General features: G+C 37.5%; 1 protein-coding gene and 1 long non-coding RNA gene across 4 annotated transcripts; both read left to right on the top strand.

Annotated features, from left to right (window-relative positions):
• Nucleotides 1-11,715: 11,715 nt before the first annotated feature.
• On the top strand, nucleotides 11,716-62,706 carry LOC100242787 (uncharacterized). Of its 3 annotated transcripts, none has more exons than XR_009465703.1 (14): nucleotides 11,716-12,088; nucleotides 12,626-12,775; nucleotides 13,076-13,246; nucleotides 16,710-16,853; nucleotides 29,081-29,186; nucleotides 29,373-29,521; nucleotides 29,660-29,785; nucleotides 32,837-32,980; nucleotides 33,965-34,052; nucleotides 45,586-45,959; nucleotides 53,553-53,876; nucleotides 54,754-54,984; nucleotides 55,545-55,788; nucleotides 56,006-62,706. XR_009465703.1 is itself a non-coding variant. In XM_010651955.3 (13 exons), exons 1-13 carry the CDS (start codon nucleotides 11,834-11,836, stop codon nucleotides 55,677-55,679), a joined length of 2,397 nt encoding a protein of 798 aa, XP_010650257.1. In that variant the 5' UTR covers nucleotides 11,716-11,833; the 3' UTR covers nucleotides 55,680-55,856. The 3 variants fall into 3 exon arrangements, 1 of the variants encoding a protein (XP_010650257.1); XR_009465702.1 differs by lacking the exon at nucleotides 56,006-62,706 and adding an exon at nucleotides 55,889-55,955; XM_010651955.3 differs by lacking the exon at nucleotides 56,006-62,706 and having other exon boundaries at nucleotides 55,545-55,856.
• Nucleotides 16,861-24,319, top strand: LOC132253813 (uncharacterized). The gene is made up of 2 exons (XR_009465704.1): nucleotides 16,861-24,041; nucleotides 24,152-24,319. It is a non-coding gene; the product is annotated as an uncharacterized LOC132253813 (long non-coding RNA).
• Nucleotides 62,707-72,089: the final 9,383 nt, after the last annotated feature.

Below are 72,089 nucleotides of genomic sequence, written 5' to 3'. Positions count from 1 at the left end.
GACAATATGTGGGTGCAGTTCTAGTCTCAATCAACAATGGACGAACTATCACATTAGTTGGAATGTCAACTATAAAAGCTAAGGTAGCTAAGGCATCAGCAAATTGATTATGTGCTCTAAGGAGATGAATGTATTTCAACTCTTCAAATTTCTCAATCAATAACTCCAAGTAGGCATGGTATGGCTTCAACTTTGCGTCTCTTGTCTTCCAGTCACCCAAAACTTGTCTGAGTACTAAATTGGAATCACCAAGTACGTCCATCTGTGTGATGCCAAGCTCTAATGTGGTCTCTAAACTGAGACATGCTTCATACTCAACAATATTATTTATGGTGGGGTGGTAATCAGGAAATGTTAAACGAACAAACCACAGGATGTGATCACCCTAGGGAGATACCAACAAAACACCTATCCCATAGCCCGAATGATTAGTTGTTCTATCGAAGTACATTCGCCATCCTAATAACCTAGTCATAGCGACAAACTCCTCATCTGGAAAATCATCATCAACTGGCCTACTCTCGATTGTTGGTAAGGACGCTAAATGATCTGCAACAACACTCCTCTCAATGCATTTCTGAGAGACATACTGAATATCAAATTTTGTAAGAAGCACTAGCCATCTCATCAATCTACTAGCCAAAGCAAGTCTATCAAACAAGTACCTCAACGGATCTAGACGGGAAATCAAGTGCACTGAATACTCTATCATGTAATGCCTCAACCTCTAGGTAACCTAAACTAGTGCTAAGCAAAGGTGCTCAATCATATCATATCTCATTTCATATTCTAGCATCCTCTTACTTAGATAGTAAATAGCTCGCTCTTTCCCTAAGTCATCAAGCTAAGCTAGCATACATCCCAAGGTCATGTCTAAAACTGACAGATATAAAACAAGTGGACGTCCTGGCATGGGAGGCACTAAAATAGGAGGAGAAAGAAAATACTCCTTAATCCTATCAAACGCAAGCTATCAATCATCATTTCAAACTATAGGCTGGTTCTTTCTCAATAGACGAAAAATGGGCTCACATATGTCAGTCAATCTGGCTATGAATCGACTGATGTACTGTAACCTGCCCAGAAAACCCTTGATCTCTTTCTCAGTCCTTGGCACAGGCATGTTAAGGATGGCTTTGATCTTATTTAGGTTAACCTCTATGCCTCGCTCACTGACCATATGACCCAACAATTTCCCAAAAGTCACTCCAAAAGTGCACTTCTTGGGATTCAACCTCAATCTGAATTTTTGAATCCTCTCAAAGAATCTCTCTAAAGCCGCTAGGTGATCTGCTCCTTGGGATTTCACAATCATATCATCCACATAAACTTCAACATCCCTATGCATCATGTCATGAAATAAAATAGTAACAGCCCTCTAATAAGCGACTCTTATGTTCTTCAGCCCAAATGGCATAACCCTGTAATAGTAGGTACCCCATTTAGTAATAAAGGTTGTCTACTCCATATCCTCTAGAGCCATCAAAATCTTATTATACCTTGAAAATCCATACATGAAAGACAACATCGAATGGCTTGCGGTGCTATCGACCAACAGATCATTGTGTGAGAGAGAAAAGTCATCCTTAGGGTTGGCTTTATTAAGGTCTCCAAAGTCAACACAAACTCTAACTTTACCATCCTATTTGGGAACAGGGACGACGTTAGCCAACCACTCTAGATACTCAACCATTGATATAAATCCCACACTGAGTTGTTTCTGAATCTCCTCTTTCACCTGCCAATTCTAACGTGGGTGTAATCACCTCAATTTCTGCTTAACTGGTCTGGCATGTGGCAAGATAGGTAAATGGTGTTGGACTATAGAGGGATCAAGGCTAGGCATGTCCTCATATGACCATGCAAAGACATCCAAGTATGACTTGAGTAAATGAATAAGTCTATCCTTCTCATCTATGGATAAGGGTAAACCAATCTTCAACTTTCTAGGTTGATCATCTGTGCCAAAATCAACAGTCTCAATATCCCCTGTAGCAGGTGAAACCCTCTCATCTATGGGATCAGAGTCGTGATCAAAAGAGTCTCTATCTAAATCGAGTTGTGCAATTTCATCATTTATATCAAATATCTGTGAAATAGATGAATAAGGTGAAAGTAACAAAACATCATCACAAGAGACAGATAAATACTCGTAAATGCTCAAATCCATAATTGAATCATTAGAAACATAGTCAAAATGGGTGACAAATCCTAATAGAATGTCAAATGAAAGAGGTGGGTCCATAGAGTTGCACGCTCCCTCAATTGGGCCAACATTGCCCTCATACATATCAATAGTAGGAACAACAAAAGCAGGAAGCTCATGAGCAAGAATAGTCGGATCCTCCTCAGTAATCTCAATGACAGATACTCTAAAAAGCTCCAATGGAGAGACAGGCTTGCGCTGAACTGCGTCAAGGAACTAAATGATACCCAACAAGTCCATTTCATCATGATACTCATCATGAGGAACTACTCCATCAATCATATCTGCAGGCTCAATGACTACCCCGTAATCAGTAGTCTCATCTGGGAAACACAAGGAGAATAAGTTGGCTCGATCTGGAGATGGTGGAGTGATCATCATAGAAGCCGACACGTCAAGGGTCTCATCACCCATCTACATCTGATGAAGCATACGTTGAAGCTCATCCACTGTACTATCCTCAACCCCCATCTCCTCAACATGAGGCTGAACCTCTGATCCCCTAACAAAGTAATCAGCCAAGCTAAAACTGTAAGGGCGAACAGAATAATGAAATGGGATGCCAAGAAATCAAGCCCTCACCTTGTCTCTACGTAGTCGTGCCATATAACGAACATCATCCTCTGAAGAGATGAATCCAAGTCCAAAAGGAGTATCATGATCAATAGTAGTCACAAACTCACTAAATCCATGTTGGCATCGTCCTAACCCAAAACCAGATAGAAAGGACATGTCTCTCATCATATCAAGAACAAGGGTACTACTATGTTGGTCAAACGACATGGCCACGAAATCTCTGCAAAAATCCTGAATCTCAAGGGTTTGTACCTCATCAAATATGAATCCTTACAAAAAAAAAAATCATCATCACTGTGACTGATCTGCAATACTAGCTCAAATGATGAAATCATGTCTCTAGTAGATTGTACTGTAATAATCTACCCATCATGGATAAACTTCACCTTTTGATGAAGGGAAGATGAAATAGCTCCAGCCTGGTGAATCTAAGGTCGGCCTAAAAGCAGGTTAAAGGATGCAAGAATCCTCAAAACTTGGAATAGTATAGAGAATGTGGTTGAGCCGATCAGCACATCTATAGTCAAGGTGCCCATGACCTCCCTCTGAGTGCTATCATAAGCTCTCACTATCTATGTGGAAGGACCAAAATCTAAGGGTGCAAAGCCAAGGGCTATAGCGGTGGCTAATGGGCAAACATTCAGGGCAGAGCCATTGTCCAATAAGATAGATGGGACTCTGTGGCCTGAACAAACAACTATAATATAGAGAGGACGAGTATGGTCAGAACCCTTTAATGGTAGATCATTAGCAGAGAACACAATGCAAGTGGCCCTATCGGTTGTCATCATATGAATCAATCCCTCTGGAGTAGTAGATGTCTCAACACGTATGTGACTTAAAGCTCGAATAAGTGCATCTCTATGGGTACTAGAAGTGGCCAACAAACTCCAAATGGATATCCGAGGCTAGGTGCTCTACAATTGTCTCAAGATCTCATCATCCTCCCTCTTGACCTCCTCACAAGAGTTCATACCACCAAATGGTCTAGTAACCGGAGGTGCAGCCTAAGTTATCCTCCCACTACGAGTCATAACCTGTATATCAACATCCTCAAGCCATAGAATAAACGGAGCAAACGTGCCCCCGTGCCTAACATCTGATGGTGTAGAAGGAATCAACTGTAATGGCGCTCTATCTGGGATCAAACTAAATGGTGTAGTGATTGAAAATTTTGATATAACTCCTACAATCTCATAGCCATTGTTTAGAATAATCATCTCAGACAATCCATCATCCCAATTCAACATGTGTATGACATCATCTTGAACAAAATCCATGTGATGAATACCACTAGTAGGCGGAGACATTGAATGTGTAGTGTGAGCAAGTAAAGGGTTCATGGTCACACATGGTTGCCCTAAGTTAACCAAGCCCTGAATAGCATGTCTCAGAGCAGAGCAGTGGCTAGTGTCATGTCCTGGACCCTGATGGTAAGCACAATGAAGGTCCAACCTGAAATGAGGTGGCATAGGCTGAGGTGGTGGTCTCGATGCCAATGCAGTCAACAATCCTCCCTCTACAAGCTTCTGGAAAGCTCTACTCAAAGGCATCCTCAACTGGGAAAACTGTCGCATCTGTCTCTGTGCAGGTGGAGCCCTAGGTTGGGGACAATGAGCGGGTGGCCTCTGTGTGGCCCGAGTAGTATAAACTGGCTATAGAGTTGGGTGTAGATATGTGGGAGACATGGATCTAAAAGGAATAGGTGGCCTGTAATGCACATGAGGTGATGGCGGGTAATAAACTTCGGAAGTCTGCCCAACTCTCTGATAATATCTAGGGGGACTCGGTCTGGCGGCATTGATGGCATTGACGTCCCCTGATCTCTATCCAATGGCTGGTTTCTTTCCCTTCGAGTCTGAAGGGGAAGAATTAGGCCACAATCCTCTAGCAATACCCTCCTCAATACCATATAATGCCTGCACCAAAGATCCAAAGTCCACGTGTGGGAATCCTATCAAATGTCTAGCAAATCGAGGTTGCAAGCTCCTCATAATCATACTGATCTTATCCCTTTAAGATGGCCTATCAATGATTTAGGCAATCTTCTCCCTCCAACAGGAGATGAATGATGTGATTGTCTCATCGGGCCTTTGCCTCAAGGCCTCCAACTCCCTCTGTGAGACATCTATAACAGTGTTAAATGCAAACTGTCGCAAAAACTCCTAGGCTAAATCATCCCATGTACGACGGTGTGACACATCCAAAGAAGCAAACCAACGTTGAGCCACCTCACTCAAGGACATGGGGAATAGCATAATCATCTAAGTCTTATCCAAACCATGGGCCCTCATCATAGTACTATATAGTCTCAAATGAATGAGGGGGCATCTAATCCTAGTGTATCGCTCGATCTCTAGCATCTTGAATTTGGTTGGCAAACTAGCCACTAGTAGTCCATGAAAATCATCCCATACCATCCCTCTATCTAATACTCTCATTTGTCTCATCTTTGCTCAAGCATGTCCATGTGTGTATGGGCATCCTCTGAGGTCGGAACAACCACCATGGCAGGCGGTGGGGCAACCTCACTCTAACTTTGTAAAGTAAATGGTGTAGGTTGTGGAACTGTCCAACCAAGTAGGGGAGGTGGTGGCATTTGAGTGTCCTGTGGAGCTATCTGATTAGGTGGGTTAGGTGGCAGAATAGTGGGATCATGTTGCACACTCTCCTAAATCGGAACCTGTTGGGCCTGCTGCCCATCCGTCTTCTAACCAAGACTAGTTATGGCCTCCTGGATCGAAGCCATAGCAGCAACAAACTGATCAACTGTAACCACCTGCGAATCCATATATGTCTGATCTGACTGGTCTGACACTTTAATCAATATACCTCTAACTCTGATCCAAAAAGTTGAACCCAGATTGAACATATTAATACTCCTACAATAGTGGAAATACTGGGTAAGATACGATGTAAGGGAAACTCTACAAGGAATGTCTATCAACTATGCAGGAATGTAACCTGGAAGTACTCAGACTGATATCCAATTCTAAGTAAATATAGAAGAGACTACTATGAAGGTAATTAAACCTCTTACTACTAACTCGACTTTGAAGGCCCATAGATGCACCCACATGTAGAAAAGGAATCCTAGTAGGGCCTAAGCTTAGCTTATAAGGATAAGGTGGCTCTAACAATAACAAGATGGGTTAAAGGATCCCTAGTAGAAGCGATCATACCCTCCAATGGTACGCAACCCTCAGCACGCCTCTGAAGAGACGGGGCGCTTCAATGCAAGGTGATCATCATTTCCACACATGCACTACCTCGACATCCCAAGGGATTTCTTATGGTGAAAGCTCTTGCAACTCTCAGCACTCAATAGTCAACTAAAGTGCACAATGAGTGGTGTGGGTACATCCGAAAATCCTATGAAGCTAAAGCAGAAAAGGAAACACACTGGTCACATAAATATCTATGAAACCTAGCTCTAGGCTATACAAGTCTTCAAAGATTGGACTCCAACTAGCATCAATATGTCCACCTCCTTCAGAATGCTCCCAAACATCGATATAACCCGTCATTAGACCCTACTCCTAACCACTAGCTCGGTCGAAGAAACAAGCACACACAAGGCCTCACACGTGCAAATGTAAGAACTGAAAAGAAGGGAATGACCGAAACTAAATGGTTGGAGGTAAGGGGATAGATGTGCGACCCACACAAACAAGCAACATGCAAACACACAGGAGAAGAGCAGTCATGCAACAAGCAATCAAGTAGAGCGCAGGTATATCATCCATGTCCACACACAAGCCAAATGATAACATGACAATCAAGATGAATGCAACAAGGATAGCATGCTCAAAGATGATCAAGATAATATACAAGCAAAATAGTCAACACTAAGACAACAAGATATACAACAATATGAACATACATGTCAAAGTGAACAGGATAATCATGGCAAGAATAAAATCAATAGGCTAAGACAATGAAGAGAATCAATCAATATCATCAGCATGTCGGAGTCCTAAATGGATATAACAATCAATCAAAGGAAATCATCACATCAAACTCTCAATGTGCTACAATCGCACAATCATAGAAAAACACAAAGAGAAGGTATTCATCAATCGACTAATCAAACGCCACATTTGTCTCAACTTAAGTTCAAGCTTGACCCTCTAAACATCCCCAACGAAGTCACCATTTTGTGGACCTGCGTTTTTCACGTGTGTTCTCACTTGATAGTGAGACTCGCTTTTTATTTGGTGAAATTTTTATTTTTTTGAAAAATACTTGGAGTCACCACTTATTTTTGTTTTATTTTTAAAGGGAAAACAAAATAAGAAAGAAAACCCTAAGTGCGACTCCTTATTTGGAAAAGACGGTTTATGAAAAACCAAACCTGGGTTTGGGGGTCAGGTTACTTATTGGGAAGGTACAATAAAGACCATAGCACCCCTCTAAGCCCCTAAAAATGGGTCTATACTAAATAAGGTGAAGTAAACATGACAATTAATTAGGAGATCAATGAATACCACAATGATCATAGATCAAAAGCAAGTCATAATAACGAATAAATAAACAAACTGAGAGTGAGAGTGTACCTTAACAGTAGGTAATAAAGCGCTATCATGAAACAGAGTTAGTGTACAATAATAAATACAAAATATATCACATGTATATCAAAGAGCAAGACAAAGATCAAGCAATATTCATTAAGTATAGCAATTGACAATCAGAAGAGAAAACTCATATGTAAGGCCCCCACCAAAGCCTAATTGATTTTGCATGAATTAATCCCACAAATTTCATTATTTAGGAATTATGAAAATCATATTTATACTTATTTAAAATCAAGAGAAATAAAATATTATTTGAAAACCTAAGAAAATTTGTGAAAGTGCTTACCTGAAGGGAAATGTAGCAAATTTATTAAAAATGAGATTTTTTTTTTACCTAAAACCCTAATAAATGATGAAAAGTTGTAGAATTAAAAATATTTGAAAACTGGAGTGAAATGAAAATTATTTGAAAAAAAACTAGAGTTTTGAAAATTAGTTGAAAATTGAAATCTTAAAAATTAAATTTTTAAAAAAAATAAAAATTGGAGTTTTGAAAATTAAATTTGAAAATTGGAATTTTGGAAAAGTATTTGAAAATGGAAGTTTTGAGAACTGAGTTTGAAAATGTGAATTTTGGAAAATTATTTGAAAATGAAAATTTTGAAAATTGGAATCTTGGAGAATTATTTGAGAATGAGATTTCTTAAGAATTAAATTTGAAAATTGGAATTCTGGAAAATTATTTGAAAATTGAAGTTTTGAAAATTAAATTTAAAAATTAGAATTTTGAAGAATTATTTGAAAATGGAAGTTTTAAAAATTAAATTTGAGAGTTGGAATTTTGAAAAATTATTTGAAAATGGAAGTTTTGAAAGTTAAATTTGAGAATTGGAATTTTGAAAAATTATTTGAAAATTGAAGTTTTAAAAATTAAATTTGGAAATTGGAATTTTGAAGAATTATTTGAAAATGGAAGTTTGAAAAATTAAATTTAGAAATTGGAATTTTGGAAAATTATTTGAAGATTAAAGTTTTGAAAACTAAATTTGAAAATTGGAATTTTGAAAAAATTATTTGAGAATGTAATTTTTTTTTAAATAAAATTTGAAAAATGGAATTTTGGAAAATAATTTGAAAATGGAAGTTTTGAAAATTAAATTTAAAAATGAGAATTTTGGAAAATTATTTGAGAATAGAATTTTTATAAATATGAAATTTTTAACATTAAAAGATGAAGAATTAAGAGGACCAAACACTTGGCCCTTTGGGATAATACACTGGGGGTGGCCATGCATGGCCATGCGAAAGTGGGGACTGGGAGGATTCTGTGCTTATGTACATTGCCCAATATATCTTATGGGTATTTCAATGAGTGGAAAGACATTGCCATGCTTCCAACAATACCCCTTCAAAAAAACTAATAAAACCAAAGAGAAAAAAATATTTGCGAAGCCCCTCTAAAGTTGATCACAATCCACCCAACAAACCTAAACCTCAACTTCTCAGGTATATTAGGAATAAAAAAAAAAACCCAGAATCATGTAGCCAATTCAACAAACTCCATAGATGTCAACACACTAAGAAGCCAATCCTAACCCTTTCCAGTATTTTCATTCTTACCAAAAAAAGGGAGCCAAATCCCCACTTCCCATTCGGAAAGCCAAGCAAACCCACTTCAATAATTACGCATCAATGACCAAAACCAAGCTTAGATGCCTCAACCAACCAAAACGAAAACCCTCAATTGCCAAAATTCTAAGCGTTGCTTCACTTTTCACCAAAATCCAAGTGAAAAGATTCAAACTTTTGACGTAAATAAAAAAACCTAGATGTGTAAAGCCACTCAAAACAATGAATCAACAACAATTTTCTAGATTAAACTAAGAAAATCCCCTTTTACAGTTCTTTAACATAAAAAAGGGGGAAAAACATAAAGAGTTTCGATAAAGAGAAAAAGGAAAACCCAAATGAGATATAAGAAACATAGAGAGCTGTTAATAGTACTTATAGAAAAATTAATAATAATAACAATTGAAGAATGCTATGTTTTTTTTTTTTTTTTAACCTTTTTCTCCTCAGTTGGAGGTGCATCAGTTGTCGATGCCCCTCCCTTAGAAGGTGCTACTGCAATAGCTCCATCACCACCAAAGAATCACCTCATCTGCAGATCATAAGTGAAGGTCATGGACTCTTCGAGATCGTCGTTCATCTGTTTCAACACACGAATGTGAAGACTCCCATTCTTTTTTTTTCCATCACTTCCCTGTCTTAATCCAGCTTCACTTCTCCTTTCTGTTTTTTTTTTTTTTTTTTTTTGCTCCCCAAAATCTCCTTACCCAGCTCTCTTTCTTTCTTTTTAGCCAACAACCCCCCTGCTCTATCTTTCCCCCAACTAGTTTCTTCTCCACCAAGCCTCCACCAACTCTACTGCTTTAACCACCACCATGGCAAGGTGGTCACATCCATTGCTATGCGTCCCATGCAAGTTGTCTGAGAACACTTGTGGAGAATCGTCTCCCACTCCTCAAATGAAAAAAAAACCAATCCCTCTCTTCCCAGATGCCCAATAGGTGTGTAAGGTGGGAGAAGCCAAAAATAAATTAAAATAAAAAAGCAATAAAACTAATGTCCCCTAGTCCAAAGAGGGGTCTTAAATATGTTTTATTTATTTATTTATTAATTGATTAAAAATGATGAAAATATCCCAAATTTGTAAAACTAACCTCTCCCATTTTCGAACTCGAAGAATAACCAATTTTTGATATAAATACCCTTCAATATTTTCATTATTTATATGTATTTTAAAAGAAAAAAAAAAGTGAGAGAATTTTTGTCCAAATTGAGTAATTTTTTTAGTAAAAAAAAGGTAAGAGATTAGATTTGTAATCTCTTATTTCTTTTGTCCCTTTTAATTGGTTATTTCTTTTTTTTTTTCTATAACCATTTAAAAAATAGGAAAATTTACTATAAAAGTTAAATTAATAGTGAAATTCAATTTTTTTTTAAGTTAATATAGTTTTTTTTCTATAACCATTATAAAAATAGGACTATTTACAATAAAAAAATTAATAATTAAAAATTATATAATGAAATTTAAAATTTTATAGTAACTAATATAATACAAGATCACGTGACAAATATATATGCATTGAAACTTGTATAATTGAAGATATATTAAAAATAAAGTTAGAGAAAATTACCTAGAAAATGTAGACAAAAATGTTTATTAAAAAAAATAATTTGGAAGAATTATTAATTTCTTCAATAAAATTTGGGTTCTACACTAGACTTTCCTATAACACTTTACAAACGTAGATGATTGGAAAAAAATGTTAAAACCTAAGATGATAGTTATGTTTTTTAGTCAAGTTTATGATTGCATTAGAACTAATAATATTTACAATTACGTTTCAAGAAATAAATTATAAATTTTTTTTATAATTAATACTGAAAATCATGTTTTTAATGTTTTAATTAAAATGCTAAAATCAACATTACCAATATTGATTTTAAATTTTATGAATTTTTAAACTAAACTAATAATGGTAATTAAAAGCTTGTGTTGGTCGTGTAATTTAAAAAAAGTTTTCTATTTTTAAAAACAAAAATCTGTTTTTAAAAATTTGTGACATTGTTTAACCATTATTCTCTAGAAATTATTTTTAAAAACAAAGAGAAATAAAAAATAATTTTTTGAAAATACGTAAGAGTTGTTTTCATCAATTTTTAGAAACAAAAGAAAAACATCAACTCATTTAATAATATTTTTTGAAACTTGTTTTTAAAAATTATTTTTTATTATTTAACTTAAAAACAAATTTTAAAAAATATTGTCAAACCTCGCACCCTAAAATTTTAGGATGATAAAGAATTATTAATTTTACAAATAATTTCACACTAAATACATTCCTAAACCACCATTTATATTTTAAAACTACTTTTAAAATATAACAAACTACAAATCCCGACCACATATTTTTGTCAAAATTTTTAAAATATCAACTATTGAAAATAAAAAAGTTAATTTCATTCTTTTTTTTGAGATGTTAATTAAATATATTTAATTTTTATTAATTTAAAATTTTATTAAATACTTTTTCGTATCATTTTCATTTCCATTTCTTTACTTATATTCATACTCGCTTAAAAAAAAAAAGAAAGATATTTAATGAAATTTTAAATTTACGTGACAAGTTACATTTAACCAAGGAGATAATGAAATTATCCCAAAATATAATAGTTTATAAAATGAAAAATAAGCGTCGGGAAAAAGTTGTGGTACAGACACTCACGGTTCACACTTCTCAGCAGCATGAAAGACGTGGGTGTTCACCTTCCCTAGACTAACACAAACAAGCCACGTGTCCCTCTCACGTCCACTTTTATTTATTTTATTAATTATATAATTTTATACGGACCGGACCACCCACACCACGCAGAGTCATCTTCACAGCCCCATTGTTACATCGTACAGGCTACAGTTTATTTCTCTCTCTACAATCTTGCACATCTCACTCTAGTGGCCTCTGATTCTTCCATGGACGCAGCAGCAACGGCGACGGCGTCGCAGCTCGTGTACTGCGGAATCGAGCCTCTTCGTCGCACCTGCCCCGCCGCTTCCAAGAAGAGAGCTATGCCTTCTGGAATAGTTGCGTTTCGGCGACCAAACGGCGTGGTTCGGGCCGTGGCCACCGACCCCAAGCCTAACCAAACAGAATCTTCTGGATCGTCTCCGAGGCGGGGGGTCGTCAATGGGTCTTCTAGATCTCCGCCTGTCAATGGCGTTTCGACGGTAGTAGCTATTTCTGTTTGGATGATGAATGTTTTGATTAGTTCTTTGTTAACGGTTTTTGTTTGTTTCTTTTGTTTTTTTTTCGTTTTTGGTTTTATGGCCCATTCGGTTGTTGGGAAATTTAGGAAAATTAAGAAAGAAACTGCGACACGTTCTTGAAATATGAGACTCGGAAATGTTTCGGGTTTGTTTTTGTTTTTCTTGTCTGTTTTCTCGGGAACTGAAGAACGGGATGTATTTTCCAGTTTAAATTAGTTCAGACGTCCATATGGTAGCTAAGAAAATGCAGGACAAGAACAAAAAAAATAAATTATGGGTCCTATATTTTCATTGTTTTGGTTTCCGATCACTGAAAATCTACTCAGCAGTGTCAAACAATAAAGAAATTTCTTAGACAAAGTTATGATTTCTTCCATTTTCTACATTTTTTTGAGCAACCGGACGGATTATGAACTGTGTATATAAATTGATTGTTTGATTACCCAACCTATAATCATTGTTGGATTTAATAATTGATTGATTTTGTTGGAGTGACAGAGAATTGGAGATGTTTCAAAAGAGATTAAAAAAGTAAGAGCTCAGATGGAAGAGAATGAACAAGTGGCTATACTTATGAGAGGTCTTAGGGGTCAAAATTTACGGGATTCACAGTTTGCTGATGAGAATGTTCAGCTTCGGCTAGTTGAGGTATATGACATGGCTAATCTAATCTTTTTGTATGCCTTTTGTTGGCTAATGTGATCCATCATCTCCTTATTCTATTTGCATAAGTCTGAGGTATTATTTGATGGCTGACAGAAGTACATGCAAGATATGGCACTGGAAAACCCATCAGTTTTTGTGCTTACAAGTTATAAAAGTTAAAAGGAAAATAGCATGCTAATAATGAATGGATGCACAAAGTTTAAACAAGGTGTTTTACTGTGAATGGCTGTGGATCATTTCATGTTAGCTTGTGATGTTATGTGCAGTTTTGTTCTCCTTCAGGTAGATGAAAGCAGTGAGTTTTTGCCCTTGGTGTATGATCCTGCTAGTATAGCTGCATACTGGGGAAGAAGGCCTCGAGCAGTTGCCACTCGTATTGTCCAGTTACTCTCTGTTGCTGGGGGTTTTCTTTCACATCTTGCCTGGGATTTAATAAATAAGAAGGTCAAGGAGGTAAAATTTTTATTATCTTTGAGATGTTGTTTCTTTTCTTTCCTTTCATTTTTGTTTTTATTTTTATTTTTTTAATTGTTTGAATTATGGTTAGATTATGGTAGAACATCAGTGATTTTGATATGGTGGGAAAAATATATTTTCTAGTCTGTTTCGAGTACTTATAGTAAGGTCCTTTTGTCATTTGATATCCTTTCACTTAACTAGACAAATAGTAGAATATTAGTTGTTTGATATGGTGGAAATATATATTTTATTGCTTTTGACTGCTCAGAGTCCTTCCCCTCCCTCTCCTTTCATTTTCAATATTTTTCTTTTCTTAAAAAATGTTATTTTCGAATCCCTCTGAAATTTGCTATTTACCTTCATGATTCAACCTTCTATATGGAATAGAACCACTTTGCTGTTTTATTGTTGTAATGCTCTAGGTTCATAACTGCATTGATGTTGGTTTCATGCCATTCTTTCTTTTTTCTCTCTTTTGTTCTATTTTTTTTTTTTATTTAATTTTTTTTTTATCAGAAACAACAAAGGTATTGATTAAAAGTAAATAAAAACATGAGAAGGATGAAAAATTCTTCCCATGATATACAAACCTGATCAAAAGACATGAAGAAACCTCCACTATACAAGGAGGGCTATACAAAAGGAACAAAAAAGCCTATACAAGTATTACATCTCCTGAGGCTCATCTAGGAGCCTCACCTTATAGGCCCAACCCTAGGGTGTACATATCAAAACCCAACTAAGTTGAATTACACTCAAAGGATAGGGTTTAAAAACCTTAGTATAATAAGCCCAAAAAGAAACATAGAAATGAAGCAAGTCCCACATCATCTCCAATGTCTTCCAAGTATCCTTGAAATTCCTAACATTCCCTTCTCTCCACACAACCCACAATGAAGTGAGACAAACGATCTTCCAAAGAGTCTTGCCTCTAGTAGAGTCTCCAAAGCACTTGAAAGAAATAACCATCATATCATGAATACTACTTGGCTGAACCCACATCATCCCAACATGTGAGAATATCCTATGCCATAATCCCATAGTAATTGGACAATGTGGGAAGAGATAACCAATCGTCTCTCTACTCCTCCTACAAAGGATGCACCAATCATGGCATAAGGCTTTGAAAGACCTTCTCAATTGTAGCATGTCATTGGTATTTACCTTCTTATATGTCACTAACCAGACAAAGACCATGACCTTAGAAGGGACTCATGATTTCCACAAAAAATTAGCTGAGTGAAAAGGAACTAAATTTGATAAATTGGACAAAGTTAAGAAAAAAGATTTTACTGAAAATACTCTTGAAGAAGAAGGTACCCAAGCTTTCACATCTGGAACAAAAGGAGACAAATGTACATGGGAAAGTAAAGACATTAGTCTTTCAAGATCCTTAATTTACATTGGTTAGATTTAGATGGAAAATAAGATCCCAAGACAAAGGGGTGTCATTACCTAAGATGGCTGAAATGGATAGCTTTCTAATAAGTTTCTTTAGGGAAAATTGCCTTGGAGATTTGTAAGTGAAAGGAATCCTCTTTGGAAACGGATAATTGTAGGAAAGTATGGGCAAGATGAAAGGGGGTGGCGCACTAAAGAAGTGAGAGAAGGGTATGGGGGTGTTTAAGGTTGGGTTTAGGAATAGGGTGAGGTTTTGGAAAGACAAGTGGTGTGATGACACGTCTTTAAGGGAATTGTTTCTGGAGCTTGATTCTATAGCTACTTCAAAAGATGCTTGAGTGGGTGACCTTTGGGATGATGGTAGTTGGAGTTCTAGGTTTACAAGGCAGTTAGTTGCATGATTGGGAATTAGAGGAGGTAGAAGCTTTTTTTGGGAGGTTGTATACACACTCCATTACTTTGGAGATTGACGATGTTATGGTATGTTTGCCTGCAAAGAATGGTACTTTTTTAGTCAAGTCTTCTATTATTATTTGACAAATAGGAGAACAGAGCTGTTTCCTTGTGACATAATATGGAATTTTCCATTGAAAATTAGCTTCTTTGCTTGGAAAGCAACTTGGGCTAAGATTTTGACTCTAGATTAACTTAAAAGGAGGGGTTGGAGGATTCCTAATAAATGCTACTTGTGTGTGGAAGAAAAAATGGGTGACCTTATTCTCATTCGTTGTTTGAAAGTTCAAATTTTGTGGCCAGTTGATTTTTGCGCTTTTTGGTGTCTAGTGGGTGATGCACTCTTCAATTAGAGGGGTTCTTTTGAACTAGTATGGGTCCTTCGTTGGTAAAAAGAGAAAAAAAATGCTTGGAAGGTTGCTATGTTGTGGACCTTATGAAGGGAGAGAAATAGGAAAGCTTTTGATAATTATGAAAGCATGAACCAAACAATTAAAAATTATTTCTTGTATATTTTTTGGGACATGATTAGATTGTATATTAGGGATGGTTCTTTGTCATTGTTAAACTTTCTAGATTGGTTAGACTCTTTGTAGGGCACGATTGCTGGCTTTTGTGTCTTTGTGCCTTTTTTTTTTTTTGGTCTTTTGTCTACTTTGTATATGTCGCTTATACCTCTTTTTTGTTTAATACAATCCCTTTTTACCTATCAAAAAAAAAAAAAAAAAAAAACAAAAAAAAGAAAAAAATTGAGGAGGAGATTGCAATTCTAGGTAATACACACTTCAACCAACAACCTGACTGCCATCACAACTACTCTCCTTGCCTGCTTGCTGTTTGTGTGTGTATATAGACTGATCATTATTCCTGTGCATATTTTTGTTTGTTCCTTCTCCATATTACACTCCAACCAACAACTGGACCACCAATACCACTGCTCTCCTTGCATGCTTGCTGTTTGTCTGTGTTGCACATATCTGTATGTCAATGCCCTTGATTCTTAGTTGACTATAGAATCTTCTTACCATACCATTAAGTAGAATTACATATAAATTGTTGTATTTGCCCCTTCTTTTAGTTGCCTCCTGAAAGATCACTCAAACTGGATGTTTTTTTGTCTGTTGTTGATAGTTATGCACCTAGACAACATATAGAAGCAATCTCTATTATATTTGAATGGTATTTATTCATGTGAATGGTTATATGTTTGCTCCTTCTTGCACTTACTACATGAAAAATTACTCCCTATGGAAGTATTTTTACATGTCCTTATTTCTTAGTTATGCAGCTAGACAACATATAGAAGCAACTTGCCTTATATTTTTTGTGAATGGTTATATTATATTTTTTGCTATTTCAAGCTCTTGCCTTATCTTTGAATAGCATTTATTTCATTTTGAATGGTTCTATTGTTACTCCCTCTAACTCCTGCTACTAGCAAAATCACTCCATGTTAGGTGAACATGAATCTCCTTCACTAATGTTGCATTAACTGTCGCAAAGTTTGAGTTAGCCATCTTCCTGTATACCCTTGGTGATGCCTAATCTTTAAATTGCAGTACGAATTCTGCCTTAATTCATTTATTTGTTCTTTTAAAATTAGAATGAAGTTGCTCGGGCAATTGAATTGAGAGAGATTGTAACATCTTTGGGTCCAGCATATATAAAACTTGGGCAAGCATTGAGTATTCGACCAGATATACTATCCCCTGTGGCAATGACTGAGTTGCAAAAACTTTGTGATAAGGTAAAGTGATTGGGTTTTCTTAATGTTCTCTATCTTATGTTAGCATTATTAAATTTATTCAAGCTTTTTATTTTATTTTATTTTTTTATAGTATCCATATGAAAAACTCTCCTAGAAACGGAAAACCAATATTATAGTTTTAAAATTCAGTAGGATCTAAATAGAGATCAGGGGGAAGGTTTTCTTCTCCTAATAATCTTTTTTTTTTTTTTTTTAATCAGAAACGAAGAGAAATAAATTAGTAGAAGAAAAGAAACAGGAGAAAGAAAAGAAACAAAAGAAAGAGAAGAAACCCAGGGAAGGATGAGAGGTCCTTCCTACACAAACTGAACAAAAGAGAAAACTCCCAATAATAGAAATCTAAAAACAAAGATAAACCCCAACATTCTTCAAACTTTTGAAGCGCAAACCGTAATCCAGTTGAGTTGTAAAACACTTAGAGGAACTCCTCTAAAAGTTGCAGTACAAGAAGCCCATAGAGAAGAATAGAACCGAATCAAATCCCATAACATCTCTTCCGTTCTCCCCTTATCCTAAAAAATCCTATTGTTTCTCTCTTGCCACACCATCCATATCAAAGTAAGGCAAGAGATTTGCCAAAGTGTCTTGCCTCTTAATGAATTCCCCAAGCCTTTAAAAGCAATAACCAACATGTCCTCAAAACTCCTTGGAGGGACCCAAACCAACCCTGCTAGATTGAACAACTTGTGCCAGAGTCCAATGGTAATAGGACAATGAAGAAAAAGGTGGTCAATCGACTATCCATTTCCTTTGCAAAGAATGCACCATTGAGGACAGAGGGATTTGTAGGGTCTTCTCAATTGCAACTTATCATTGGTGTTTACCTTCCCATGTGCTAGTAACCAAGCTGGCCTTAACCTTTGAAAGGGCTTTTGAACTCCACAAAAACTTGGCCGGAAGGAACAAGATAGGATTTGAGACTTTTGACAAGGTAAAAAAAAAAAGATTTCACTGAAAACAAGCCTGACGATGACAAAGACCACGCTCTTGAATTTGCCAAAGAAGGAGAGAAAAACATAGAACTAAGGGAGGACATTAATCTCTGAAGGAGATCAATTTCTGAATCAGTAAGATTGCGACGAAAATTAAAATTCCAAGACAGTGGAAAGGAATTGCCAAGGACATTTGAGACAGTGAGGTTTTTCACAGAAATAACTCTATAAAAATCAGCAAATTGAGAGCACAAAGTTTGGTTACCGCACTAAAGATCTTCCCAAAAACGAATTATCTCCCCATTGCCCACCACTAGGCGGACAAAAGGGGAAAAAACCTGGAAAACTTGAGCAATAGCCTTCCAAGGACATCTGTGTGACCATCTAACCACCATGTTGGCGTCCCATCCATTAGGATGTGTCCCATATATACTCGTAATAACCTTATGCCAAAGACCACTCCTTTCTCTAGGGAACCTCCAAAGCCATTTCCCTAAGAGAGCAATATTTCTCAGAGAAGTCTTCCCAAAACCCAAACCTCCCAACTCCTTTGGTCTACTAACAACATCCCATCTGATAAGATGATCTTTCTTCCCTTCCCCCGCCCCAGACCAAATAAAATCCCTTTGCATCTTCTCAATCTTTGAAGCTATTGATGCTGGGATTTTAAAGAGGGAGAGGAAGTAGCTAGGGATGTGAGACAGACAAGACTGAATTAAAGTAATCCTCCTTCCCAATGACAAAAAGGTCTTTTTCCAACCATCCAACCTCCTCGAAATTCTCTCAACCACCGGATCCCAAAAGCCTATTGTCTTTGGGTTCCTTCCCAGTGGAAGGCCTAGATAAGAAAAAGGCCACTCTGACACTCTATAATCCAAAACCAAGGCCAAACTAGACAACGGCTCCTGCCTAGTGTTAATACCTGAAATGGTGCTTTTTTCTAAGTTGATTTTTAAACCAGAAACTTGCCCAAAAACCAAAAGGATAATCTTGAGGTTTTGAAGATGTTCCATAGAGGCTTTAGAGAAAAAGATGGTGTGATCTGCAAACTGTAACAAAGACTCTCTAGTCCTATCAAAGAAACCCTCAGTTAGCCTGGTTTCCTCTGCTCTGATCATCAACCTACTTAGAACATCTGCCACTAAAGTAAAAAAGAAAGGAGAAAGGGGGTCTCCTTGTCTCAAACCTCTAGAGGCCTTAACCCAACCCTTTGCATTCCCATTAACTAGGATTGCAAAGCTTGATAAAGACAAACAACCCCTTATCCAAGATCTCCATTTCTGGCTCAACCCCTTCCTTTGTAGCACATGATTTAAAAAGCCCCAATCCACGTGATCATAGGCCTTCTCAAAATCGATTTTGAAGACTACCCCTTCCTCCCCTGACCTTTTTTTCTCAGCCACCACTTCATTGGCTATCAACACAGCATCCATAATGTGTCTCCCTTTGACAAAGGCTCCTTGAGAGCCAGAGATTGTTGCATGAAGAACTTTACATAAATGCCCTGATAAGACCTTAGCAATTATCTTATATAAACTTGTAACCAAGCTAATAGGTTATCCCATGAGGCCAAAAGTGCAATGCAGTAGAAATCATGTCATAATTATAGTAGGTTATTTCAATGACCTGTTAATAGAGATGCTTATCATGAGAGGGAAATAAAGAAATGGAGAAGCTAGGCCTCAAGGAAAGGAGAAAAAAATAAAAACTTCAATAGCCTATTAGTAGGGATGTTTGTGATGGGAGGGAAATAAAGAAATAGAGAAGCTAAACCTTAAGGACAATAAAAAGAGAGAGAAAGAGAGGTTGGGGGAAGTAGTCTCTTGATTACCATCAACTATACGAGGTCAATATAGGAAAAAACAAATCAATCTTTCTAAGTCTTGATGTTTCTAATTTTTTCTTTACTTACACATGTGCTACTGTGGTTGAAGTTCTATGACAGAAAGCTTAGGAATTATCATCTTTTACTTTTTTTGCTCTAAATATGCACAATAATTATCTTAAATTCATTTTGTCATAAATTTAATTTTTCTTTGATATATAGCATTAACTAAAAATGAAATGTGATTCTTTTCTTTGATCTCTAGTAGACAGGATGTAATTGAATCCACATCTAAACATCAAGCTTGTCAATGTCCTATTTTGTAGACTTTGCATACCTAATTCCATTGATGCTGGCACCTTTTTTACTTGGCTAATCTTAAAGCACCACTTGTCTGGGACTTAATGCCATGTTGACAATATAGTTCTCCACTAGCATTTGTGGACCCGCATCTTTCACATGCGTCCCCACTCAATGGTGAGACTTGTTTTTGTTGGTGAAAAATTAGTTTTGGAAAAGTTGGAGTTGCCATTTATTTTATTTTAGCTTAGAAGGGAAAATAAAAAAAGAAAGAAAACCCTAAAGAAGTGACTCCATAGGTTTGGAAAAGCATGTCTTGAAAAATGTGAGTCTTGGTCTGGGGATTAGGTTACTTATCAGGAAGGTACCTCAAAGAGGTAGCACCCCTCTAAGCCCTAAAGCGTTCTCTATTGGTTAAGTCAAGGGAAATGTGACAATTAATCAGTTAATTATGGATATTTAGATAGACTAAGGTAACTTCAAAACTAGCATGTCAAAATAAGAAATCAAATCACAATCATAAAGAAGAGTTAGGGTGTGTACCTAGACTACTTCTTAAGCGTTATCATAAAACATCAAAGTTAGTTCAGAAATATTGACACACGACGTGCATTTTTATAAAAAATAATCAAACAATGCATCATGGCAATCAAAGATAGAGTCAAATATGGATATAGTCCTCAATAACATATATGTTCATGGAATTTCGAAATCAAAGGATAGAAAGAGCATATCTAGTTAGCAAGCATCAACGCTTCATGGAGAAACAAGGTTAGCTCAATAACAGGTGTAAAGCAAACTCATATATATCATAGAGAGTGATTGAAATCAATCATCAAACAATCATCTTATCAGAATCAATGTCAAAGGAGATATAAAAAATGTCAGACCCCCCACCATGGTCCAAATTACTTTTGCATGAATTGGTTCAATGAGTTCCATTATTTGGAAGCATGAAGTTTGTTCATGCTTAAAAGAAAACAAGAAAATGGTTGAAAAACCCAAGAAAATAACAAAAATTGATGCCTGAACGAAATATGGCAGCAACGGTTTTTTAAACTGAGTTTTATCAACCTAGAATCTCCCAAGGGTGAGATTAGAAAAGAGGAATTGCTTTGATGGAAATGAGATTTTGAATATCCGATTTAAAACAAGTAAGGTCACTAGGAAAAGAATAAGGATCAGGAGGAGGAGGGTAATGTGTACCAAGGGCCTGTATAGGAGTAGAGCCTGGGAATGCATTTGAGACTGTATTGCTGAAACGGATTCATGAGGAGACCTCTGCAGATTGCTGGTAGTCTGGAAAGAAACCGGCTATATTCGCTTTCGAGCCCATGTTCACTGTGTTATTACTTATTCTCCAGCTTTTGGCCTTCAAGACTCTTACTAATTCATCCATTTTCTCATAATTCCTCTCTGGATTTCAGCATCCGAGTTTCTGTGCTCCTCTATCTGTTGTGAGTTCCATACTAAACTCCTTTTCTACTGTTTTATCATCATGAGAATCAGCTTCTCACTTTCTGGAGCCTGTGGGAATTCCCCTCCTTCCAGAGCTGTTGCCCAACTAGCATCTTTTCGGACAAAAAATCAGTGATGGTCTGAAGCCTACTATCCATACATGTATCGGTTGAAGAATGAGGTGAAGATCCTGATGCCTTTCATCAGATGCTAACTCAAAGTCTGTGATGGATGAGACAATCTCAGTCAAGCTGACTTAGAGCCGTTTGGACTCTCCATGTCGTTATATCCTTGCTTTATGATCACATGCTGCTGGTTGCCGCAAGTCAATTAACTGAATGGAACTTCTTGAGCTGCTGTATGCCAACAGATTATATTGAAATGGATGATACTCCGCTGCTGCTATCACTTTAGCAAGATCCTCCATGTTTTCTGTATCCAAAAGCCTCAAACTATCCCTCATTTTCCTCTGAAATACCCTGAAATTCAATTTCTTTTTCTATCAAGTTTGCCTTCAACTCTTCAATCTCGGCCTTCATTTTCTCTAGTTCCGCCTGTAGGTCAGCTTGTCTTGAACCAGGTCCAGATTTCACGTGCTCTGCATGCTCATAAGTACTTACAGGCTGCACTGTGCTCTGAATATATTCTTTGTGGTATCTGATCTTGACATCAAGAGCAGATTTTAAATATCCTATTTTGAACTTCAGATGAGTAAGCTCTGCTTTGAGTTGATTTGACCCTTCCATTGGAATGCCTGTTAGCAGCAGCCACAAGACTGTGTTGTATTTCAGATTCCATTGCTTGCTGTAGAATTTGAGGATCTTCAAGGACATGTCGGATTATAGTAGCAGCAACATTGTCAAACCCAGAAAAAAGGCTACTTGTTGGCAAAGACAGAAGCATGGGTAAGTCTCTCTCATCAAGAAAATTAACAGCGATGGAATGAGTTCTGGTAAGAGCAGGGCATGGCTGTAGAACAGTATGCATCATTTCAGAAGGAAACCAGTTCCTGATACAATTACAAGCAATCTCAATAAGTCTCTTCTGCTCATGCGTATCTATATGCTTTGGAGATAATCTCAGTGTGGCCTGCAGTTTGTTCAGCTTATCATCATCAATGGTTATAGATGTCTGCTGACCACTGACATCATCCTTCTTCAACTGTTCTGCAAGTTCTGCAATCAATTTCTTTGATCCACCTGCAGCAGCCGATCGATAGCAAGAAAATTTGCTGTTACCCATTGAGAGTAGACCAATCTGGAGTGAAAGTTGAGCCCTTTATCCGAGAAGGCTTCTTTTTAAAATCAGTGCTGATTGGTTGTGTAGGTTTGTAAGCATAAGACCTTACTATTGGCAAAGCATCAGGACAGATTTCATTGCAGGGGAAGGATCTCCATAATGATTCTCCAGCAGTGGTGTAGCTATTGGAAGTACTTAAGATGTCTTCTTTAGTTTCTAATGCTGAAGTCAACAGTACATTCAGTCGGCTTAGTCCCAGGGTTCACCTTTGTTAAAATGTTCACTGTTTTAGCACCATTGGTCTAATGCCTAGTTGTTAGCATCAGTATGGTTAGCAAGGTGAAATTCCTTAGAGGAGGTTTTGGAAAGGTAATCAAGAATCTCAGTTTCTGCATCAGCGGTTGATATTGGGGAAATGAGGTTCGAGAGAGAGCAAGGAAGGCGTTTGAGCAGTGGAACTGGCACAGGAACTGACCAGGCTCTTATGGTTCTGCTAAAAGCTGGGTGTTGGAATTCATCAGGCTTGTTTCTTCTGCCATTCCCTGTAAATCAATTCTTGGGTTCAGCTTTACTGTTGCTTTCTTTTGAGCGCCATTCACCACTTCAAACTGAGCGAGGTTCCTCTTTGTACTTCTCATTCTTTAAGCTCTTATGATTTGTGGTGAAATGCACTCGACATCCTCTCAGATTGTCAATAAACAGTGTCTTGTCTTGGTTTTGGTGCTTTGCACTTGAGGAGTGGCAGAGGTTTTGGGAGCTTTCTTCCCAGATTTTGAATCAGTCTGCTTAGTTTTGGTCTTTGGTGTTTCGGAAGAATGGAAATATCATGGCAGCAAGTTTCTCTCTGGAATTAGTGTGAGCATAGGAGTTCAAAATTGCATGCTTCAGCGGCTCATTAATGTTCCTCCCAAAACTAATAACAGTAGCAGTGCTGTGACTCTAACCATTTTCAGACTCTAGCAAAGACCTTATTCCAATATCTCTGACCTGGGATTAGTGTTCATGCTCTGAAACCCATGATTATCAGCTTTGCCACATAGTTTCTACTTGTTTACTGACAGTTGAACCTCTCCTATGATTTTCTCCTCTGCTTTTCAAAATTTTCTGTGCTTTTACAGAAGCTCCCTTAAAAGGAATGGGAAGAGGATCCATTTCCCCACCAATAGCTCTACGGATCCCATAACAGTTTCAGAATTCTTAAGCAGTTGGTCTCTTGGCTGGACAAAGGAACAAAACCTGTATGTGATAGATCACAGGGTCAGGTGCATCATCCTGCTTGCTCACCACCCATAGCATAATAACAAAATCTCTTCTCGAGGAACCGCGACTCTTGCTGTCATCTTTCTCAAAATCAACTTGCTTGTATAACTCATCAATGCTGCACTAGAACCTTCCGCTGTGTGGGAAAGATAGGTAACATGCTTAATAAGATCGTAGGCAACGTAGTCTTCCAGTGGTGCAGTGATTTTCATATGCTCCTGACTGACTTCGAGAGCACTCTGCGCTTTCTTTGGGATCTGCAGTCTGATCAAGCCAAACAAGACTCCAGCACGTATATCAAATGTCAAGACACCCTCATCCTACAGTTCACCTACTAAAGCTGTAGATTTTTTCAACCTCAAATTCCCTTTTGTATCGAATTCAAAGTTCCTATGTGACAGGGTAAGTATACGGCAAGTTAATCATTTCCGTGAGTTTTCTTTTGGTGGGAAAACAACCACCCTATTTTCAACTTCATGCTGTTTACTCCAAATTGCTATAGAGCTTCTTCCACTCTAAATCTCAGAAACCCATCCCTTCAATTAATGCAATAGCCTACCTTACTTGGAGGAGGACCAGTTACCCAAGCACCTGCATTGCCTTTGATGTTTTCCCCTTCAAATTCCAGAATAGATGTGCCAAGTGATTTTCGTAATGGAATCATAGATACAAGCAGCAAATTGTAGGTTTGACCAAACTGGAAATACCACTTTTTGCACCATGAACTGGAGGATTTTTACGGATATCTCGGCATCCCTCCATAGCTAGCTAAAGGACTGTAAACTCATGAATGATCAGTTTCATCCTTTCCATCCCGCTTTGCATTCCCATCATCAATTTCCATAGGTGAAGCAGGGGCTCTGGTAGCCATAAAAAGTTGTTGAATGACTGAACCATACCACATCCATGTAAGCGATTCACCAGAACAGGATTATAGGAATCTGGCCTGCCCAATAGAAATGCCATTAATGAAATCAATAACTTTGCCGTCTCGGCATTTTTAAAGAGAGCGATCTACAGTAGGACTTGATGTCATACACATCTGATATCTCCCAAAACATCTTAGTTATCATTTCCGAATTCTACAAGCAGTGCAGTTTCCCAATGATTGTCTTTGGAGGCTGCAAGAAATAGCAGGAATTCAACAAGGAAAGGTGAATGAATAATTCCTAGGATCCAACAAGAAGCCCGAAGCAATGCTGAAATCAGTCAAAGCTTTCTTCAAATGATCCCTAAGAGAGAAGCAGAGGGTAAGTGCCAGTGGAACTGGGTGATGCTGAGCAGGGCCTTCTGTAGATCATAGTTCTGTGCAAAGCAATAGACATTCTTTCGGAGGATTGGGCATCATTGGGCTGTGGCAGAGGCTTCAGTAGAACTTCAGTCCCTGACTGTTCTGTGAACCAAAACCATCACATGGAAGATGCAAAGTTGGATGAACCGCTCATCACTAATTCCCCTGTAGCCAAAAACTGATGGCCTCACACCATCATCCCCTGTTGAAGCAATCCTATCCACAATTTCAAGAATTATGTTGACACCAGTACTTCTTAATGAGAATACAGCAAAAGCTTTTCCACCAAATTAGCCGAGAAAGCAAAAGTCTCCTTCATTGTTTACAAGGAACCGCAATGCTGAAGCTTCCTCCACTTCCTTTAAGCCTTTGAGACAAATGGCACCGAGACCATTAAGAACATATGCATATGCTTTTGAAGGAGGAGGAAGTATTCCAGCCACTACTGAAGATAGAAGGCATCAGGAAGGCCCCAATTCATGCAAAGCAAAAAAAACTAACTAAAGCCATTAAGGCCAATTTCGGTCATGACAATCATAGCATGAGAGTTTTAGGATCCTGTAGAGTCTGCTGAAATGTAAGTAGTAGACCCAAGCACCCTTAAAAAAACCCACAATCCCGTACTCTTCTGTATGCAGTCTCTTTGCCAAAAGCTCCGCACCTCCCAAATTCTTTAAACAGGAAAACTGCTGTGGCGCTGTTGTCCATGAGCTGCTCATCATGGGCACCATTAGATCGAACAGCGAATGCGAAAGCAAGAAGGCGAATCCTGTTGCATAGTCTGCAAGTTCTGAGAAGAAGGCATGAGCATATCCGATTCTGGTTAGGCGCAAGTTTGTGCTCTTCGCAGTCCTCCTGGATGTCAAATCAAGTCTTGACCATTGCCTATCATGCAGATTCCTAGTTTATTACTGCCTTTAGGGATCACAAAGTTTATATTTTCATCAAGCCTTTGGTAAATCTGGAATCTTCCTCACTAACCCACTGCAACATCTTGGAGTCAACCATCCAGTATCTGGGCTTTAGTCCATTAACATAGAACCTTATTTGACTGGACAAGCTGCAACGGGATTCATGGAAACATAGAAACGGAACCACTAGGAGTACATTGAACATATTGCAATTGTTATACATCTTATCCCTCAAAGCAACACATTTGTCATTCCCCCAATGTATACCCAAATACATAGACAAGGACTGGACGGCCTTGTGTAAGGAAAGGGACAAAGAACATAGGTAAAAACATAGTAAAGCCTAGGAGAAGAAAGAGCAGAAGAGGCCAATTAGCGAATGTGAATAGCCTCATTTCAAGTGTTAATCCATGGGCTAAGAACAAGGGAGCAATAAGATTTTGGGACAGAAACAGGGCATGATTTTTTTGGCAACAAACTCAAATATGGGTCCATACACAAATTATTTCAGATGGAAATCAAGGGCATTAAAAGAATAAAAACCAAAACCAAGTAAATAGGTAAACCATCAATTTCAACAAAACAACTTGTGGCCCCTATCATCTACACCAATCAACAAAACGTCGAATTTTCAGAAATAACTAGAATGAGGAATTGAATATAAGTGAGAATCTAAAGAGTAGCAAGAAGCATACTTGGAGAATTTGGACTGCAATCGCTTGGTTTCCTAGCTATCGTTCCTCTCCAATGCCTTCAAAAACCAGTGAACCCTCCCTTCTCCTTCTTTGCACGAAAACAATAAAAATCCTCCTGCTTTTTTCGAATCCTCCTTTTTACGAATATATATCAGCCTCCAGAAACTCAATATGCTCAAAGAATCATCCCTTTCCTTTCTTCCTTTTTCCTTCCTTTTTGTGTCCTTTGCATTTTGGAAAGTTTACTCTTTGTCTGACGTAGAATCTCCTCCTTTCATACGTATGCAACCAAATCGATCCCATTTTCCCCCCAAAAATATTTTGCTTGCCTTCTTTGAGTGCACGTGCCTTAGTGAAACCAATAGACAACCTGAATTTCCTTGTAAAACGATAAAACAAAAAATAAAACAAAATAAAAATATGGGTTAGAGATCTCACAATATATATATACATACATAAAATAAAAATAAAAATAAAGTAAAAAAGGTAAATAAATAAAATAAAACATTCAATCCCATGCAATTTTCTAAAAAAAAGGATGAGTGAAAGTATAAGTAAATAAGTAAATAAAACAAGCACATGCAAACCATACAAACTAAGCAAGCCATGCGACCATGTGTACCATGCAAAAAGTGAGTCTAAAAGTGCCTAAGTGTCTTAGGGCGAACTAAGTGGAATCTGACTAAAGTTCACCTAAGCAAAGCCTAATCTAAACTCAAAGGGCGGCCAAGGTCACAGCAAGGGGTCAAATAAACTCCTCAACTAAAGTCTTCAAGGTGGCTCAGAGCAGACAAGTCACATAATGGGCCACCAGGGAACTACTATGAAATTCTGAAAGAATGTCCAAGGCATGTGCTAAAGGGACAAAATGTCGGGTCTACACATCGCACAAGTGTTTTTTACATCTAGATGAATGCACCAGATAGCTACTCCTGCCAAATACTTTCCCCATGTATAGGCCATTTGCATGCATCTTACAGTATCACATTGCTGCATACTTTTCCCCTTAATGCCATCTGCATACTTTCGCCTGTATAGGCCATTTGTATAGGTCAGTATCACGTATCTGCGACATAGCTGCTCATGTCTTAGGTAAATGTCCAAATGCTTGAACTTCCCACAAAATGTGGATGCTGAAGGGGTTCTTGTACTTCAACTCCAAATGCAGAGGGATGCCTTGTGTAAAAGAAAATGATTATTCATCAAGAGAAGAGTTAATGTTCCTCCAGGATGGCCATCACCTGTTGATCTCTCCATGGAGTTCTTTGATGGCTTGTATTGGGTTCTCTTAAAGAGGGATTTTCATGTACCTGACCAGTATTGGCCAAAAAAAGAGGGTTGGAGGATGCCCTAGCATCTTACTAGACACATTTCACACATAAAAGTTTTCATCTCATATGGAAATTAATGGAGTTATTCAGGAACACTATAAAAGGCTCCACTGCCTACAACTAAGAAGATAGAACTAAAGCTTCCATCAGTTCTATGAAGATGTCACCATAAGAATTTTCATGGCACCATTATCAATAAAATTTTTTGTGTGTGTGGGAGAGAGGGGGGTGTTACTATTCAAGAGCACTGTAAAATGCTCCATGTCCAACAACTAAAGAAAACAGAGTAAGCTTGCTTTCCTAAATTCTTAAATTTTCCTCTGAATTTGAGATCCTCCCATTTGTGAACTTCTCATACAAGATTACTGTTGGTCAAACCCCATTTTAACTTCTCAGTTTGTTTTGCTTTTTCCTTAAACTTGAATGCCTTACCATCCCAAATGGCTTCTTTTGAACTAAGAATGTGCATAAAAAGTTAAACTATGTTTGTCTTTGACTTTCCTTGTAATCTCCGCCCCAAGTGTTATCTGAAACCTACAGAATTTTGATGTGGTAGTGCCTCTCTATAGTAGCTCCATTCGCTTTAGTAGCCCAATCAGTTTGTAGAATATATCAATATAAATTGAATTTTGCAAGAGAGTAGCCTTTTTTAATTTTGCTTACATAGAAAAAGGTATCCTTTACTAATTTCACCTTAAATTTGCCTAGTAATTATTCTAATGAGTGAGTTGTGTTTTTTCTTCTTGTCGTCCTTACGCTTTAACTTGTCCTTCTCTGTAGTTGAATTCCCTGTTTCATGGTCTTCTATTAGCTATCTCTATTAAGTGTGTGTTTGCTCACCTTAAATTTGTACAATAATTATTCTACTGGGTAAATTAGTTGAATTGCAATTTTTTCTTGTCATCATGCTTATAATTTTAATTCAATTCTTTTTCATAGCTGACTTCCTTGTTGGTCCTTGAAGGTCCCTTCATTTCCTGATGATGTAGCTATGGCTCTAATTGAAGAAGAGCTTGGCCGACCATGGCATAAAATATATTCTGAGCTTACTTCTTCCCCAATTGCTGCTGGTAGTAATCTCTTATTGCTTAATTTCCATAGCATTTAGTTTTCATTGAGTCCCTTTGCTTATGATAATGAGCAGGCATTTATTTGTTTAATTAGTTTCCAAGGTTTAATTAGAACAAAATCTGGCTTTCCTTTGCTGTTTCTGAAGTTCATTAGTTATATTCTTCCTTTGGAAAATCTGTGGGCAGCATCTCTTGGACAGGTATATAAGGGCCGACTAAAAGAAAATGGGGATTTGGTGGCTGTTAAAGTGCAGAGGCCTTTCGTTCTTGAGACTGTGACAGTTGATTTGTTCGTCATACGAAACTTGGGGTTAGTTCTCCGGAAGTTTCCTCAGGTAATGTTTTGCTAAATTAATCTGCAATCACTTTTCTCTTTATTAATTGTTACACTTGTTGCTTTTAAGTGGTTACTATGATGATGATTATGGTCTCTTTATGGGTCCTGATTCTGTCCTTACTGCTTTTTGTTTCAGATCTCTGTTGATGTGGTTGGCTTGGTTGATGAATGGGCAGCCCGTTTCTTTGAGGAGCTTGATTATGTTAATGAGGGTGAAAATGGGACACACTTTGCTGAAATGATGAGGAAGGACCTTCCACAGGTGAGTGATCATCGTTTTTCTGTAGTTTTATCAGTCCTGGTTCTTTTGGGACAGTTGCTGTTGCTTTTGGATACCAAGTTTGCCTGTAAAATTATCATCTTGTGTAACTTAATTAGAAACTAACCACTTAGAGGTACACTTCAAAATTAAAAAATATAGAGGTCACACTCAACAAGTTTTAAAAAATACAAGGCCCTGGTAGAACATAGAATCAGGGTTTTCTAGATTTGTAGCATTTCTTTTCTCTATGTTCCTCCTTTATTTAAACAGTCAACAACCTAAGGTGACTGTCCAGTAGATTTTCTTGTAATTATTTAACCAGGTCCTATTGTTTACACATCCTAATTGTCAATTTGACTTTTTAACAATCACAACATCACTAGATATCACAACTTGGTGTTTAATTTGTAGTTTTTTTTATTAAAAATAAACACATTTTTATTAAAAATAAAAACAGAAAATAAGGATGAGAAATCCCTCACTACTTTAAAAAACCTAATCAAAACAATGGAAAAGAAATACTCCTCAATAAACATCAAAACAACTCAATATTGTTATTTTAACCTTTGGATCTACATGTCAACCTCCAATCAAGTTGAATTATGTTGAGTGGAATGTCTTGGAGTAGTAGATGCTCAAAAAGACGAATAGAAATAAACTAGATCTCATATTTTTTGGTAGACCTCCACTTGTCCTCAAAGATTCTTTCATTTCTTTCCATTCATACTATCCAGATTAATGAAAGACAAGTGATTGACCATAGCACATTGCCTCTAGATGTTTTCCCAAAACCTCTAAAAGAAATGGTCAACATGTCACTAACTCTTATAGGAGGAATGAACCCAAGCCAAACTAGCAAGACTGAATAGCTTGTGCCATAACTCCAAAGTTGTTGGATAATGTAAAACAAGGTGATCTATCGATTCTCCACTGCCCATGCATAGAGGGTAACATCCAGATTGAGGGCTTTAAAAAGCCTTCTCACTTGAAGCAAGTTGTTGATGTTAACCTTCCTGTTGACCACTACCCAAGCAGATGCCTTGACTTTTGATAGAGCTTTTGATTTCCTTATGAAATTTGTGGGATAAAAGAGGACTTAAGTTGATTGATTAGATAAGGCTAAGAAGAAAGATTTGACTGAAAATAAACCCTCTTTTCATACTCTTTTGGGTACTTTTCTTTAAAAAACAAGAATAGTATTATTTTATAATAGAGAGAAGTACCTGTCCTAAAATTATTATTAAAGGCAAAGATGAATGTGGTGACAACATCAATGTTAGATAATCTCAAGGGTGTTTGTGGTTCCCAACAAAGCGAACAAAGAAGGGGGGACTCATCTTTTGGCAAGCCTATTAGTTTCCTAGTTTGCCAATCTAGGTCCTTAAGTGAATGGGAAACTACATATATAGATAGTTTTGAGAAAGCCTTGATCATCCTATCCCTAATCCCTAGGGTCTCTAAGAGGCTGGCAATACCCATTTTACTTGTATCACCTAAGGAGTACCATCAAAGTTGAGATTTAAGGTCTCAGTTGATAAGGCTACAACTTGGCAGGTTAGAATGTTAACCTGCAAAACCTACCTTCAGCCTGTGTCTAACCTAATCTTAGTAGTCTCAACCCACTCCAGGCCTGCAGGCAACTTGGGTTCCCATTGCTTATCAATATTCTTGGTGGTCAACCCTTTAACTTATCAATTTTTTTTCCTTCCCCCTACTACAAAAATATCATAGACTAAATGTTTCCATCTCAGAATAGAAAGTTGAGAAAGAAGTCTCCAAATAAATGAAACAACTATTTCAAAATTATAAACTTTAAGTCATAAACTATAAAAAGGTTAAAATTTAAATATGTTTAAAAGCTATAAAATAAAATATAATTTTTTTCCTTACTCTCTTTTTATATTTGTATATCTTAAATAAAATAATAAGTAATATAATTAAAAATAATAGTATTTTCTAACTCGAGTATGATCCAAACTTATTTAGACGCTTAACTTGTTCAAACCCTACCTATGTCAACTTGAACCTTGGGTTGGGCAAGTTGGACCTACCCCAACTTCAACCACGATATGCTTTTGTGAGAACAAGAAGTTGATTCTTTGTCTAGCAAGATCATACCACTAAACTTCTAGATGACATGTATTAAGAGGCTCACAAGATAACATATACTCTTTCATGGACTCTTCCCGTCTTTAAAGATTCAGCATCCCTCTCAAGATAACCTATTTTACATTCATGGTAGCTTCAAATTTTCCATTTGCAATGCCCTCCCCTTATAGCTAAGAAACAATCTTTACCATAACTTGAATGCAAAATAGACAACAAGATGACCAGGTAAAGGCGAGGGCACATTCTGTTGCTTGTTTGGCCTACTCGTGCTGGTGCTTAGATCATTATTATTAAATTTCTTATTAACTAGCAACCAAGTGAGGGCTCGAGCTTCTAGGATAGTCCTAGATTTCCATGATTTCAACATGAATTTGGCTTGTGGGAACATTAAAGTGATAAATCTGATATGATCCATGAGCACGACTTGACAAGACACAAAGCGGGTATGGGTAGAGTACAATTGTGTTTATGTAGTAATCGTATAAATCTGTATAACCCAGTTTAATAAATGAAGACTTTTTTGGATTTGGATGCTCAATTTATTTAACTTGTTTAATCCATTTAATAGTTAATCATATCCATTTATAATTTGTTTAGCTCATTTGGTTAATTATGTTTATTGACATGACGTGTTTATGATCCAACTCATATAAATTTATTCATTTATATATTTTAGATTTTTATTAAAAAGTTAATTAATTAATTTTTTATTATAAGTGTCTTATAGTTAAAAAAAGAGATAATTGAACTAATTAAAGTAGAATTTTATATATATTAAAAATTAGAAATATTTTATAATTTAAAAAGAAAAAAAATTAAATAAAATCACAAAATAAATGTAAAGTTAAAAGTTTACTTTATTTTCTACTAGAATTTTGTTCTCTCTTTTTCTTATTTTCCTTGAGAATATGTTGTGCCTCATAATAAGTCACAGTATATCAGGTTGTTGTACCAAAAACCTATGAGAAATATACTTCGAGAAAGGTTCTCACCACACAATGGATAGAAGGAGAAAAGCTGTCACAAAGTACAGAAAGTGATGTCGGGGATCTGGTAAATGTTGGAGTCATATGCTACCTAAAGCAGGTAAGCTACTCCATCAATTTATCATGACTCAAAATGCTGTGTTCTACAGAAATAGAAGGATAATTCTGTTTTCGTTCATTTGTTGACTGAAAATGAATTGGTTGTGTTACATGCTTAAACATGAGTTGCAAGCATCTTTTATATATATTTTTTCTCTTCTGTATTTGATATTTTGTATATTAGATGACATATAACATGTCTTCTTTTTGTGTGTGTGTGTTTACCATGACCGAAGTGGAGAATTTATTTTCAGGAATTATAGCATAAAAGTTTGATAGTCTTCACTCTTTGGTTCCTTAGCTTAGGTAAGATATCAGAACTCTTTGTACTTGATATTTTGTATATTAGATGACATATAACATGCCTTTTTTTTTTTTGTGTGTGTGTGTGTGTTTACTATGACTGAAGTGGAGAATTTATTTTCAGGAATTATAGCATAAATGTTTGATAGTCTTCACTCTTTGGTTCCTTAGCTTATGTAAGATATCAGAACTTAATGATGATAGAAGAATTTGGTTAACCAAAATTAAATTCAGAAGAAAATGAACCTAAGCAATTGTTTATGTTGATGTCAAAGATTCTTTTGGCTGTGGGAGAAGTAGGCTTCATTGATAATTGTATTGTTTTAGCAGGACCTGTATCTAATACTTAATATATATATATATATATATATATATATTAAACACAATATGGAATATGCAAGTTGCATAAATCTATTCATGGAGCAAGCATTTGATCAATAAATAATTTCTGATGGGTAGTGCCAAAATATGGAAATTTTGCATGACAAATTTAAAATATGCATGGTTACATTCCACGTGCTTCTATGCATTCCGTCTCTTTTTGCATGTATACTGTACTTGCACCAGGTGCAGTATGCAGCTAGCAGAGTACCTGTATCATTTTGAGCTTTACTTGTTTTTATATCGACAAACCTCTTGATATATTACCTCAGCATCTAACTTTTGTCATTTTGATTAACAGTTGCTTGATACTGGTTTTTTCCATGCTGATCCACATCCGGGAAATTTGATCCGCACTCCAGATGGGAAGCTAGCTATACTAGACTTTGGTAACAATTTACTAAATAAGATTATATGGTGAAAGATCATCTTTCAACATGGTTAGCAGCATCATACACATTTTTTTAAAAATACTTTCTGATGTTAGTTCTGCATGGTTAATTTCATACAAGGGACTTTGGGTAAAGGATTTGTGAATTCTAAATTCTTTCATTTCCTGGGGTACTTTGGAAGAAGATCCTTCCTTTTGGTTCAGCAGCGGACAGAATTTTGTAAATTCCATGAAAGGATTTGAAGAATCCAATCTATTCTTCAATTTCCACTTATACTAGTGTCGCTTCAAATCTTCAAATTCTATGCTCAATACCACAATCCCCCATCTACACCTTCCCATCATCATAGTCTTGTTACTTCACTATGCAACCATCACCACCCCAACACCAGTGTCATTGCTGCTGCCCCTGCACCAATCCCATCTCTATAACCATTGTCTTACTTTCATCACATCCCCCACCCCATCCTACCAAGTATTTGGAACTTGATATAATCATCCAGAAAGTGATAACATTCTAGCATCCAAATCCACACAAAGTGGTTCAAGGGAAGGAAATTAGAGGGCTCAAGTTGTCGGCTGTACATTGTCTTTTCTTAAATCCTAAATATGTGAAGTACTAGCTAGTCACACCTCATTCATCTGATCACTTCTTCATTGCGGCTGCTGCCATTCAAAAACTCCCCAAGGCTCTAGCATAAATTTGTTCTTTTTTTTTTTTTTTAAATAAACAAGTTATTTCTGTATTCTACTGAATCAAAGTAAAGGTTTGTACAAAAGAAAGAAGAACAAGAAATTCTTCAAAAAGGAAAGAAAATGTAGTGTACAAAAGAGTGAAGCAAAAAACCTCTTAAGTAGAAAGTCTTCGGCTTCCCACCCTTAGGAAAATATGGTAAATCTCAAGGGGAATAAGATTCTCAACAAATTCAACTAGAGAAAAGGCTCCTTTTAGCCAGCTCCCTAATTTCCTAATTAGCAAATCTAGTCTTCCATGAGAAGTAACAATCCACACCCTAACCAAATCTACAATCCTTGATATCCTATGCTCGTATCTCCAAGACCTCCTATGATTGTTTGTTATCCAAGACAAAATTGTAGTGGAACACCCTTGAGACCCTTAACTAAACTGAACATTTTCCACTTCAATAGCGAAACTAAACCGGGCTCTCTTCAAAAGAATCAAATAATCTTACACCCATGGTTCAAAGGAGTCCTCCAATGCCCATCTACTAGATTATTCAAGGAACGACCAATGAACCTTAAGTTTTAAAACTCCAAAGAGAAAAGGAACCAATTCAGCCTTTATGCCTATTTCTTTCCTAATTGGGAGGAGGACCAATCTCTTACCCCTTAAAGTGATACCAAAGGACACTCCCAAGAACTACTTGGTAATTGACATATAGAGGGTTATGTAGATATTGCTCATTTTAAGGCTAATAAGCTCTCATGGTTTTAAAACAAGCATACACAATTAAGAGAAACGTCCTACATACATGGTGTTGAGAACTTCTCTTATCTAATGTGGCATATCACAATCACCCCTCATGCAGATACAATGTTTTTGTTGTGTCCCATAAGATTTTGAGGTTAGACATATAGACACCTTTTATGAGGCTAGATAATGTCTTACATTAGGGTCGAGTATCAACTCTTATACCATTGGTAATGACTCGCTTTGATGTGTGATAACTCTAGGATGGTTACTTTTTTTTTTTTTTTTTTTTTTGATAACCGTGGATGTCCGGGCTAGCTTACGCGCACCTCAACTAATCCCACGGGGCCCTGAAGTTAACGACTGGGTAACTCTAGGATGGTTACTTATAATCAAATAGGTGGGTTAGGGTTTTTATCTTGTGAAGAGAGAGAGAAAAAGGGAGAATCCCTAATTTTTGTTATTGAAAAACTGTAAAGAATACACATTGGACTTGGGTATATATATACATGCTAGTGGGACCCACAATACAGTAAGGAAAGAAAAGGAAAAGGAAAAGTAAAAGTAAATAACCTAAATAACTATACATTATTTAACACTCCCCCTCAAGTTGGAGCATATATGTTATATGCACCAAGCTTGTTACAAATGTATTTAATTCTAGGACCTCTGAGAGATTTAGTAAAAATATCTGTTAGTTGATCATTGAATTGACAAAACTAGTCGCCACACATCCTGATGCGATCTTCTCTCTAATGAAGTGACAGTCAACTTCAATGTGTTTGGTCCTTTCATGGAAGACTAGATTGGATGCAATATGCAAAGCGACTTGGTTGTCATAGATGAGCTTCATCTGTTCATCCTTTCCAAATCTCAACTCTTGAAGAAAATGTTTCAGCCATATGAGTTCACATGTTGCCAGAGCCATAGCTCGATACTCGGCTTCAGCACTAAATCTAGCCACTACATCTTGTTTCTTACTCTTCCAAGATATTAGGTTACCTCCAATAAAAACACAATACTCGGAAGTGGAACGTCTATCTGTGGGTGAGCCAGCCCAATCTACATCTGTGTAACCAACAACTTGGGTATGACCTCTGTTCTCGTACAACACACCTTGGCCTAGTGTGCTTTTGATATATCGAAGAATGCAGATTACAGTATCCCAATGGCTATCACATGGTGACTGTAGGAATTGACTAACAACACTTACAGGAAAAGAAATGTCTGGACGAGTAATGGTGAGGTAGTTCAGTTTACCTACAAGTCGCCGATATCTCCCAGGATCTCCTAAAGGCTCCCCCTGTCCTGGTATAAGTTTGACATTTGGATCCATAGGAGTGTCTACCGGTTTACAGTCTAACATACCGGTTTCTTCCAAGATGTTTAAAGCATACTTCCTTTGGGAAAGAACCACATCGAAACTGGATTGAGCTATCTCAATCCCTAAGAAATACTTGAGTTTCCCCAAGTCTTTGATCTGAAAGTGGGTGAAAAGGTGTTGCTTTAGTTTCTGAATACCATTCTGATCACTGCCTGTAATGACGATGTCGTCCACATAAACTACCAGATAAATACACTGCCCCGAAAAGTTATGATGATAGAAAACAGAATGGTTTGCTGTACTGCGGAACATGCCAAACTCCTAAACAACAGAACTAAAAAGGCTAAACCATGTTCGAGGAGATTGTTTCAAGCCATATAGAGAATGGTGTAACCTGCACACTAAACCAGACTCCTCTTGAGCAACAAAACCAGGTGGTTGCTCCATATAAACTTCCTCAGCAAGATGCCCATGAAGGAAAACATTTTTAATATCTAATTGATAAAGAGGCCAAGAACGCATAGCAGCCATGGAGAGCAATAGACGAACAGAAGCTATCTTGGCAACAGGAGAGAAAGTGTCACCATAATCAGAACCATAAACCTGAGTATAGCCTTTAGCAACTAAGCGGGCCTTAAGGCGATCAACCTGACCATCAGGGCCAACCTTAACTGTGTAGACCCAACGACAACCAACTGTAGATTTACCAGAGGGTAAAACAACAAGATCCCAAGTGCCATTGGAGTGTAAAGCAGCCATTTCATCTACCATTGCCTGTCGCCAGCCTGGATGGGAAAGAGCCTCAGGGGTGCTCTTGGGAAGAGAAACAGAAGATATAGTAGAAACAAATGCAGAATAGGGTGAAGATAATCGATGGTAACTCAAAAAATTGTAAATGGGATGAGGATTACAAGTAGATCGATTACCTTTCCGAAGAGCAATGGGTAAGTCAGCAGAAGGAGACAGAGCCGGGGCAGGAGAAGCCGAAGGGATAGGAAGTGAGTCAATAGGTACCTTGGCCAAAGAAGGAGGAACAACGACACGATGACGACGATGATAAACCTGAAGTGGGCGAGAAGGCACTGCATCAGGTGGGGAGATAATGGGAAGGGGTAAGACTTCATAAACAGGAAGAGACTCAGAGGTAGAGAAGAACGGTGAGTCCTCAAAGAAAGTGACATCAGCGGAGAGAAAGTAGCGATGAGTCTCAGAGGAATAACAACGATAACCCTTTTGAAGTCTGGAATATCCCAAGAAGATGCATTTTGTGGCTCTGGCAGAAAGTTTGTCCTATCCAGGAGTGAGAATATGAACAAAGCAAGTATAACAAAAAACACGAGGAGGAATGACATAAAGTGGTTGGTCAGAGAAAAGAAGGGAATGAGGAATCTGATCGTGTAATACAGATGAGGGCATACGATTAATCAAATAACATGCTGTAAGAACAGCGTTCCCCTAAAAACGAAAAGGAACATGACTATGGAGAAGGAGAGTACGAGCTGTCTCAACAAGATGTCGATTCTTACGTTTATCTACCTCATTTTGTTGAGGAGCATGAGCACAAGAAGACTGATGAATGATCCCATGTTGGGACATAAATGAAGTAAATGGTGTAGAAAAATATTCTCTAGCATTGTCACTACGCAACACACGAATAGAAATATTGAATTGAGTTTGGATTTCAGCATAAAATTTCTGAAAAATAGAGAATAACTCAGCTCGATTTTTCATTAAAAATAACCAAGTACATCGAAAATAGTCATCAATGAAAGTGACAAAATACTGAAATCCTAAAGTAGACGCGGTCTGACAAGGACCCCAAACATCAATGTAGATAAGTTCAAAAGGAGACTTTGCCCGATTATTCAAATGCTTTGGGAACGAGACACGAGTATATTTCCCAAGCTGACAGGACTCACACGCAAGCGACGACAAAGATGAAAAACTAGGGACCATTTTCTGGAACTTGGATAGACTAGGGTGGCCCAGGCGATTGTGGATGAGGAGGGGAGCATCAGTGGAAATGCAAACTGCAGGAGTTGAAGGCGCGGTGAGGTGATAGAGGCCTTGAGACTCACGTCCTATGCCAATCGTCTTCCCCGTACTCCGGTCCTACAAGGTTACAAATTTATTAGATAAAGTGATAGAACAGTTAAGAGTGTGAGTTATTTTGCTGATGGAAATAATATTAAAAGGACACTCAGGGGCATAAAGGACAGAATGGAGAGGTCGGGAAGGGAGAGGATGAGTGAAACCAAAACCTTTAGCCATAGTTTGGGAACCATTAGCTAAAGTAACAGTAGGTAAGGCAGAGGTAGTAGTAATAGAAGAGAAAATATCCTTATTACCAGATATGTGATCAGAAGCGCCAGAATCTAGAATCCAAGGTCCAAGAGAAGATGGGTGGGTAAGACAAGTAGAAGCATTACCAGTCTGGGCAACATAAGTAACAGAAGCTGACTTGGTGGCCTGATAGCGGAGATAGTCATCATACTCACTGTCAGTGAGGGAAATACCCTGAGATGTGGAGAAACTGGGAGGCTGAGGCGACTGAGGATTAGATGACTGGGCCACGTGGGCAGTGCGGGGAGGTTGCCCATGTAATTGATAACACCGATCACGAGTGTGGCCAAGCTTATTGCAATAGGTGCAATGAGGACGTTGGCCTCTACGTCGGTTGCCACTGCGTCCTCTTCAAGAGCTAGTTTGAGAAACTAACATAGAAGAATCTGAAGTGTTATTAGATGGCAAAGTCTGAGTGGAGGAGATACGGAGGAGGCGAGCAAACACATCATCCAAGGATGGAACGGAGGAACTGCCAAGAATCTGATCGCGGACGGTCTCGAGATCTGGACGGAGGCCAATAAGCGTAAGAACCATGAAAAACTTGTCAATCTGTGTTCGTTGATCCCCAACATCAGTAGTAAGAGGCATCACGGTCAAGAATTCCTCCTTAAGAGAGGCAATCTGGCCAATATAAGTAGATAAATCCATGTCTTGTTGTCTGACATTGACAATAGAAGAAGCCACCTTATAAAGACGTTGTATATCATTCGTGTATAGCCCTTTCGTCTGATTCCAAAATTTAAAGCATGTTTTGTGGGCCCGAAGATGAAGCAGAATCTTAGGATCAACTGATTGCCATAACACACTACATAACTGTGCATCTATCTTCCTCCATTGTACTCTGTCAACCTCAGGGATATCCGCCTCCTGCGTAACAAGGTGATCCTCATAACCTTGACCCATAAACCAAAGCTCCACAGAGGCAGACCAGGACAAATAATTTTCACTGCCAACCAATTTCTCCGAAGTGATCATAGGAGATCCAGATATGACAGAGGAAAAAGTGGAACTTTTAGTAGCCATATCTACTTATTTGGTGAATGAAATATGTTTGGATCGAAGAGAGCCCTAATACGGCTTATCACGGATTTCCTAAGACACGTGCAGGGCTCGGGGTGGAGAGGAAGTCACCGGAGGTCGCCGAAAAGGCTGTTTAGAGGGCCAGCGGAGATAAAAAAACCCAAAAAAATGCACTTTCAGGGCTCGAATGACACAAGCAAAGATGGAGGGTGGCTAGACGGTGTTAGGCGAGGCTGGAGGTGGAAGCGCGTGGCCGAAAAGTGACCCACGCGCCCTCACGTGCCGGCGCGTGAGATTTAGGCCGCCGGATAAGAGACGCGCGTGGCCGGCGCGTGGCTGAGATTCTTCCTCCGGTGCTTTGAGAAAAGTTGAAGATCTCCTCCTTGCGCACTTGATGGTATGGTCGGTGTGGGAAAAGGATGTCGTTGGAAAAGTTGTCGGTGGTGAGGGTTTTCTGACGGTGATACGGTTGATCGAAAAGCTTTAGGAGATGGGAAGGGTGACCGGAATGAAACATGGTCACTGAAAGATTTCCCAGAATGGATTCACGGATAAACCGGAAATAATTAAGGTTTTTTTTCTCCCTTGGCTCTGATACCATGTGAAGAGAGAGAGAAAAAGGGAGAATCCCTAATTATTGTTATTGAAAAACTGTGAAGAATACACATTGGATTTGGGTATATATATACATGCTAGTGGAACCCACAATACAATAAGGAAAGAAAAGGAAAAGGAAAAGTAAATAGCCTAAATAACCATACATTATCTAACATATCTTTTAGGGTTTATGGCAACAATATAAAATAAAATAAAATATAGAGAAAGAAGATAAGGAGAAGAAGGGATAAAACCTTAGAGTTGTGTTAAGGCCTTCTAGGAGTCTCACCTATGAGAAAATCAATAGAGGTTCACCATTGAAAATTGAAAAATATGCAAGAAAACGTAATATTTTTTGATTGGAAAATATGCAAGAAAACGTAATATTATTAATCATTAATCATTACTTGGTTTACATCAATTAGTCTTATTTATAGACTCTTCTAAAAAATTCAAAATCTACTAGTAATCTATTATAGCTCTAATTCTAATTCTAATTCTCTTATGACATAATTAGCTACTCTTAATTTGACTCCAATAAATACTAGTTCTAATTTAATTCCAACTAATTCTAATGCCCATCCTCATCAATTCCTCTTGACTTGAAAAAAAACTCAACTTCGAGTTTTAGTGATTTTCCATGGCCAATTGAAATCTTCAGCAATGACTTCCACCATTTTTTTTCCTTCGTTGACACTTTACTACAATAAGATAGGATCTTAAGATCTCTTGAACTTCTTCATTTTCATGCAAGACAAATATTGAACTTCGAAAGACTTTCCAATGTTGTGAAGCAAGTTGATTGTTCTCAAAATGATTATGCGTCAATGACAAGCATATGACTGACAAATTGTATATCATGCATAGGAGGAAGTTCAGGTAATTCTACCGACCACAAGTTAGAAAAATCATCAAGGATATTCCGTACTCCTATCGGATGTTCCTTATCTTTCTCTTTAAATTCATCCACTTCTTGGGCCATTAGAGCAAAAATAATTTTAGTTTCCATACTCCCCTTAAATTGGCACATGGTAAATGCCTTTTTGGTGTTGAGGCTTCTTGACTAATGGAACTTCTTTCATTGAACGAAGAATCTTCTTATGCTAATTGTGTATGAGAATACATGTATTTTCGTGGCCATCATGTTGAACCTTTCCATAAAAAAGGCCATGTCTTCCAAGCAAAATACGATACACATTTATTGGTAAGACTTCACACCATACAAACACTTTAAAGTCCTTACAAAAGAAAAAAAAACGTGACCAAGCAATGAAAACTTATTGAAGTTGGGGTGTTATTAATCCATGTTACTTGGAATGGAGTTGGATATTTCTAATTCCTAGAAATCCTCTACCCCACAAATCAGGAAAATGAAACAGGAAATATATAAGTAAATTCCCTGGCATTTTTCAATTAAATCTTGGAAATTAGGGAGTTTTTTTTTTTTTGATAAGTAAATAGAGCTTGTATTAGAAGTGCCTAGAAGTGGCGAAAACAATACACACAAAGTATACAATCAGAACGCCCAATAAACTAGGCAAAGAAGACAAAAAAACCTTTTCCCTAACTAGACATATGACCATTCTATTGAGTCAATCATAGACAAAGTATGATCCTCTATAAACACCCTAGCCTAATTTACAAGAGTATACAAAAAGGAATGTTTTAAAGCTTGGTTTGACCGTCCGATATCATTGAACACTCTTTCATTTCTTTCCTTCCATAAGGTCCACATTAAGCATAAAGGGGCAGCCCTCCAAGCCTTCTCCCTCCTCTTACCCACAAAGGCACCACGCCAACCAAACAAATTCCTTTTAATCAAAGAATGCAAAACCCACTGCACACCCAAAATGGAGAAAATCAAACTCCAAAGCATTGTAGCCTTTTTACAAAACAAGATTAAATGATCACTAGTTTCCTCTTTCTCTTTACACAAGTAACATCTATTTGACATATTCCATCCCCTCCTTTTGAGTTGATTGATGGTCGAAATTCTATTCCAAGACACTTCCCAAGCTAAAAGGCTCACCCTCATAGGAGCCTAAGACCTCCAAATAAGACCCTAAGGAAAAGGATCACTATATGTCCTTGTGAAGGAACGGTAGAGGGATCTAACAGAGAAAATGCCATCCCTACTTTCTTTCCAACTCAAAACATCCTCCACTTCTCTTCTCACTACCAAAGGATGCAATTTCCATAACAAGCCCTCCACCTCTTCCAATTCCCAATCATTAAAATGCCTTGAGAAGTGAGGATTCCAACTACCCGATTCCCCACTCCCCTCCCAAGCATTTGACACCCACTCATCTTTGTTAACCGCCAACTGGTATAAGTTAGGGAAAACTTCTTTCAACGTTTGATCCTCACACCACATGTCCTTCCAAAACTTGACCTCTCTCCCATTCTCAACAATAAAGTGAGATCTACAACGAATACCCTCCCATTCTTTTCTAATGGCTTTCCACACCCCCACACCATAGCCTCTCTTTGCTACTCGAACACCACCCTCCTTTCTCTAACCCAAATTTGTTGATGATTACTTGTTTCCAAAAGGACTCCCTCTCTATCGCAAATCTCCAACTCCACTTCCCAAGTAAGGCTTTGTTTAGAGCCACTAGTCTACGAATTCCTAAGCCTCCCTCCTTCTTATCAGTATAAACCAAGCTCCAATTCACCAAGTGAGGTTTTTTCTCTAACGCACTACCGCCCCACAAAAAGTCCCTTTGAATTTTTTCAAGTCTTGCACACACCTTCCGCAGAATAACAAAGAGAGAAAGAAAGTACTTTTTATCAAGGTGAGCCTCCCCCCCTAAAAGCGATATTGCCTCTTCCACAAAGACAATCTTTTCCCGAATCTCTCCTCTATTGCATCCCACACACCCTTGAAGATTTGAAAAAGGCACCCAAAGGAAGTCCCAAATAAGAAGTGGGAAGCTTTCGAACTCTACACCCCATCATCGAAACAACATCCTCCAAAGACTTGATCCTTCCTACGGGAATAACCTCACTTTTATCTCTATTCACTTTTAAACCGGAGATCGCCTCGAACCATAAAAACACCCAACTCAAGTAAATCAAATTTTCGCTATTGGTGTTACAAAAAATTAAAGTGTCGTCAACAAATAGGAGATGGAGCAAGTCCCTCCCTTCCCCATTGCTTCTTCCCATCTTAAACCCCTCAACGAAGCCCCCACAACTGGCTCTAGATAGTAGCTGACTGAGAGCCTCCCTGACTAAAATGAAAAGATAGGGAGATATCGAGTTGCCTTGTCTCAAGCCCCTAGTGCTGCGGAAAAAACCAGAAGGAGTTCCATTGATTAAAACTGAGAAGCTAGCAGTGGAGATACGCCACTTGATCTAGCTGATCCACCTTTCCCCAAACCCCATATTAGACATAACAACAAGAAGATAGTCCCAATTGACATGGTCAAATTATTTTTCAATGTCCAATTTTAGGAGGAGGCTAGGGACGTTGGTCTTTAACCTAGAATCCACAACCTCATTTGCAATAAGAGTAGCGTCTAGAATTTGTCTACCCTGAATAAAGGCATGCTGGTTATCTGAAACCAACACCCCCACGACTGACTTCAACCTATTTGCTAGGACTTTGGCAAGAAGCTTGTGCAGTCCCCCAACCAGATTGATCGGTTTGAAGTCTTTCAACTCTTCTGCACCCCCTTTTTTCTGGAATTAGAACTAGGAAAGTGGAGTTTAAACTCCTCTGGAATGTGCCAAGGCAGAAGAAATCTTCGAAGACTTCCATAATCTCAGCTTTAGTGAAATCCCAGCATAAGTGCCAAAACGCCATGGTGATGTTGTCTGGACCTGGCGCTTTGTCACCAGAAAGGCTGGAAAGAGCTTCAAACACCTCTTCTTCCGAAAAGGGCTCTTCTAAACTTCTGGACCTTTCTTCTCCCAACACTTTAAACTGAAGACTTTCAAGGTGTGGTCTCTAATCCCCATTTGCAGTCAGCAGAGTTTGGTAAGCCCTGCACACCTCAACCTTGATCTCTTCCTCGTCGGTCAGTGTAACCCCATTAATTTTCACCTTGGAAATTAGGGAGTTAATTCCTTGGCATCTTCAATTACATTTGCCAACAAAAATTCAAACATCTTCTACTCCTATTATAGGCAGATTTTATAGATCTTATCAATCTCCTAGCATTAACTATCTTTTTAGGTTTCAATTTTATATTATTATAGTTTCCTTTTCTTGTAACACTCTTGTCTATATATGTTAGAAAATTATTATTATTTTTGCCTTTGTGCTGATTAATTCAAATATTGTCTTTCTTTTGTTAAATTGAATAGACATGAGTCTTCTTGACAACAGACAATCAAAACCAAATAAAAATTTTTAAAACATATCTACATCAATCTAATTAGGTTTAGATAGAAATACATTTTAGTGGGTACAAGCTATTTTCAAGACTAGCTATTCTCTTGAGATCCTACTTTCAGTAACCTGGTGAAGTTTTAGAGGCAGCAGCTTGTTGACATTATGCAATCAACTGAAACCTTGCAAAATGATACATATATTCATTATGTATGATAAACATCCATTCTTCATCTATAGCTAGGCCTCTGGAAATTGCATTGCAATTTTACATGTATAGTATATATTTTGTTTGGTCAGATTTTGGATCTCTTCATGATCCCTTGGCAATCTACTGTCTTAGATTCTTCAAAAAAAATTCTATACTGCATTATGTGATACTTCTTTTAGTTGGCTGTGCTAGTCCTGAATATTCTAATGTAAGCTTTTTCTGGTCAAGGTGGGGGGTTTAATAATTTGTTATTTTGCTGTGGCAGGCCTAGTGACAAAGTTAACAGATGATCAGAAGTATGGAATGATTGAAGCAATTGCTCACCTTATTCATCGGGATTATGGAGCAATAGTGAAAGATTTTGTCAAACTTGATTTCATTCCAGAGGGGGTTAATTTGGAACCAATCTTGCCAGTGCTGGCCAAAGTCTTTGATCAGGCACTTGAAGGGGGTGGAGCAAAGAATATCAACTTTCAGGAATTGGCATCAGATTTGGCCCAAATAACATTTGATTATCCGTTCAGGATACCTCCGTATTTTGCTCTTATAATTAGAGCAATAGGGGTGCTGGAAGGCATAGCTTTGGTGGGTAACCCTGATTTTGCTATTGTAGATGAAGCTTATCCCTATTTAGCACAGGTATGGATGTTCCATTGCTATTAGTGTTATATTTAATATATTTTGGCGTCCCTTTTTAATATATTTTCTTTTTATCTATCAAAAAATAAATAAATAAACAAATAGTGGTATATTTAGAGCGACTTTTCATTTTTATGATTTGGGTACCTAAATCATCTTTAGGTTAGATGACTCAACCCATTAGTGTTAAGTGAGAGATCAATTACACTTTTCAATTTAACCAGCAAATAATTGTCGTTTTACTTTGAAATTATTGGCTTCTACTTAATATATGTTGAGGTTCACCAAGTGAACATAATCAACCACAAAAGGAGCTATGGACCAAAAACATTGAAAATCATTAGTATTAAGGTATCATTTAAGATCTCATTTACCTGAGTTCCTGTAACCACAAAATCAAAGTGACCCTTTTAACTGATTTTCAGGAGTTGCTTTTGAGAAGGTTTTGAAAATCTTGTTTTTAAGACATATAACAAGGTGGATATTGTAGGTGCCTATGCTATAACTTGAAGCTAGAGTAGTCTTAGCAGGCAGTGAGATGCATTCAGGAAATCATATGCCATGGAATTCTCTCTCTCTCTCTCTCTCTCTCTCTCACACACACACACACACACACTCACAAACATGCATGTGCACACACACACACACATGAATTTTGAGAGATTTTATAAGAATTTAAAAACAAATCCATGGATTCAAGAAATCATATTCCATTTAGCTAATGCAACACTAGGGCTGAATCGTGAAAGATAATTTTGAGAAGGTTGTGCAGAAAGTGATTTTCAGATGGACTAAGTATGAAAATTTTATATTCGTTTAATTTTTATGTTTGTAAGTGCATGAAATCCACTACAAGTACCAAAGAAAAGAAAGAGGCATCACCTTGTCATATGCGGCATATACATGGATCACCCTAAGAAAACAAACAAGAAGTCCAATCCATACAGGTGTTGGCCACCTTTATGGTTGCTCATCAATGCATCCCTTGTATGAAACAAACAATAACTCCTTCAGATATGCCTCATCTTAGTCACACAATCCCAACTAACTTCTTGCAACAAGGATAATCTATGAGAGCTAAAATCTCCTTTGATGATCAAGTTAGATGAGAAGAAAGTACTATAGACTCTAGAGTGCTTGTGATCGTATCTTACCTTTTCCCATAACAAATCTCTTTATACTGGTTATGTAAGCATAATGGCCATCATTGAGCGGGAGCCCTTGAGGCTTGGTTCAAGTGGTGGATGGTTGGGGAGAGTTTGTGAGAGGTTCCAGGTTCAAGTTCTAATGGAGACAAAAAATTACTTGTAAAAAAAAATGGTCATAATTGATTGGGGAGAGTGGCACATGATGAGCGATGCTAGGACCACCTAGTAGGCTTCCTTAGCTAGACCCTTGTGTGGTCTGACGCCACTCTGTAAATGGGCCTACAGTGAGGTCCAGCCTAAGCAAGTCCATAAGGCAGCCTTGCCTCCACACACTAATCTCCTCTAAATACTTGAAACCAAGCACTCTGTCATTTGACTAGGGTCTTCACCTATATTTTCATTTTAATAGTTTTTTTTCCTTCAATCCACCTTAATTTAATATCTTGGAATCAATTTTAGCAATTTCTCCAAAGCCCATTTTTCTTGCATTTTTTAAGAAAGCACTGCAAGTTAGCCTAAAGGGCTTACAAGGATGGTCTATCCCTTTCCACTATTTCAGTCAACTAGCTATTTTTTCATCAATCTTAATTTGAATTTCTTGGAATCAACTTGTAACATTTTGAGAAAGCACAATAGGTTAGTCCAACTAGCTTACAGTGATGTTAACTCTTAGCTTGATATATATTGTTGGTCCATTATTTAATAACTCTTTATCTTTTGGATCAAAGTAGTAGTTTACATGATATGATAGCTCAAGTTTCTAGATGTCTCAAGTATGAGTCTTTCTGCCAATATACTGATTTAAATTGGTGGTTTACAAGTAACTAACAATTCTAAAAAAGTACAAATCTTATGGAATGAATAATAATCCCTTATGTGGAGAAAAATTGTATTTTTCATTCATAAATCAAAAGTATAGAACCAATGAAATATATGTACAACAACGAAAAAAAAAGAATAAGAGAGAATTTCTACAAAATAAGGGATTATATACAAAAATATACACACAACAATATATATATATATAGTTGTATAAAAAGTTGTACAACTTACACATCTGTATATTACAACTATATATCTTCTATAGTTGCATATTACAATTGTAATAATCTTTAACACTTCCTCTCAATTTGGTGAATAGATATTATCCATTCTCAGCATGCTAATAATAGATTGAAATGCAATACCACTCAATACTTTAGTTAACACATCTACCAGTTGACCCTCGATTGATACAAATGGAGTACAAATTAGTCCGCTATCCAACTTCTCTTTTATAAAATGTCTATCTACTTCTATATGCTTGGTGCGGACATGTTGTATAGGGTTATGTGTAATATCAATTGTTGACTTGTTATCACAATATTGCTTAATAGGTTCTTCCCATACAATCTTTAGATCTTCCAAAATTATTTTTAACCATAGAAGCTCACAAACTCCTAATGCCATAGCTTTGAACTCATCTTTTGCACTTGACCTTGCAATTACATTTGCTTCTTGCTTCTTTATGTTACAATGTTACCTCCGAGGAATGTACAATAGCCTAAAGTTGATCTTTTGTCATCAACCGATCTAGCATAATTTGCATCCGTGTATGCTTCCAATGTCAATTCATTGCCTCTTTTAAACGACACTTCTTTTCTCGGAGTACCTTTTAAGTACTGTAAAATTCAATGTGTTGGTTAAAGATGTACTTTTGGGTTGTGCATAAATTGACTCACTGCTCTTACAACATAGCCTATGTTTGGCTTGTATGAAAAAGATAGATTAGTTTTTCATCTAATCTTTGATAGGATTCTCTATCTACCTTCACATTTTGTTAAGCCTCACAAAGCTTGTGATATGTTCAATGGGTGGGTTTACACCCTACTTTCCCCATTTTAGTTAATAGATCTAGCACATACTTTTGTTGGGATATAAAGATCCCATGTCAAGAGTGCGCTACTTCAACGTTAAGGAAGTATTTTAACCTGTCAAGTTCTTTAATCTCAAATTCTTGCAATAAACACCTTTTCAATGCTTACATTCCTTGCAAGTCATCTCCTGTTACTACTATGTCATCAACATAAACTAATAGAGTTGCAACTCCCCTTGAAGTGGAATGTTTGACAAATAATGTGTGATCATCCTGACTTTGGTTGTAACCTAAAACTTTTATTACTCTAGCAAAACTGCAAAACGAAGCCTTGGGAGACTTTTTTAAGCCATAAAGTGTCTTTTTCAACGTGCACACTGTATTTTTCTCTAACTCAACCCAGAGGAACCTCCATATAGATTTCTTCATCAAAATCACAATGTAAAAAGACATTCTTTACGTCAAACTACTGCAAACTCCATCCATGATTAGTTGCTAAAGATAATAAGATACTACACATTTTTGCAATAGGAGCAAATATTTCAAGATAATCTATCCCATAGGTTTGAGTATACCCCTTAGCCCTAATCTTGCCTTATACCATTCAAGTGATCTACTTGCCTTATATTTCACAATGAAGACCCATTTATATCCCGTTAACTTCTTTCTTTGAGGTAGTTCCACCAAGTCCCATATCCATCTCAACTTTCATAGCTTCTTTCCACTCTTTAATTCTTGATGCTTCAAAAATAGTTTTTGGGATAGTAATAGTGTTGAGGTGGATAAGAAAACTTTTATGACCACTAGACAACTTCTCATAGGACACAAAGTGAGACAATGGATAGGTAGGCCATTCAGTACACTTCTTAACACCCTTTCTAATTGTGATAAGAAGATCATAATCATCAACAACAGGTATATTACTTTCATAGTGTTATGAATTAGGAGTTACCTCAATATTCTTAACACCAAATGTTGATTTTGAATTATGAACCTACATTGGTTGAACAAGGGGTTCCTTTTTCCTTGAATATATTTGCAATGGTTGAGTAGCACTCTGAATCTATTTATTCTTTGTCGTCGGACTAGGAGTACTTGGATTTAACTCATTTGGTAAAGGAACAAAAATGGATGGCGATGGAGAAGACGGAGGATTTTGTTTTTCTGAGGAAGGGAAGGATGAAAGATTAAGCAAAAACAAATCTCCATCCTTATCTTCCATGAATGATGTACCCCCTTGAAGATAAGGGTTTGGAAAGTAATTTTTAGTTTCAACGAAAGTTACATCTATAGAGACAAAGAACTATTTTGTTGGAGGATGATAACACTTATACCTTTTTTGTGTAGAAGAATATCCTACAAAAACGCACTTAAGACCCCTTGGATCAAGTTTCCTATGGTTATTCGAATGAATGTGAACAAAGGATTCACACCCAAAGACCCTAGGAACCAAGTGATTTGTTGTTTTGAAGTCATGAATTTTTTTTGAAAATAGTTGCATGGGGGTTGTTATAACCAAGAACTCGAGTAGGTAGTTTATTAATTAAATGTGTAGTGGTTATGACAACTTCTCCCCAATAATTTTTTGGAAAAGAAAAGCTTGGTTAATAGCTGGAAGATGACTATTTTTCCGTTCTGCTGCACCATTTTGTTGTGGTATGTTAGTGCATGAAGACTCATGAATGACACCTTTTTCTTTAAACTTGATTAAAATAATCACTAGCATTATTAGACCAAACTCTTTATATCTTAACCCCAAATTGATTTTTCACTATTTGGAAAAAAATTTGAAAGGTAAAACTAACATTTGATTTTTGTTTTAGGAGAAAAACCCATGACGCTCGAGTACAATCATCAATAACTAAGATATATCAACGAGCCCTGGAGATATTATGAACTGTAGAAGGTCCCCAAATATCACTATGAATAAGAGTAAAAGAAATTGAAAACCTTGTATTCCTTATTGGAAAAAGAAACATGCATATGTTTTGCAAGTTCACAAACATCATAATGAAACTGACCCAAATCAAATCCTTTAAACAAACCAGGAAACTTTACTTTAAGAATATTGAAAGAAGGATGATCAAGACAGTGATAGAACCATATTCTATTTTTATTTGAAAGGGAAGACTCAGAAAGCAGAGACAACAGGAGAGGACCCTTAATGTTATTTTGCCCAATAGGTTCCTCAAGAAAGTAGAGCCCATTCCTCTCCCTAGCAAGTCCAATCACCATCCCTGTGCTCCAATCTTGAAATTTACACAGTGCAAAAGAAAAAGTCACCATACAATTCAAATCCTTTGTAAGCTTGTGAATTGAAACTAGATTGGTAGACAATTTCGTTACATGAGAACATTTTTTAAAACAAGGTTCTGATTTATAACTATGTCCTCTTGCCCAGCAACTATAGCCAATGTTCCATCAGTAATATCAATTTTCTTATTACTAGGACAAGGACTATAAGAGACAAACCCATGAGAAGATTGGGTCATATGATCTGTAGCCCCAAAGTCTACTACCCATGTTCCCTTTGAGATCGACACATTAAGTGTATAGAGCTAAGAATTACTTGAAAAAGCCAAGGGACAAGTACCTACACCACCTGTAGGTTTTTCTAGTGTCCCCATAAAATATATCAGCTTCTCAATCTCCTCTATTGAACTCAGGTAGCTCTTAAGAGAATTCTCCTTCGCCTACTGATTGTGTTGAGGTCAAATGTGCCTGTCCTTGGCCTCCTCCTTGATTACACTTTGCTGTTTAAAAAGTATTTTGAGTATTTGAGGGCTTACCATGGAGTTTCCAGCCCCTCTCCTTGTTGTGATGTAGCTTCTTACAGTAAGTACACTATAGAGTCTTTATTACTTGCTCTTGATCCTTGCTCTTGATCCTTCTGATAACCTATTAGTTCCTTCAACACCATTAGAATAGGCATTTGACTGTAGCTGGTTTGATTTTACAGTTCTGAGATTTGCATCTTTTGTAACCAAGGGTGAACCATTTGTTGATTAAGGCCCCATCACAACCCCTCTTCGCTCTTCTTCTTCACGAATTATGGCTATTGTTTCATTGAGTGAAAGAATTTCTTCCTTTCCTAACACTTGTACTCGAATAGGATCGAACTCAATGTTCAATTTGATAAGAAAGGTTTTTCCATAAAACGTTTAAGAAAGGTTGCATCATCGTTGTACTTCATCTCAATACATTGATAATGGTCCAACTCTTACCATGAGTTTTGTAAAATCTGAGCATATTCAGTGACCAAGTGATTACCTTGTTTGGTAATGGGATCTTTGTCTTCATCTCATAGATTTATGCAGCATCTTGGACTTTGGAACAGGTTTCCTTATACGACTTCCAAATTTCCTTTGCTTTTGTCAAAAACATGTAAGTATCATTGGCTTTTGGCATCATCGAATTCCATAATCAGGACATCACCATAGAGTCTTCATCCTATACAACGAACTTCGAATCATCTGGATTTGGTCCCATCCCAAGAAGATGACCTAGTTTGCCCTTCCCTTTCAAGAAGATTTGAACAAACTGAGACTGCTTAAAATAATTTTTGCCATTGAGTTGTAAACCTGGTTTAATATTCTGCAGCTCTCTTGCTGCAGTGTTGATGACTTTATTTGTTGCTATTGGATTGGAGACTTGCCGATTAGTAATCAGACATGTTTTTTGGACAGAAGTGGAAGAAATCAAAATAAGAAGTTGAGGAAGGATTGCAGCAATGCAGGCCACGACAAAAAAAAATAGAACAGAAGTGGGGAATGCTTTCTGCTCTGTTTTCAGATTAAAAATAGAGTAGAAGTTCTGCCAAAAAACCAGTTTTCTCCAGGTTTTTGGAAGAAAGAAAAAAAACCAGCAATTAAGGCTAGAAAATCAGTGATGAAGGCTGAAAAAGAAATAGAAATGCTAAAAGAGTCTAATTTGGCTTTGATACCATGTGGAGAAAAATTGTATTTCTCATTCATATATTGAGAGTATACGACCAATGATATATTCAGCAGCAGAAAAGAAAGAATAAGAACCCCCCTTATATATCAGAGATTGTATACACAAATGTACACACAGATGTATATATATATGTATATATATATATACACACACACAGAGTTGTATACACAGCTGTACAACTTACACAACCGTATATTACAACCATATATCTTCTACAGCTACATAAATCTTCAACAGCTGTGATAATCTTCAACATTTTACAAAGCACTATAAGTATACTTATTGTGGAGTCATAATTCAACCAAAACTTCAAACCTAACAGGGATAGTATGATAGGTATTGGAGGCTCTTCCAAAAACAGAAGAATAAAGTATAGGACAATAGATAAATCGAAAGATGATGAGTTAAGTTGATTTATAGTCCCACTTGGCTGGATGCTCTTGTATCCTAATAAATGCTAAACTAGGATATCATCACAAGTATATAGTGGGTATTAGCTACATTTTTCTGAACCAGTTGTTGGTTACTTTTTTACAGGTATTGTAGTTGGCTATTTATAATTCGGACATACTTGTTTTCATCAGCTATTCTCAGATTGAAGCAAAATTTATTTTCTTCTTTGTTCAATGTCAGAGGCTCCTGACTGATGAGTCACCTCGTTTAAGGAATGCATTACGATATACAATATATGGAAAATCTGGAGTTTTTGATGCTGAAAGATTCATTGATGTCATGCAAGCCTTTGAGGATTTCATAACAGCCGCTAAGAGTGGAGGTGGAGAAAATATGAATGGGGGTATGGCTGAACTTGGAATCCTGCAAAGTCAAAATAGTTCTATTTTTCCTGGATTTCCTTCCAGTACATCTCAACTACAGCAGCCAGTTCAAACAAGGGCAGCCCTAGCATTTCTACTGTCTGACAAGGGAAACTTTTTTCGAGAATTTCTTCTGGATGAGGTATTTCTAGAACTTTTAAAATAATTGTGAAGTTTTGGTGTTGAATGTTACACAATTTTTGGTAGCTTCATATCTAATGTGTAAAGTTGGTTAAGTTTATTGATGTTTTATGGTATTATATTAAGCACATAAAAAAATAAAAAAATAAATTCTTATAGGTATTAAAAGCATGGTCATTGTTACCATATTTATCAACTACTGAACATTAAATGATGGAGAAAGAATTAAAATTGGTAACTACAGATAATATGTTTCTGTGCATGAGGAAATAGATCTCCACAGATCAAACTTATGACAATGTAAAAACACATGTTTTTGCTTTTTATTTCTCTCAAAATAAAATTCTGATAATTGATTGAAATTTTCATTGGTATTTCTTAAGTGGGACCCTGCAAAAAGCATTAGATGCCAAATGCATTTGGCAGAGAAGATACCCAGCCCTCATATCATGTAGTCCCTAGAACAAATCAGTGGCCTGTTCTGTCCCTTTCATCTTGTTGACGGAGTTACTTTTCTGACTATAGTTTCTTCTAAGGATCTGAGCATTTGTCTTGTTTCACAAAATGCAACATATATATTTTTTGATGAATAAAGGAAATGACAGATGGGGAGACATCTCCTCATACTCAATAGTTGATCTAATTCTCAGGAAAGAAGAGGGATCCATTTTGCCTCAGTCTTGGACCACTAATAAGTCATATTATCTCTGTTCACAAGAGAGCTATGCTTAGTTTTTCATCAGTATTTGTTCATAATAGGGCAATCCTAGGTTTGAACTAGATTTAAATTCTCAATGGTATGCACAGAGATTAATTTAAAATCAGATAAGGGGTAAATAAATATGTAATTAATTTTCTTTTTTTGGGCATTTAAGCAGATTGTAAAGGGCATGGATGCTATTGCAAGGGAACAGTTGGTACAGATAATGGCAGTCCTAGGGATGGGTGATGCTGCTCCAGTATTTAGTATGGTTCCTGCTTTTGGACTTATCAAGCCTGCTGCACTTCTACCCACAGTAACTGAGGAAGACAAAGTTATACTGAATAACGTTCAAAAAATTGTTGAATTTCTAACTGCAGGAAGTTCAAAATCAAGACCATTGAATCAGGTATATCCACAGCTCAAGTTGATGGCTAATTGCCTTTTACATCATGCTTGCCACGATCTTTCTCTTTGATTACATTCAATAACTAAGGTGGTGTTTCAATACAGTTTCTATTTTTTTTTTTTTTTTTTTTTCAAAGATAGAAACTTCTATACAAAATACAAGAACTTTTATACAAAAAGCAAAACTTTTAACTTGTATTCTTAAAAACTTTTTTTTTTTTTTTTCTAAAAAAAATTTTTAAAAATTTGTGGAAGTAAAAACTTTGTTACCATGTTTTCAAGTATAATATATACCTACTTAATTGTATAAGAATTCCTACATTTTGTAGGAGATTTTCTATTTTTAAAAAACAAAAAAAGGAAAATGTATCCAAATATGTTCTCATAAATCCTTGAAAGTTTGTGGAATGTCTTTGAAATAGGGTCGGGTGTAAGAAAGGATATTCTAAATTATGAATATTTCATATTAGTTACTAGGTTTAGTAGATTATTTTCATTATCCTCAAACACTTGTATTAAAGCACTGGGTTTGTTGTTTTGTCTGTGGGCGGGTATCAACAGAGTGTGGATGATGCTCAGATTATCCAAGAGTTGATTCCAGTGTTGCCAGGCATCTCTGCTACAATACTACCTGAGGTGCTAAGTCGATTATCTTCCCGGGTTGCAGCTCGCATCATCCGGGATGCATTTTTGTAAGATGAAATTGTAGTCTTATTCTCAAAGCCCCCAGCAATTGTGCATGTTTTGATTAACCATATGTCAACGCAAGATGATCTGTCCAAACCATGCCTTATTGGTTCGCACGGTTAGATCTGTCCTCCATATTATATTATCAAATAAATATCAAATGTCAAATTTGGCCTCTTGTCAGAAGTAACATTAGTTTTTAATTTTATGTCGATCAGGAAATTTAGAAGTGAAGCAGAGAGTTGAAAGACACCTAGTGCATCAATTTTTTTTTATTTTTTAAAATTCCGGTTTTCCATGAATGGGTCCTGATGCTTTGCATATATCCTCATCAGATTCCCGCAAGGTGGAAATCTTTGCCAACGTAGTTATCCAACTCTGCAATAAATTGAAGAGGTGATGGGGGGTTCTATGACTTACTATGTACAGATTTGCAAAATGGATTCCTTGCTTTATAGAAGGCATTTCTCCACAAAAAACCAGGCCGCCACCAGGTCAGGTCAGGTCAGGTCAGATACACTCATAAGGAATCTCATGGCCACGACCGCGCGCACACACAGGTGATGAGGGGCTCTATGACTTACCATGAGCCAATTCAAAGTATGGTATTCAAATCTCTCATTTTTGGTCGCAAAAAACAATTTCAGAATCATATCTGACAAAATGCCTCAAGTAAAAACTTCTTTTACCATTATCTTCTAGTTTAGCTACCAGGGTTAACCTTGGTGAATTTAGCAGTATTTCACTTTCACAAATCAGGAAGCATCCCATAGGTGTCATGAAGAAAACAACATTAATACATCATGAAAATGCAAAAAATATCCCAAAGTTTTTCAACAAAAGAGAACTAGATAGGTCTCTTTAGACTACGAGAAAGGTTTCCTTATAGCTGGCACTAACTTTTCTTCCAAAAAGAACCTACTTCAACGCTATTAGATTACATGCATTATACAAAGGAAGAAATTTCATTGATTTTTCACATAGTAAGGATAATGCTTAATTCCAGTTGTTACAAGGTTTTCCCCCCAATTGAAATGTGGCTTGGCCAACACAAAACACTCATTTGTAAACTTTTGTCCTACGGGAAATTAATGGAGCTTATTGTCACATCAGATTAGTTCCCTCATAGATGGAGATTATTATGCTCACATTAGAACTAAGTTCTAGTGTGATAACTTTCCTTGATGTGTACAATGATTGACCAGCCCAAGATCTTTACAAAGAAAGAATACATGTCATCAATTTCTCTGTTTAGATTTTTGCGAAAATTGAAATGCCATGAAAGAGAAGAGACATTTGAAACCAACCCCACCCCTAACCCCACCCCCACACCCATCCCCCACTAAAAAGGGAAAAAAAGGGTGTGGAAATAGGGGCATTTTGCCATCTTAACATTCAAAATAAATGAACAAGAGATCAAAAGATTGCTTCCCACCATAGATGAAGGTGAGAATGGATTCTCAAATAATCACCAACCAACAAATAAATCTAAAAGGGGTTGAAAATAACAAAAAATTTGTGAGATGGCTTTCTTAGAACACCCAAAAGCCCTCATTGGCATATCAACAATTATCTTGCAAACCACAATTAGTTTTGATGAGGAAGCACCAAAGAGAATTTGCTCATGTGAGAATCTCCAAGCCAATTTTCCAATGCAAGAGGTCTTTTAGTGTTCTAGGACAATAAGGTGTTGGAACTGATTGATGTGGAAGCAGGTGGGTTCTCTATTTCCCGTTGTTTCATTGTGAAGATGATTTTGCTTGGACATTCCCAAGGGTGTATAGGCCAATCCAAAGGGTGAAGAGAGGATTTTTGGGTAGAATTAGGTCTAAAAAAGGTATCTAGGGGGACCCTTGGTGTTTAAGAGACTTTAATGTGGTTGAATTTCTTGGGAAAAGGAGGAATTGCACAAAGTTGTCTTCAACTATGAGGCAATTTTTTGAGGTCAAAGGGGATTTGAACTTGACAAACCTTCCTTTCAAATCCTCCTTTTTGAATTGGGGGAATGAATACCTAGCATTAGCAGTATGAACCTCAAAATCTTAGTGATGAGTCTAGGAGCTTGGAAGTGCCTTTTTCAAAGAGGAGGTTCTTGTTGCCCTGTCTAATTTGATCCAAGGATAAAACTCTACGGCCACATGGTTTCATTATAGCTTTTTGGCAGACATGTTGGAACATTGTCAAAGACGAAGTAATGGATTTTTTTTCAGAATTTTTTTTTATCATGGCACTTTCTAGAGGAGCTTAAACACAAACTTTCTCGATTTTAATCCCTAAAAAAGGTGAAGTAGAGGATTTGAAAGATTTTAGGCCCATCAGCTTGGTTGGAAGATTGTATAAGCTTTTAAAGAATGTCTTAGCTAATCATAGATTAAAAAAAGTGGTGGGAATGGTGGTTTCAAATTCTCAGCTTGCTTTTGTGGAGGGTGGACAAATTTTGGATGTTGTGCTTGTTAGCCCAAGGGTTCTCCTAATCATGTTTTGATGATAACAAATCATGATTAAGTTGCTAATCATTTTGAATTCAAACGAATTTTAGGTTTTAGTTTGGAAATTCAAAAAGATATCCAAGAAATTCATTAAAAGACTCAATGGATGTAAGATCAAGACACATAGAAGAATTTTTTAATCTTAGGAAGCTATGTAAGTTGAATGCAAGGGTGCACTTAGCATTTTCATATCTTTTCATGCATATTTAAAAACTCGATTAAGGCATTAAAGTTATATTTCCATTAAAACCCGAGTTTTATCTAATGAACCTTAGGCAAATCATTTCAAAATTAACATAATCATGGACCTAAAGACCTTACCTAAGTGTTAGAAGTAAAAAGAATATAAAAAGATAAGTTTTCAGGCCAAAACTGGTGAACTGGTCAAGACACTGGTCAATCGGCTCAATCGGTTAGGGTACCGGTCGATCGGTTATGCCTTCTCGATTAAGGGCCGGTCAAAAGATGCAAAAATGTTCTCTCTTCCGGTAGCCTTGCATTCTCGGTTGATGGTTGTCTTCCCGATCAAGGCCTAACTATCACCTGTCATACATTTATTGCCCCAATGACTAGTAAATTGATTGACCCCTTGTTCGACTGATTGAGGCTGTTTTTTGGCTTTTTGGCTCCCGAGGCTAGAAACCTATAAATTGAGAGCTCCACTTCATTTATGAATATAAGAACACCTGCATTTATTTGTTTACCTACCCGTTCCTGACTCAAAAGCTCTCATTCTTTCCTTGATGCATTAAAATCCTCACTTGCATATTCTTTAGAGCACCCTTGTTATTCATCCTAGCATTTAAGTTATATTTGAGCCCTTGTTGAGCTAGGTTGAGAGATTTCATAGTTTTAAAAGGCTCAAGGCTCACCAAGGTGCAAAGTAGTCCTGGAGCTTGAGGCGCTAGGCGCACCCAAGGCGCGGGCTTTAGTGAAGTGAGGCACACCCTAATTTACATATATATTTTTATATAATACAATCAAATTTAACAATCATTTATTTGTCCTAAACACACAAATCATCAAATGTCATCCAAAACTTCAATTTAATCAACAAAAAACACAAAAATAAAGAACTCCAAGCATAAAAACAAATCCAAATCCATATTGCTAATAACCTAATACATTTCCAAATCCAAAGTTTCCAAACCAAAACATGAAATTTTTCCACAATTCAAAAACATCATTAAAAAACACTTAAATAACAAATTTGCCCACAACAAGCAATCATCATCATCATCATTTCCATCATCACATTTGTAGCCTTCCCCATCTTCTTCATTTGCTGAATCAACCATGTCTCCATCTTCATCTTCATTTATTAGTGAATGAGAAGACAAAGTTTTAGACTTGAAGCTATCCCCCTCGTTGGTGGTATTATGCTTGAGCTTGCTCTAGTTCTAGCTCTAGCTCTAGTATCAAACCTGGCCTCCTCAGCTCCAATAGCTCTAGCAACATCATCCCATGTCAAATTATCATCATCAAATACAAAATCATTTTGTGCACCTCCATGAGAATCCTCATCTTCCATTCTTCCTGTCAACCATTCATTGTATCTTCTCTTCAAGGCTTGATTATACTTAATGTATACCAAATCATTCAAGTGTTGATGAACTAATCTATTTCTCCTCTTGCTATGAATCTGTAAAAATTCATAAGCTCATCAATATATTTTAAAATTTTAACTTTTAAGTTACATTCAAGACTCTATTAGACTATTACTTGTAATTATTTTGGTCACTTACATTTTCAAAGATGCTCTAATTCCGTTCACAACTGCATGTTAAGTTGAGGACTTTCATTGCAAACCTTTGCAAATTTGGAGCTGAAGCTCCATATGCAGCCCACCATTCAGCTGTAGTATAGATATTAACAATTTAGTGAAACAATTCACCTATTTTAGCAAAAATACAATCTAATCATTTAAATAAACAAAGTCTTCCTTGTCCAAACAAGATGCATTTATACAAATCACTCATAATCTCTGCATCATGCTCTATTTCTGGTTTATGATAGAAGAATTCCAGGTTCAAAAAGTACCCTGTTGCATGCAAAGGCCAATGAAGCTGAATCTCACACCTCTTATCAATGATGTTGAAGATTTCTTTATACTACTCTTCATTTCCATTAAAACTTCTCACAATTATATCCTTAGCTCTATTCATGGCCTCATATATGTATCCCATAGGAGCTTTTTTTTCACCATCAACCAAATGAAGAACACGAACTAGGGGACCCGAAACCTTTAAGCAAAACACAATAGTGTTCCAAAATGAAGGCATTAGAACTATGTTGGCTATAGTTTTCCCCTTTTGCCCATTTACTATCTGACCAATCTAAGCTTGTAAACATCTTCCTCAAGTAATTTTTTTGTTCATGCAATTGTGATAATGTGATGAAAGCAATTGCAAAGTGAGTCTTAGCAGGCCTTAGCAATTCCCTTTGTCCAGTAAACTGCTTCATCATGTTGAGTAGCCCTGAATGATTATAAATATACTCATTTAGTGATATAGCCCTCTCCAATGTCCTCTTGATGTTTGGTAGCTTTCCAATATCTTCCAACATCAAGTCAAGGCAATGTGCAACACATGGTGTCCAATACAAATGCCAGCGCTTTAATTCTAACAACCTCCCTATGTGACATTATAGATAATAAATTTACATAAATTCTCAAGATAAATAATTGAAATTTTAAAAATAAATAAAAATTCAAGAAATAGTATTTATTACCTGTCATCACATAACTTGAGTGATTATCTGTTATAACTTGAATAACATTCTCCTCACCAACTTGCTTTATCCATTTGTCAAGTAACTCAAACATGTTTTCTCCCTTCTTAATCATTGAAGAATCATTAATAGATTGCATGAACATGGTTCCCTTTGAACAATTAACCAAAAATTTCACCAAAGTTCTCTCTTTCATGTCGGTCCATCCATCTGACATAATTGAACATCCATTTTTTTCCCCATTCCACTATATGATCTTTCATCAAATCTTTTGTGAGAGCCAATTCTTTCTTAAGGTTAGTAACTCTTACCTCATGAAGAGTTGGTCCCTTCATACCCACACCATATTAGCCAATAGCCTCAATCATTGGTTGGAAACTTGGATATGTGACTGCATTAAATGGAATAGCAGCCTCATACATCCACCTTGTGATAAGCATACAAGCTCTTTCTCTTGCTTCCTTTTTGTAGGCATCATTGGTGGTAGTTTGTTTCATCTTCCCACTCCTTCGATTTTGAACAACCATCTTTGCATTAGGAGTGAAAAAATGATCCATAGGACCTTTTTGTCTTGGTTTTTTTGAAGAAAACATCCTACCACCGCTTCCTCATCGGTTACTACCTACACTAGAAATGTTGGTGACATTCATTCTACTATTAATCTCCTCACCAAAATCTTCATCTTTCAAACCAAACAAATCTTTATTAACATCTTCGTTCCCCATATTCATTTGCTCTTTTTGACTTTTCTTGGAACTCATATACTTTTCCATTTCTTCTCTAATATGTTTCAGACATTTTCTACACTTTTTAGCATTTCTATATCCACCAACAAGATGTTTGTCTCTATATATGCCTCATTTGGTTACTTTATCACCAAAAATGCATATGATGGTGTTCAAATCTTTTTCATTAACCAAACGAGCATACTTCCATCTGGGATCTTGATTACTACTCAAAAAGTGCTATTTCATAGCTTGTAATTAACTCTTTTAAACACTTTTGAGTAGTAGTTATTGCCTTTTAACTCAATTGGCATGTTAAGGACCCTTGCAATCAATTTTAATCAATTTGTGTTAAAGTTTTGGTGTTTTGATAGCTTTTTGATCACCAAAGCAATATGAGATTGAGGAGAGTTATTTGGAATCCATGGCAAAGCAATGGAAAACTCAGAAATATGAAGAACCAAAGCTTTGAAGTCCTTTGCCATAAGCAAATCCGGAATGCAAGGAGGGGAAGCAAAGAGAAATCTGCCATGAAGCATTCTTTATGACAGTCATGTCAGCCACTTTTGGAGCACTTTCTGGAGTCCAATTTATGTATCCTATATGTCGTTTCGAAGCTCAGGAAGTCAACAATTCAATGCTTCAAACGGTGCACAATTCGGAGTTGAAATGAAGGAGTTACAACCATTGGAAGCCGATCACTCCAAACTGAAGGAAGAATTTTGCACGGCTGCGAAATCACCCTTTTGCTGCGAAGTGATTTCGCAGCCATTTTGCACAGTGCAATGAAATTTCTCTTGAAGTTTTCCGATATTTGCGACCGACACTTTTGGATATTTTGCTTCAGATTTTTGATGTCTAAATCCCCATTTTCTCCTTGTAACCCACCAATTATAGGATTCCTTAGTTATTAAGTTTGGGAAAGGGGTGAATAACCTCAGATATTTTGTTTTGTAATTTTCTTTATATATAGCTCTCGGGAGCTTGTTCTCAGAGCATCATGTAATCCAGGAGGACGGAGAGGACGACGGATCCTTTTGTAAAAGTTTGAAAGAAAGTAAAATACAGAGCCTTTGCTCTGCCTTACCTTCTCGTTTTGATTGTATTGTATATTATTTACTTTTTATTTCTAGCCAACCAAACTCTGAGGATTTTTCCTCAGAGGATGAGAGGCTAGGCTCTTTGTCTCTTGGAGTGAAGAAAGCCGGGTAAATTTCCACATGCATAAATTGGAAGTTTTGTTGTTTTAGTTTTTAATGAAGAGAAAGTGTGACCCATTAATGGTTTTTATCTTTTTAGTTAACTTAAAACACCTTTAAATCACCTCGGCCAACACTTGGTAAGGCAAGTGATCTCCATCCATGGAGATGCACTAGTTTATCTCTTGCGAGCTTTTGGTAGGTGGTTTGAAGGTAGGATTTTCTAGAATTGCCAACACTTGGTAAGCTTTTGGACTCCAAAGAGACATCCATTAGTTATCTCTTGCGAGCTTTTGACGGGTAATCCAAGGTTAAAGATCATCTTGAATGGCAAGTGCTAGGTGAGAGGCATGAGCCATTGCAAGGTGCATCAGTGAGAGGGATTTAGTGTTTGAACCCATTAATGGGAAGCATCTGTACAACACCGGTTAGAGAATTAACTATATGTTAATTCTCTAATGCGAGGAAAAGAAACAAGTGACTGGAACTCCCTTTTTGTATGAGGAATCTGAGCCTAGTGATCTGAAACTCCAAGAAACACTTTTCTTTGTAAGTAAAATCAGTTACTATTTTTGGTTAGTTTAAAACCAAACCTTTTTCATTCAAACATCTTTATGTTTTCTTTTAAAGCTAACCTTGAAATGAAAAAGGCACCAATTCAACTTTGAATTAATATCATTTGTGAAGTGAAAACCCATCCCAGTGAACGATCCTAGAGGCACTATGCTATAGTAGCTTTGTCTTTGCTACCCTAGTATATGGTGTAATAGGTTATAAATTTTGTTGATTACTCCCTCAATCAAGGAGCACCAGCTGGACACGAATCAGCTGAGACACCAATTGGGCACGAATCAAATGGCGCCGTTGCCGAGGATGGTGCCACTTTACAGTGATATCACCTTTTCAGAGTATTTGTGATCTTCATCACAAGTTTGGTGACTTTTCTTTTCCTTTTACTAACTCTTTTTATTTCTTTATTGTTCATATTTTAGTATACCTTTTATTTAGTTTTTAGTCTACTTTAATTTTTTTTTTCTTTCTTTGAATTATTTTTCTTTTGTTTTCTTTTGTGTTCTCTGTTTTTAATTCACAAATTGCTAGTTGTGCATGCCATATTGAATAAGAGATAGCAGAGGAAGCCATGAACTTCATGAGTTATGTGGCTGAAGTTTCAAGAGGATGGGATGAACCAAATGCTCGAGATATGGGAAGAATGACGTCTCAACTTAATGCTAAGGGTGAGATGTATATTTTAAATGATGGCATAGACATGAAGGCAAAGATTGCAGCTATGGCGAGGAGATTGGAAGAGTTAGAAATAATGAAGATGCAAGAAGTGCAAGCCATCTCTCAAACGCCATTGCAAGCTATGCCTTGTGCCATTTGTCTATCTTATGAGCACTTTTGGTGGAAGAGTGTCCTACCATTCCAGCCATGAGGGAAATGTTTGGTGATTGCAACACCTACAATTCCAATTGGAGGAACCATCCAAATTTCCCTTGGAAACCACAGCCACCTCAGTATCAGCAACCTGCTCAAGCATCACAGCAAGCCTCAAACCTTGAACAAGCTATGATGAATCTTAACAAGGTCATGGAAGATTTTGTTGAAGCTAAAAAATCCATCAATGCTCAGCTCAGTCAAAGAATTGACAGTGTAGAGAGTTCATTGAACAAAAAGATGGATGAAGTGCAAAATGATCTATCTCAGAAGATAGATAATCTCCAAGATTCAATCTCAAGGTTTGCCAGCCTCAACATAGTGCAAGAGAAAGAAAACTCTCCTTCTCAACCTTATCAAAATTCCATGAGTATCCATGAAATGGAGGCTAAGGAGGGAGAACCTTCACAAAAGGGGGAAGTCAAAGAAGTGATCACTCTGAGGAGTGGTAAAGAGGTTGATCTGCCCACATGCAAGCTAGAGCATAAGGTAGAGAGTGAAACAGAGAAAGAAAAGAGGGAGGAAATCAAAGGAAAGAAAAAGGGGAAAAGCATAGAGAAAGATGGCTATGATGTTAATGTACAAAGAGAACCACAGAGGATAGTCATCAAGGAAGAATTGATGAAGAAACACATGCCTCCACCTTTTCTCCAAGCTTTGTATGGGAAAATCATACAAACCAAGTCTCAAGTGAGGGATGCAAACTTCATATGGGTTCCGGGCAAGCTAAATCAGGAGCAAATTTTTTGATGGACTTAGTCTTTTTAAAGACTAGCTAGTCCATATCCTTTTGTTTTTTTTTTTTACTTGTTTTAATTTTGATTTCAATGCTTTAATTTTGATTTCAATGCTTTAATTCTAATTTGTTTTGATGTAATATAGGTTTTTAGATGATCAAAATCAGGAGGAATTGCAAAATAAATGAAGGAAAGTCGTTTGGAGCAAGAAAAGTGCAAAAACAGGGGAAAAATAGGGGTCTGCGAGATTTCGCAGCCTCTGCGAAATCGGCACTTTGCTGCGAAATGATTTCGCAGCCCCAACAAGTTCGCTGCGGAATCGCCACTTCGTTGCGGAATAGCCATTTTGCTGCGAAACCATTTCACAGCCTCAGGGCCCTCTCTGTGAAAATTTTCGCAACTGCGAAACCATTTTTGGCACACGAGTGCCATTTCGCAGCACAATGACCCTCATTTCGCAGCTGCAAAATGGCTGTGAAATAAAAAAAAAAAAAAAAAAATCGCAACCAAAGCCCCATTTCGCAGGGTGTTTCGCAGCTGCGAAACTAACTTTTGGCACACGAGTGCCATTTCGCAGCATAGTGACCCTCATTTCGCAGCTGCGAAACGGCTGCGAAATGCCAAAGCGTAAAAACTCTCAATTTTCGCAACCAAAGCCCCATTCCGCAGGGAGTTTCGCAACTGCGAAACCACTTTTTGGCACACGAGTACCATTTGGAAGCCACGTACACTCATTTCGCAGCTGCGAAATGGCTGCAAAACCTCCACACCTTAAAATCCTTCAGCGCGCACACCATGAACAGACATGTCACAGCCGCACCCCCATTTTGGCAATTGTTGGACACAATTCGATCACTTCCCGAAGTTCATTTTATGCATAGCATATCTTGTTTCAAATCTTGGGAAGTCAGGAGTCCATAGCTTCAAACGGTGCTCGATTTGGATTTGAAACAGAAAAGTTATGGCCGTTTGAAGACGACCGTGCAAACCATGAGCGGAAATGTCGCACCTCCATTTCGCTACTGTTGGACACATTTTTGAAGCACTTCCTGGAGCTCAAATTATGCATACCATATCTCGTTTCAAATCTTGGGAAGTTAGGAGTCTAGCGCTTCAAACGGTATGCGATTTGGAGGTGAAATGAAGAAGTTATGGCCATTTGAAGACGAGCATGCAAATCTGAGCGGGAATTTCGCAGCCGAGACGCCATTTGGAAGGGTGTTTCGCAGCTGCGAAACCACTCTTTGGCACACGAGTGCCATTTTGCAGCATAGTTCCCCTCATTTCAAAGCTGCGAAATGGTCTGCGAAAATGCCACTTTGGTGCGAAATCATCTCCAAGCTTTGAAATGGCTGCGAAATCACCTCCAAGCTTAAAAATGGCCTTCAAATTGCGAAATTGACTTGCGAAATGGACGAAGGTTTGCAAAAACACCTTGCAAAGCCAAGGGAAGTTGCTAAAATGCCATCAGAGCCCCACGACCATGCATCTGAAGAGGAGAGCCCCGCGCACCCTGGGATCACACACACCAAGCCTCTCACTCCATTTCTGACCTCCTAAAACCATCAGAGCCCATAGCTCCAGCTGAGGAGACTATGCCACCTAAGGAGACTATCAGAACAGAGGTCAAAGTCCTGATCCAACCCACTCAAGAGGCCACCACAGATGCATTAGCTCCACAGGACCTTACCATTACTTGATCATCTCTTTATTTTTTGTATTTACTTATTATATTAGTATAGATAATTCCATGTTTTGATGTCTTATATTCTGGGATTGGATGTATTACTGATGATGCATCATATATAGACATCATTTTTTGTTTAAACTTGGCATTTTTCTATTTCCTCTACTCACTAACTCTTTTGTTTTCTTTGAAACATGTGGTTTCTCCTATACGACTCAGACTCCATGTCACTAAGGAGGTACCACTTCCTCCCTATTTTTCAATCGCTTTTGTCACATTGAGGACAATGTTCAGCTTGGTTGGGGGGAGAGTTGATTCGTGCCCACTTGGTGTCTCAGCTGATTCATGTCCAGCTGGTGCTCCTTGATTGAGGGAGTAATCAACAAAATTTATAACCTATTACACCATGTACTAGGGTAGCAAAGACAAAGCTACTATAGCATAGTGGCTCTAGGATCGTTCACTGGGATGGGTTTTCACTTTACAAATGATATTAATTCAAAGCTGAATTGGTGCCTTTTCATTTCAAGGTTAGCTTTAAAAGAAAACATAAAGATGTTTGAATGAAAAAGGTTTAGATTTAAACTAACCAAAAATAGTAACTGATTTTACTTACAAAGAAAAGTGTTTCTTGGAGTTTCAGATCACTAGGCTCAGATTCCTCATACAAAAAGGGAGTTTCGGTCACTTGTTTCTTTTCCTCGCATTAGAGAATTAACATATAGTTCCTTCTCCAACCGGTGTTGTACAGATGCTTCCCATTAATGGGTTCAAACACTAAATCCCTCTCACTGATGCACCTTGCAATGGCTTGTGCCTCTCACCTAGCATTTTCCATTCAAGGTGATCTTTAACCTTGGATTACCCGTCAAAAGCTCGCAAGAGATAACTAATGGATGTCTCCTTGGAGTCCAAAAGCTTACCAAGTGTTGGCTATTCTAGAAAATCCTACCTTCAAGTCACCTCCCAAAAGCTCGCAAGAGGTAAACTAGTGCATCTCCATGGACGGAGATCACTTGCCTTACCAAGTGTTGGCTCAGGTGACTTCAAGGCGTTTTAAGTTAACTAAAAAGATAAAAACCATTAATGGGTCACACTTTCTCTTCATTAAAAACTAAAACAACAAAACTTCCAATTTATGCATGTGGAAACTTACCCGGCTTTCTTCACTCCAAGAGACGAAAAGCCTAGCCTCTCATCCTCTGAGGAACAATCCTCAGAGTTTGGTTAGCAAGAAAATGAAAATGAAAGAGAAGGAAAAAAACAGAGCAAGGCTCTGTATATTCTATATATTTATCTATCTATATCTTTTTACAGTGGATGCAAGGGAATATATATAGAGATGTTTTTCCAACCTTCCTAACTAAGAAATCTTATGGTTGGTGGATTACAAGGAGAAGAATGGAAATTTATACAAAAATATCTGAAGAAAAGTATCCAAAAGTGTCGGTCGCAAATATCTGGAAGCACTTAGGAGAATTTTGCAGGCGCACAAAATGGCTGCGAAATTTCGCAGACAAATAAGATGGCTGCGAAATCATTTTGCAGCCAAAGGCTGATTTCGCAGCCCTGCGAAATTGGCCTTCAGCTTGGAGTGATCTGCTTCCAATGGTTCTAACTTCTTCATTTCAACTCCGATTCGCGAGCCGTTTGAAGCATTGGATTGTTGACTTCCTGAGCTTTGAAATGGTATATAGCATGTAGAAAATGGACTTCGGGAAGTGCTCCAAAAGTGCGCAAGAAGACTGCAGCTGCTGTCCTCTGTTTTCTTCACTCTGTTTTTCCTCTCTCCGTTTTTCTTTCCTTGCATACTTTGAACGACTTTGGCAAAGGGCTATGACCTCAAAAGCTTGGTTCTTTATGAATTTGAGCTTCCAAAAGCTTTGCCATGAACTAAAGAACTCTCCTCAATCTTGGATTGCTTTGGTGATCAAAAAGCTATCAAAACACCAAAACTTAACACAATTTGATTAGAATTGATTGCAAGGGTCCTTAACATGCCAATTGAGTTAAAAGGTAATAACTACTACTCAAAAGTGTTTAAAAGAGTTAATTACAGGCTATCAAATAGCACTTTTTGAGTAGTAATCAAGAGTTAAGGAAGTTATTTTGGTAATTTAGTTGCTTTTTGCTTAATTTGTTTGATTACTCCCGTCTGAGGACCAAAATGAAGGTACACCAATTGGGAACGAATCAAGTTGGTAAGTGGAGTTAGAGATTTGCATTTAAGAGACAACCTTGTGGAAACAAGTTATAGTAGGAAAAGGGGAAGGGGGATGGTGTTTGAGGATTGTGTGAGATGGTTATAGGGTGGGGATGTAGAAGACAATTAGAAATGAGTGGAATGATGTTAAAAATATGTCTTATTTTATTGTTGGGAACAATAAAAGAGTAAAATTTTGGGAAGATAGATGGAGTAGTGATATGACTTTGGTCCTTGATTTTCAAGACAACTCGATGATTGGGAACATGAGGGAGTGGAGACCCTTTAAGGTTTTTGCACACAACCTCAATTAAATGCAATGACGAGGATAGGATGAGTTGGAAGGAAACTAAGTGTAGACCCTCAATTTTGTCCCTTTAGCACATGTCTTTAAATTCATTTTTAATGCTCCATAGTAACTCCTTGGTGGCCCATTACTACTTGTACAACTTACCTTTTTCTGAGTCACCTCAGAGACTTTGGTTGAGGGATTATCTGACCCCTTATTGTGACTCTTGGCAGCCTTAATTTAGACTTAGGCTTTTTCGTTCATTTTTAGGATAGCTTTTAGGTACACTTGGCCCATTAGGCACCGATCTAGGCCCATTTAGACACATTTGGCCCAGTAGGCACTTTTAGACTCACTTTTTATATGACTTGCATGGCCCACATAGGATTGATGATTTTATTTAATTATTTTGTTTTACTTTATATATTTTTATTTTATTTTAATCTTTGATAGGTTGTAAGATTGCTAACTCTTTTTGTTTTTATTCTCTCTATTTTCGTTTTTTTTATTGTTTGATAAGAGAATAGGGGCTGTTATTCAACTCTCACTAAGGTATGTGCACTAAAAAAGGTAAGAGAAATATTTTGTGAGGAAAAAGGAATTAATGTGGCTGCATACATATGGAAAGAGAAGATCCTGCATGAGAACAGAGGAGCATCCTGATTTTTGAAAAAGGAAGGGAAATAGAAGAAAGGAAAGTGGATTCTCTTGAGCAGATTGAGTTTGAGAGGCTGATACGAATATAAGGATTTTTTTTTAGGGACTGGAAGAGAGGCATAGAAGAGAGGGACTCGAAACACGCATAGGGGGGGCACGCATGAGAGGATCGTCTGGAAGAGAGGCATAGAAGAGAGGGACTGGAAACACGCATAGGGGGGGCATGCATGAGAGGATCGTCTAGAGGAGAGGCATAGAAGAGAGGGACTCGAAACACACATAGGGGGGGGCACGCATGAGAGGATCGTCTGGAAGAGAGGCATAGAAGAAAGGGACTCGAAACACGCATAGGGGGGCACGCATGAGAGGATTGTTTGGAAGAGAGGCATAGAGGAGGACACGCGGAGATTGGGAGGATTCTGAGGATTTTTGGGAGTGAAGAACAGAGGAAACGAAAAAAGAGCAATTGCAACCAAGGCTATCCAGGTATGCTTTTCGTTACTCTTGGAATTTTTACCCATGTTCGATTTTTCAGCATGTTTGTTTTTTGAATATTTATTGTATTGTTGATTTTGTGTGGACAGAAAGGGCCACAAATTGTTTTGTTGATGTTGGTTGCTTATTTATTTTTGTCACTAATCTGTTTGTGATCTTCCCCATTAGCCTAAACCCATTGAAAAATCATGAGATGTGGCTTTATCTTATTTTGATCTCGCATGTTTGTTCCCCCTTGCTTCTCTTTATTCTCTACCATACTCGTTTTTTTTTTCTTCCTACCCGTCCTATGGCCATCAACTCTTCATATGGGGGTGACTCCAAAGCTTGGGCATGCAATCACGAGATTCAGCAAAGAGATCAACCCCTTCAAAATTCTGGCTAGACATGCCATATTGTGGGTTCATATAAGAGAAAGCCCATGATAGTTGCCATTCTTTTCCTGTTAATGGTTCTGTTCTATTGTAAAAACTGCTGTCACAATACAAGACCCAGAGGAGATTCTTCCAAATAGTCATGTCCAAGTGGCTTGTCAGCCGTCTATGCACTTGTTAAGGTTGGTGGTAGTCATGTAAATTTGTGGATTCATATGGAGATAAGAGATATGGCTTTTCAGAATTCCACCAGTTCAGGGTGTATACATTGAGGGCAAATTGAGGAGCACGAGAGTTGTTTGAAGAAATGCCAATGAGAAGGAATGTGGTTTTCCAGTCTGCAATGATAAACATGTATGGGAAAGAAAGAGATTTTGTGGAGATGTTAAGTTTGTTTTCCGGATGTCTCACAGCCGCCATTCTATCTGGTCGACATCCCACTTTCTCCAGATATCTCACAGTCGCAATTCTATCCAGCCGTCATCCCACTTTCTTCGGATGTCTCACAGCGGCCATTCTACCCGGCCGACATCCCACTTTATCCGGATGTCTCACAGCCGCTATTCTACCCGGCCGACATCCCACTTTATCCGGATGTCTCACAGCTGCCATTCCATCCGGCCGACATCCCACTTTCTTCAGATGTCTCACAGCCGCAATTCCATCCGGCCGACATCCCACTTTCTCCGGATGTCTCACAGCCGCCATTCTACCCGGCCGACATCCCACTTTCTCCGGATGTCTCATAGCCGCAATTCTATCCGGCCGACGTTTCACCTTCTCCGGATGTCTCACAGCCGCAATTCTATCCGGCCGACATTCCACCTTCTCCGGATATTTCACACCCGGCGCTTGCCGCCGGATGGGAGAGGCGGACGATTCAACTTCTCCAGGCAGACATATCCGGATCCTTCGATAACGTTTATCCGGATAGTATCTGTGGCCAACGATTCACACTCCACCCGGATAGCTTGGCTCGTTGAAGCATTCGACAGTTGAACACTCTTGTAGTGAATTGGTCCCTTCTATCCATAATTTCCCGGCTTCACCTCATGGTAACCTTGCTATACACACTTTCTCCTCTATTTGCTTCTTTGATTGGGAACTTATTGTTTTAAATTGAATTTTTGAACCATTGTTCAACTAAACATTCCTGGCTTTGAAAAATTCATCTTAGATCCTTTCTAGGTATAAAATCCATATTCTAAACATACTCTTGCTGCCATTTTCCTTCCGGCATGCATTTTCACTATTTTATTTGATTTTCAACCGATTTTCTTGATTTTTCTCAATTTTCTCAAGCATGAACAAACTCCATAATTCCAAGTCATGGAATTTGTGGAATCAACTCATGCGAAATTAATTAGGGCTTTGGTGGGGGCCCGACATTCATG

This window comes from Vitis vinifera, chromosome 5 (genome assembly GCF_030704535.1).
Source record: "Vitis vinifera cultivar Pinot Noir 40024 chromosome 5, ASM3070453v1".
Taxonomy (NCBI): domain Eukaryota; kingdom Viridiplantae; phylum Streptophyta; class Magnoliopsida; order Vitales; family Vitaceae; genus Vitis; species Vitis vinifera.
This window is presented reverse-complemented; position numbering and strand designations above follow the sequence as displayed.

Coding starts and splice junctions, on each gene's coding strand:
- LOC100242787 (XM_010651955.3), top strand. CDS start 11,834: ATGGACGCAGCAGCAACGGCGACGGCGTCGCAGCTCGTGTACTGCGGA. Junction 29,187..29,372: donor TTCTTCCCCAATTGCTGCTG/GTAGTAATCTCT, acceptor ATCTGTGGGCAG/CATCTCTTGGACAGGTATAT. Junction 32,981..33,964: donor TCATATGCTACCTAAAGCAG/GTAAGCTACTCC, acceptor TTTGATTAACAG/TTGCTTGATACTGGTTTTTT.